Raw genomic sequence first — 72089 nt, 5'->3', positions numbered from 1 at the left:
TGTGGTGAGAACATTTGGTTGATCTTTCAATTAGGTATTTCTAGAAACTCTTTACTGAAAGAACAGGCTATCTAGTGCTTGGTCTTTGAATTGGCCAAGACCAATACTTGTGGTATGGAAGGGTATTTATCATCTCCCTCCTCTGTTCTCACATCCTTTACACTTGCAATGTCTCATTACTCTGAAAGGAACCTGTGTGGGAGACAAAGCTAAAGAGAAAAAGACCTTAAATTTCTCATAGACAAAATTTAAAAAACAGCAGAATTACATAAGAAATGGCAAACATTTCAAAAAACAAATCATAGTTGAATATAGAAAACATTAAAAAATAAAGGGGTCCTTGGAAAACACTTGTCATTACCACCCATTTAAATCTGCCATTTAACTGTACCCAGTAATTTGCATGGCCTGGTGTTTAGGGTCCACCATTTCCAAAATTGTGACGTTGAAGAGATGAATCTTTAAATGCTTCCCTTTGCACCCTATTCCATGTCTTCTTTTTCTCCTTCACAAGGTCTTCTCTCAGGGAACTTCCCCTCTGATGAGAGGGAACAAAGGCCCTAGCTCTAGCCCAGACCCTGTACCTGGCTCGGACATATGCCTAGCTCTACACAAGGCCAAGTGAGGAAAGTACCACTACGGGGACAGAAGGAGAAAGTAAGGATAAGGAAAGCTTTACCTAGAGGGTAACAGAGGGAATTTGGAAGGAGATGGCATCTGACAAGTGTAATTTCACGTTTAGAACAATTAGTGCTGAGACATCAGTGAATCATCTAATTGGAAAGGACCTTCAGGTTTTTGGGAAGACAGGAGAGTGAGGGGAGACTTCTCAAGGTCACAGGTAGAGAGAGGGACTGGATGTCATCTTCATGAAGAGGAAAGTGTGTAATAGACTGTCAGATTCACTGCAGGCCCAAGTGCACAACCAGCAGAGCGGAGTCCTTACACCCTGCCGATCAGGCAGTTGTTTGCAGCTTGATGCCCTGCACTGCCCACAGTCAGTTCAGTTGTGGTTAACAAGACAATCTTAAAGGTCCAGTTTGCTCTAAAAATCTGTTAGATTCTACAAGATAACCTGCCTCACTCCTCCAGATGGCAGCTGTTTTATGATCCTGGCTGGCACCAAGGCCAGAGGGAATTGAGCATGGGAGGAATGGGAGGGCCGTGAAGTTCTTTTCCTTGGAAATTGACTTTTTCAGTTACCTTTTTGGAAGCAGGATAATTTCTCAATTTGTTCTCTTCTTTAGCTGATAACAAGATAATGTAGATCTGTATCCACTTAACAGTAGCTCAGTTATTGATTGGAAAGTTGAAATTTTCAGTTTGCTGGTTCTCTGCCTTTCCTTTAAATGTAATTCCTTCATTTTATTTATTTATTTAAGCCACGCTGCATGTGGGATCTTAGTTACCCGACCAGGGATCAAACCCACGCCCCTGACAATGGAAGCATGGAGTCTTAACCATTGGGCCACCAGTTCAGTTCAGTTCAGTTCAGTTGCTCAGTCATGTCCGACTCTTTGCGACCCCATGAATTGTAGCACGCCAGGCCTCCCTGTCTATCACCATCTCCCGGAATTCACTCAAACTCACGTCCATTGAGTCGGTGATACCATCCAGCCATCTCATCCTCTGTCGTCCCCTTCTCCTCCTGCCCCAAATCCCTCCCAGCATCAGAGTCTTTTCCAATGAGTCAACTCTTCGCATGAGGTGGCCAAAGTACTGGAGTTTCAGCTTTAGCATCATTCCTTCCAAAGAACACCCAGGCCTGATCTCCTTTAGAATGGACTGGTTGGATCTCCTTGCAGGCCAAGGGACTCTCAAGAGTCTTCTCCAACACCACAGCTCAAAAGCATCAATTCTTCGGCGCTCAGCTTTCTTCACAGTCCAGCTCTCACATCCATACATGACCACAGGAAAAACCATAGCCTTGACTAGACGGACCTTTGTTGGCAAAGTAATGTCTCTGCTTTTCAATATGCTATCTAGGTTGGTCATAACTTTCCTTCCAAGGAGTAAGTGCCTTTTAATCTCATGGCTGCAGTCACCATCTGCAGTGATTTTGGAGCCCCCCAAATAAAGTCTGACACTGTTTCCACTGTTTCTCCATCTATTTGCCATGAAGTGATGGGACCGGATGCCATGATCTTTGTTTTCTGAATGTTGAGCTTTAAGCCAACTTTTTCACTCTCCACTTTCACTTTCATCAAGAGACTTTTTAGTTCCTCTTCACTTTCTGCCATAAGGGTGGTGTCATCTGCATATCTGAGGTTATTGATATTTCTACCAACAATCTTGATTCCAGCTTGTGCTTCTTCCAGCCCAGCGTTTCTCAAGATGTACTCTGCATATAAGTTAAATAAGCAGGGTGACAATAGGGAGGTCCCAATTCCTTCACTTTAAACAGTTTTCCTCCGAAGACTGCTAAATGATGGTAGTGTGGTATGAACACTGGTAGACCTATCCTTAGAGTTCAAGAAGGGATCACTCATGTGGGAAGATTTCATGGGTGCCAGAAAGGTCCTGATGATCAAAGCTATGCTAACTAACTCCTTTTCTTAGGGCATGATTTCTTCAGTATTTGTTATCCAACAAGTGTTTATCAAGTACGTGTTGTGTTACAACCCTAGGAGAAGCACTGTGCATTCGATCTGTGAATGATGCAAATGTTTTGACTGTTTGTTTGTGTGTTTGTGTTAATTGTGTTACCAGGCTGCTGGAGAGCCTTCCTGTCTGTCTGACAGATGGTTGAGGGCATCTTAGAGGAGATTGGAATTTGTTTGGAGGTGAGACGGGAGCAGGAATGGTTTCATGAGTGTGTGACCTAGGCAGTCACACAAGGCCCACTCTCAGAGGGGTCCCATGCTTGCTTTGCTCTGCTGTCAACATCTGGTAATTCTTTTTTTGATCAAGGAGGGGCATGTTTTAGTTTCACACTGGGCCCCACAAATTATGGAGGTGGTCTTAAATAAGAGAGATTCTTCCGGAGAGAATTCTGTATCTGGGGGCAGAAGACTATAGGAATAATAATACAAGTTGCATAGGAGTGGACGAAAAGGCACCATACACTACTCCGAGCTGTGAATTTGTCCATAATTATTTGTTGAATTGAAGTTAGGGAAAAAGCTGTCCCTATCAAGCATTGAGATAAATAAACACTTCATATAAATCAACTTGATTTAGGATTCTGTTGAATGGACACTATAATTACCCACATTCATTCTTAAACTAATGCTGCTTTGTTACAGCCAACTACCATTCTGTTTACAAAATGGTAGTCAAAAAATAAAAAAAAAATACAAAAGAACAGTAATGGAAAAAATCACACAAAGGAAGAGAGCAAAAACAAACAAGCAAAAAAAATGATAGGCAAAGTTTTTATATAGATGTCTGCTTCACCTCTTTGCCTATCCTCTGCCCTCCAGTGTAATCTGCTATTTTTTGAAGCTGTAGATCTGAAAGTCCTGAAAGGCAGAATGAAGACTTCTTAATTGTATCTATTCCTGCTGTAGAATCCAATACTGATCTTCACAGGCCTTTATTAAAAAGCTTTTTCCCGGAACTTCCCTGGTGGCACGGTGGATAAGAGTCCACCTGTGAATGCAAGGGACACAGGTTCGATCCCTGGTCCGGGAAGTTTCCACATGCTATGGATCTAAGCCTACGAGCCACAACTGCTGAGCCCACGTGCTGCAACTACTTAAGCTCATGCACCTAGAACCTGTGCTCCACAACGAGAAGCTACCACAATGAGAAGGCCTCTCCCTACAATAAAGAGTAACCCCTGATCTCCACAACTAAAGAAAGCCAGTAGAAAGCAAATAAGACCCACTACAGGCAAAAGAAATGAAATTAAAAAGATGCTATGCAGGCTTCCCTGGAGGTCCTTTTTTTTTTTTCTTTTTTTAAAAAAGCTTTTTTCCAGGACAGGACCCTTGTCTGTGTGGGTCACGACTGTGTCCTCAGCATCCAGCACAATAGTAGGCACTCATAATTACTCACGGATTTCCACTTCTGGCCAAGATGGAGTGACAAGGTCCAGACTTATCTCGTTGTAAACAACTGAAAACATTTTCAGATATTGGACAACAGGCAGCACAGGATGGTGATCCTTGAAAGGGCAGTAAGATGAACCCTGTGACTGTCTTAGCTTACTGCCTGGAAAGGGTTTCGAGGCCCATTGATCTCATGGGATTCAGAGTTCAGTTCAAGATGGCTGGTATTCACAGGACAGAGTACGGAGGAGGAGAGAGTAACAGAGAGAAGGCTGATAAGGACATGCATGTGAGGAAACCACTGAGGCCTAAGAAAGAAGAACTGAAAAAGAGCAATCAGAAAAACCCTTAGAGCTTGCACAGGACTGGAAAACTACTGACCCAAGTGGAAAGACCTAACTCTTGGGGCATTGAGTCAAATTCTCAGGAAAGGATTATTTCAGTAGTAGAGCCAAATTAGTCCTAGTTTAAAGGCTGTTTTGTTTTTCTTTGGCCTCAAGACAGGTGGGAACTTAGTTCCATGTAGGAAACCCACACCCCCTGCAGTGGAAGTTCAGAGTCTTAACAACTGAACTGCCCAGGAAGTCCCTTTAAAGGCTGTTTTGGATCTCTGTAACAAAGCAAAAAAAAAAAGACTTGCTAGATTCAAACTGTTTCCAAGTAATAACTTAGCTGTATTCTAGAATGAAGTCCAAAAGTATTTCAGATCAGATCAGTCGCTCAGTCATGTCCGACTCTTTGCAACCCCATGAATCGCAGCACGCCAGGCCTCCCTGTCCATCACCAACTCCCGGAGTTCACTCAGACTCATGTCCATCGAGTCAGTGATGCCATCCAACCATCTCATCCTCTGTCGTCCCCTTCTTCTCTTGCCCCCAATCCCTCCCAGCATCAGAGTCTTTTCCAATGAGTCAACTCTTCGTATGAGGTGGCCAAAGTATTGGAGTTTCAGCTTTAGCATCATACTTTCCAAAGAAATCCCAGGGCTGATCTCCTTCAGAATGGACTGGTTGGATCTTCTTGCAGTCCAAGGGACTCTCAAGAGTCTTCTCCAACACCACAGCTCAAAAGCATCAATTCTTCTGTGCTCAGCCTTCTTCACAGTTCAACTCTCACATCCATACATGACCACAGGAAAAACCATAGCCTTGACTAGACGAACCTTTGTTGGCAAAGTAATGTCTCTGCCTTTGAATATGCTATCTAGGTTGGTCATAACTTTCCTTCCAAGGAGTAAGCGCCTTTTAATTTCATGGCTGCAGTCACCATCTGTAGTGATTTTGGAGCCCAGAAAAAAAAGTCTGACACTGTTTCCACTGTTTCCCCATCTATTTCCCATGAAGTGATGGGACCAGATGCCATGATCTTCATTTTCTGAATGTTGAGCTTTAAGCCAACTTTTTCACTCTCCTCTTTCACTTTCATCAAGAGGCTTTTCAGTTCCTCTTCACTTTCTGCCATAAGGGTGGTATCATTTGCGTATCTGAGGTTATTGATATTTCTACCGACAATCTTGATTCCAGCTTGTGTTTCTTCCAGCCCAGCGTTTCTCAAGATGTACTTTGCATATAAGTTAAATAAACAGGGTGACAATATACAGCCTTGACGAACTCCTTTTCCTATTTGGAACCAGTCTCTTGTTCCATGTCCAGTTCTAACTGTTGCTTCCTGACCTGCATACAAATTTCTCAAGAGGCAGATCAGGTGGTCTGGTATCCCCATCTCTTTCAGAATTTTCCTCAGTTTATTGTGATCCACACAGTGAAAGGCTTTGGCATAGTCAATAAAGCAGAAATAGATGCTTTTCTGGAACTCTCTTGCTTTTTCCATGATCTAGCGGATGTTGGGAATTTGATCTCTGGTTCCTCTGCCTTTTCTAAAACCAGCTTGAACATCTGGAAGTTCACGGTTCACATATTGCTGAAGCCTGGCTTGGAGAATTTTGAGCATTACTTTACTAGCATGTGAAATGAATGCAATTGTGTGGTAGTTTGAGCATTTTTGGCATTGCCTTTCTTTGGGGTTGGAATGAAAACTGACCTTTTCCAGTCCTGTGGCCACTGCTGAGTTTGCCAAATTTGCTGGCATATTGAGTGCAGCACTTTCACAGCATCATCTTTCAGGATTTGGAATAGCTCAACTGGAATTCCATCACCTCTACTAGCTTTGTTCATAGTGATGCTTTCTAAGGCCCACTTGACTTCACATTCCAGGATGTCTGGCTCTAGGTCAGTGATCACACCATCGTGATGATCTGGGTCGTGAAGATCTTTTTTGTACAGTTCTTCTGTGTATTCTTGCCATCTCTTCTTAATATCTTCTGCTTCTGTTAGGTCCATACCATTTTTGTCCTTTATTGAGCCCATCTTTGCATGAAATGTTCCTTTGGTATCTCTGATTTTCTTGAAGAGATCCCTAGTCTTTCCCATTTGTTTTCCTCTATTTCTTTGCATTGATCGCTGAAGAAGGCTTTCTTATCTCTTCTTGCTATTCTTTGGAACTCTGCATTCAGATGTTTATATCTTTCCTTTTCTCCTTTGCTTTTCACTTCTCTTCTTTTCACAGCTATTTGTAAGGCCTCCCCAGACAGCCATTTTGCTTTTTTGCATTTCTTTTCCATGGGGATGGTCTTGATCCCTGTCTCCTGTACAATGTCATCAACCTCAGTCCATAGTTCATCAGGCAGTCTATCTATCAGATCTAGGCCCTTAAATCTATTTCTCACTTCCACTGTATAATCATAAGGGATTTGATTTAGGTCATACCTGAATGGTCTAGTGGTTTTCCTACTTTCTTCAATTGAAGTCTGAATGTGGGAATAAGGAGTTCATGATCTGAGCCACAGTCAGCTCCTGGTCTTGTTTTTGCTGACTGTATAGAGCTTCTCCATCTTTGTCTGCAAAGAATATAATCAGTCTGATTTCAGTGTTGACCATCTGGTGATGTCCATGTATAGAGTCTTCTCTTGTGTTGTTGGAAGAGGGTGTTTGTTATGACCAGTGCATTTTCTTGGCAAAACTCTATTAGTCTTTGCCCTGCTTCATTCCATATTCCAAGGCCAAATTTGCCTGTTACTCCAGGTGTTTCTTGACTTCCTACTTTTGCGTTCCAGTCCCCTATAATGAAACGGACATCTTTTTTGGGTGTTAGTTCTAAAAGGTCTTGTAGGTCTTCATAGAACCGTTCAAATTCAGCTTCTTCAGCGTTACTGGTTGGGGCATAGACTTGGATTACTGTGATATTGAATGGTTTGCCTTGGAAATGAACAGAGATCATTCTGTCATTTTTGAGATTGCATCCAAGTACTGCATTTCAGACTCTTTTGTTGACCATGATGGCCACTCCATTTCTTCCGAGGGATTCCTGCCCGCAGTAGTAGATATAATGGTCGTCTGAGTTAAATTCACCCATTCCAGACCATTTCAGTTCACTGATTCCTAGAATGTCGACATTCACTCTTGTCATCTCTTGTTTGACCACTTCCAATTTACCTTGATTCATGGACCTGACAGTCCAGGTTCCTATGCAATATTGCTCTTTACAGCATCGGACCTTGCTTCTATCACCAGTCACATCCACAGCTGGGTATTGTTTTTGTGTTGGCTCCATCCCTTCATTCTTTCTGGAATTATTTCTCCACTGATCTCCAGTAGCATATTGGGCCCCTACTGACCTGTGGAGTTCCTCTTTCAGTATCCTATCATTTTGCCTTTTCATACTGTTCATGGGGTTCTCAAGGCAAGAATACTGAAGTGGTTTGCCATTCCCTTCTCCAGTGGACCACATTCTGTCAGATCTCTCCACCATGACCCGCCCATCTTGAGTTGCCCCACGGGCATGGCTTAGTTTCATTGAGTTAGACAAGGCTGTGGTCCTAGTGTGATTAGATTGACTAGTTTTCTGTGAGTATGGTTTCAGTGTGTCTGCCCTCTGATTCCCTCTTGCAACGCCTACTGTCTTACTTGGGTTTCTCTTACCTTGGGTGTGGGGTATCTCTTCACGGCTGCTCCAGCAAAGCGCAGCCATTACTCCTTACCTTGGACTAGGGGTATCTCCTCACTGCCACCCTTCCTGACCTTCAACGTGGGATGGCTCCTCTAGGCCCTCCTGCGCCCATGCAGCCACGGCTCCTTGGGGTTGCTCCTCCCGGCCACCCTTGGCCTCGGGCGTGGGGGCGTGGGGTAGCTCCTCCCGCCCGCAGCCCCTGGCCTCGGACTCAGGGTAAAGGAATGCAAAAAAAATGCAGCACCCAACTGTGTAAAACTCATTTTAACTGCCCTCTGACTTGAAATTACCATTTAAAAAAAATTTTAATTTACTTTATGTAATAATGCATAAAAATAGAGCTTGTAACAAGAGGGGAAATCAGTCAGAAAAAACACAGAAGGACACATGATAGATATACAGGACAAAATCTTTGAAGCAAGTATTTTAATATTTATTGTATATCCCATCCCATATGTATTAAAATATTGTTCAAGAAGGTAGAAGAAGTAGGTAGGAGAGAAAGTAGGAGAGCTTAAGTAGGAGAGAAATAGGAGGTACAAAAAAAGAAGATATAAAAAAGATATGCTTGAAATTAAACTTCTAGAGATAAAAAAATACATCATCTGAAATGAAAAGTACACTGGATGGGGTTAGTAGCAGCTTACACATTGCAGATGAAAAGATTAGTGAACTTGAAGACATAGCAATAGAAACTATTTGAAATAAGCATAGACAAGAGAGACATAACACTATGTTAAAAATCTGTGGAATATCATCAAGGGCCTGCTACAAATCTGATTGGAGTCCCAGAAAGAACAGATGGGTGAGACAAAGAAGTATTTGAAGATATTCTATTTAAAAAATTGTATTGTAAGGTATCTTTTGTTAAAATTCATTTTTTTAGTACATAGAAATATAGTTGATTTTTATAATTTGTTTTTGTATACGCTTGTAGAGATCATTCCCTCCATCAGTATGTGAGAATTCCAGTTGCTCTGCAAACTCATCTGTACTTAGAATTGTAATTTTTTTTCTTTTCTTTCTTTCTTTTCCTTTCCTTTTCTCCACCCCCACGCCCCGCCCCCCAACCCGCCCACCCCCCACCGTTTTAGTTTTAGCCATTCTAATGGATATACAGTGGTATCTCATTGTAGTCTTAATTTGCCTTTTCCTGTTGACTAATGAGGTGGCATCTTTCCATAGGCTTTTCTGCCACCTGATATTTTCTTTGGTAAAATATCTAAATCTTTTGCCCGTTTATCAAGTTGTTTGCTTGTTTTTTTCTCAATATTCAGTTTTGTGAGTTTAAAAAATATTCTGGTTGTAAGTATATTATCAGATTTGAAATCTGCAAATATTTCATACCTATTTGTGGTATATCTTTTCATTCTCTTTGTGGTGTCTTTTGGAGAGCAGAAGTTCTTAATTTTGAGGAAATTCATTTTATTGTTTTTTCTTTTATGGATTGTGCTTTTGACATTATATCCAAGAAATTTTTGTATAGTCCAAGATAACAAAAATTTGCTGGTTTTTTTTTTTTCTCTAGAAGCTTTATGCTTTCTGAGTTGGGATTTCAGTCCTTGACCCATTTTGAGTTGCTTTTAAAATAGGGCACAAATTATGAATTGAAATTAATTTGTCTTTTTTGCATATGGATACCCAGTTGCTGTGGTGCCATTTGTTGGAAACATTATCCTTTTTACATTGAGTTGCTTTTACAACATGTGGAAAACCAGTTGACCATATATTTGTGGGTCTATTTCTGGACCCTATTCCATTGACTATGTGTCAGTGCTTTTTCTGACACCACACTGCCTTAATTACTTTCTCTTCATAATAAGCCTCAGTTTTAATCTGCTCAGGCTGCCATAACAAAACGCCATAGACTAGGTGGGTGACTTGTAACCCAGGTTACTGATTGGCTAAACAAAAATTGTATAATTTTAGATTATCTGGATTTTCAAAATTGTTGTTTTAATGAAGGGAGCAAGACTCTCCAGCGTTCTGCATCCTTAATAGAAGATGGAAGTCTTATTCTCTTTTTTTTCCCCTCAATTTTTTCTCTCTGTGCTGTTCTGATGTTTTCTGTTGACCACTTTTTGAGTTCATTCACCCTGCCTTTTGCTTTATGTAGTTCATGAAACCATTTCAGTTAGCCTTTAATTTCTAGAATATGCATTTATTTTTTACAGATTTTAATTGTCTTTTCTAAATCTCCCATCTTTTCATCTGTTTCTCCACCTTTCCCCTTATTTTCTTGAAAGTTTAATCATAGTTATTTTAAAGGCCCTATTTGATATTTCTAATATCTGGATCATTTATGGATTTGTTTCTATGATGTGTTTTTTTTTGAGGGGGTTGGTCGTTTGATCCTTCTTTTTTTTTTTTTTTCGTTTTAGAATCTCTTATATTTTAAAATTAGGTGCTGGACATTGTAATTGAACATTTGTAGAGGCTCTGGATGATGTTATATGTACTTGAAGAGGGTTAACATTTCTTTCCTCAGTCAGATAAGGTAGAAGTGGATTGACTTGATCCTGTTGAGGCTTTGTCTTAAGCTTGCTATTTCAGCCTTGTCTTTCCCCTGGTAAACTGGTGAAGTCGCTCAGTTGTGTCCAACTCTTTGCGACCCCATGGACTGTAGCCTGCCAGGCTTCTCCATCCATGGGATTCTCCAGGCAAGAATACTGGAGTGGGTTGCCATTTCCTTCTCCAGGAGATCTTCCCGACCCAGGGATTGAACCCAGGTCTCCCACATTGTAGGCAGATGTTTTACCATCTGAGCCACCAGGGAAGTCAGTACAAAAGAAATGTCCTAGGGCATAGTATTTATTCTTTAGACATGTTTCTTATTACTAGGCTATGGTGCCTTTAGGGTCTCAATAGAAAACTTGATGTGTTTATCAAGATCCAAAACAAACATTTGTCTATCTGGCAGCACATAGTTGCTGAAATCTCTGGTCTTTAACCACTCCAAATACTGTTTTTCACTGAATTTTTTGGTTTCTTGTTTTGAACATCTAAAATTTTTGAGTTGGCCAATGACTTTGAAATTTGGTTGCAGGTTTTTAGGCTCCTTCTTCATGGTTCTTTTTTTTTTCTTTTCTTTTCTTTTTCTTTTTCCCTTTCAAAAAGACTGCTTGTGATTTGGAAAATAAAATGTCCTCAGAAAAAGAACTAAGATGAATGTGGAACTCAACTGTTATGCTTCTCTTCTCTCAAGGATCATAGACCTTCAAGTTCTGCCTCCATTGGTTGCTCTGCAATATTTTCTCCTGTTGATTTAAATATTTGTCTAACCTATTTTGGGGTCTTCCCTAGTGACTCAGTTGGTAAAGAATCTTGCAATGTAGGAGACCTGAGTTTGATCCCTGAGTCAGGAAGATCCTCTGGAGAAGGAAATGGCAACCCACTCCAGTATTCTTGCTTGGAGAATTCCGCAGACAGAGGAGCCTGGTGGGCTTCAGCCCAAGGGGAGGCAAAGAGCTGGACACAACTGTGCGACTAACTTTCACTTTCTAGCCTTTTTAGTTGTTCTCAGGAGGAGGACAGAAATGGTATGAACCTAACAGAAGCAGAAGATATTAAGAAGAGGGGGCAAGAATACATAGAAGAACTATACAGAAAGATCTTCATGACCCAGATAATCACGATGGTGTGATCACCCACCCAGAGCCAGACAACCTGGAATGCAAAGTCAAGTGGGCCTTAGGAAGTATCACTACTCAACAAAGCTCGTGGAGGTGATGGGATTCCAGTTGAGCTATTTCAAATCTTAAAGATGATGCTGTGAAAGTGATGCACTCAATATGCCAGCAAATTTGGCAAACTCAGCAGTGGCCACAGGACTGGAAAAGGTCAGTTTTCATTCCAATCCCAAAGAAAGACAATGCCAAAGAATGCTCAAACTATCGCACAATTGCATTCATCTCACATGCTAGTAAAGTAATGCTCAAAATTCTCCAAGCCAGACTTCAACAGTACGTGAACCGAGAACTTCCAAATGTTCAAGCTGGATTTAGAAAATTCAGAGGAACCAGAGACCAAATTCCCAACATCTGTTGGATCATCGAAAAAGCAAGAGAGCTCCAGAAAAACATATATTTCTACTTTATTGACTATGCCAAAGCCTTTGACTGTGTGGATCACAACAAACTATGGAATATTCTTAAAGAGATGGGAATACCAGACCACCTGACCTGCCTCCTGAGAAATCTGTATGCAGGTTAGGAAGCAACAGTTAGAACCAGACGTGGAACAACAGACTGGTTCCAAATTAGGAAAGGAGTACATCAAGGCTGTATATTGTCATCCTGCTTTTTTAACTTATATGCAGAGTACATTATACGAAATGCCAGCCTAGAAGAAGCACAAGCTGGAATCAAGACTGTCAGAAGAAATCTCAATAACCTCAGATATGCAGATGACACCACCCTTATGGCAGAAAGTGAGGAGGAACTGAGGAGCCTCTTGCTGAAAGTGAGAGTGAAAAAGCTGGCTAAAAACTGAACATTCAGAAAACTAAGATCATGGCAATTGGTCCCATCACTTCATGGCAAATAGACGGGGAAACAATGAACAGTGACAGACTTTATTTTGGGGGGCTCCAAAATCACTGCAGATGGTGACTGCAGCCATGAAATTAAAAGACACTTGCTCCTTGAAAAAAAAAGCTATGACCAACATAGATAGCATATTAAAAAGCAGAGACATTACTTTGCCGACAAAGGTCCATCTAGTCAAAGCTGTGGTTTTTCCAGTAGTTATGTATGGATGTGAGAGCTGGACCATAAAGAAAGCTAAACACCGAAGAATTGATACTTTTGATGTGTGATGTTAGAGAAGACTCTTGAGAGTCCCTTGTACTTCAAGGAGATGAAATCAGTCAATCCTAAAGGAAATCAACCCTGAATATTCATTGGAAGGACTGATGCTGAAGCTGAAGCTCCAATACTTTGGCCACCAGATGCGAAGAACGGACTTACTGGAAAAGACCCTGATGCTGGGAAAGATTAAAGGCGGGAGGAGAAGGGGACGACAGAGGATGAGATGGTTGGATGGTATCACCAACTCGATGGATATGAGTTTGAGCAAGCTCCGACTGTTGGTGATGGATGGGGAGGCGTGACATGCTGCAGTCCATGGGGTTGCAAAGAGTTAGACATGACTGAATGACTGAACTGACTGAGAATGAGTTTGAGAGATTTCATAATCATATTGTTTTCAGATGAGACCTTTACAATGTCTTTAATTTTCCTGAGTTTCTATAGGGACTTACAATAATAGCCTACAATTCTGTTTTCCTACTGTTTTTCAAATTATCTTTCCATTAGTATATCAAATTTTCTTAATAATCTTGTGAAATAGTGAAAGGTTATGAAAGGTTGTTGTTGAATCACGCGAATACACTGGGATTCTTGGCCCCCGGAGGAGGAGAATTCAACCCGGGGCCAGAGACGAGGCTTGATGGCTCAGAGCTTTTGTGTAATAAAGTTTTATTAAAGTATAAAGGAGATAGAGAAAGCTTCTGACATAGGCATCAGAAGGGGGCAGAAAGAGTACCCGCTTGCTAGTGTTAACAATGAACTTATATAATCCAAAGACTATCTGGAGGTTGTAAAGACCTCATCAGACCTACTCCCATAATTTACATTTTAAGATAACACTGTCCTCAGGCAAGATACATCCTTGTAAAGACCAGGTCTACTCCCATAATTAACATTTTAAGATAACAGAAGGTTGAATCCAAAGACTGTCCTTAGGCAGGATACATTATTGTTATATAATCCTAAGGAATGTGGAGAAAGAAAAAAAGTTTGTCCTTTCTTCCTCCTTGAGAATTCCAGATCCCTCTCTCCTTGGGGATCCCTAGACTCCCTATCAACCTGCCTAGGAACCGACTCTCTCATTCCCCCCTTTTCTTTTTAGGAGAATTATGTTGCCTAGGGAAAAGGGGGATCGTTCTCATTCCATAACTACTTCCAAGCTGACTGGGGCGTTGTCCCTAAATTGGTGAGGCAACATATTTTCCTAATCCTCATATTGAGGATATCTGATCCAGGGGGCCCAAATAGTAGCTGGAGGAAGCTACAGCAGTAGCAGGAGTTTGAGCAACCATTTGTAACTTAAAAGCTTTCATGCGGCTAGAAACAAATCCAGTTATACAATTACAGATACAAACAGCAAAAACACAACATTCAGAATCAAAATTAAAAGTCACATCATGTCCATAGTTAAAGTGCAAAGTGTTGCACCAGTCCATTTTAGGGTTGGTAGATGTCATCAGATGAAGAAGAGGCATCGCATGTGATTGTTGTCGAAGGTATTCACAGACTTGGAGAAAGTCTTTTTCTTGAAGTGGGGATGTCCACCACGGGAAGCCTTCCACTGACGAAGAGGGGAGCACTCCGCAGACCCAGCAGTTAGACCGATTGTGGAATGCAGCATAGGAGTGAGCCCAGGACAGGAAGGCAGTGTCTTGAGGATCCAACGGCAGACTCAGGATATTTGGAGTCAGCAGAAGTAGACTCACATAGATTATCAGGCCCATCCACTGCCCTTTGCTTAACTCTAGAGCTCGGGTCAGGGCCACAAGCTCCGCTAACAGAGCACTGGTTCCCTGGGGGAGAGATTTTGCTTCCAAAACCTGTTCAGCAGTCACCACGGCGTAACCTGCTTTACGCTTTCCATCCCGAACAAAAGAACTGCCATCTGTAAATATTTCCATGTCAGGATTGACTAATGGGGTATCCTTTAGATCCTACCAAGCTGCATAGTTTAAAGTTAGGAATTGAGAACAATCGTGGTCAGGTGTTTCATTTTCCTTCTCAGGAAGGAAAGTGGCAGGATTTAAATTTTCACAAACTTTAAGCTTAGTTACTAGTCCTTCTAACAACAATGACTGATACTTAAGAAGCCTACTGTCTGTCATCCAAATATTAACCTTAGAATTTAAGATTCCACTCACATCATGAGAAGTCAGTACAGTAAGGTTTCGTCCATTAATTATTTTTAAAGCTTCAGGTGCTAATAAAGCCGCTGCCCCAATTACTCTTAGGCAGTGGGGCCACCCACATGAAACTACATCTAATTCTCTGCTTAGATAAGCAATAGGTTGCTGGTTTGACACACAACCCTCGAGGTTGTGTCAAAACTCCCAATGCCACACCTTTTCTTTCAGTGACAAATTAAATTCTGACCCTGTGGGCAAGCTCAGAGCTGGAGCTTGCAGGAGAGCAGTCTGAAGAACCTTAAAAGCCTTTTGAGTTTCTGGAGACCAAACCAGTTTGTCGGTTTGGGCCTGCTGCGTTTCAGCTATAAGTTTATATAAAGGCCGGGCAAGTTCCCCGTAACCCGGAATCCAAATGCGACAGTAACCTGTGATTCCCCAAAATCCTCTCAATTGTCTTAAAGTCATAGGTAGGGAATGATTTAGTATAGGTTTAATTCTCTCAGGGCCTATGGCCCTGGTCCCTTCTGATATGATTAGGCCCAGATATCTAACCGATTGTTGACAAAGCTGAGCCTTTTCTCTTGATGCCTTGTAACCACAGTCTGCCAGAAAGTTTAAGAAATCTTCTGAGGCTCGCGAACAAGCTTCCTCTGTCTCAGCACAGAGCAAAATATTGTAACACTACTGCTTCAGAGCTATTAAAGTTTTGTAGATCCCGTGACAAACTTTGTCCAAATAGGTGAGGACTATCACGAAATCCCTGGGGCAAAACTGTCCAGGTTAACTGAGCAGCTGATTGTGTAGGGTCTTCAAAGGCAAATAGAAATTGACTTTCTTCCGCCAAAGGAACTGAATAGAAGGCATCCTTTAAATCAATTACTGAGAAATATTTGGCCCATTCAGGAATTTCAGACAATAGAGTATAAGGATTAGGCACGACGGGGTGTAAAGGAACTACAGCCTCATTTATTATTCGTAAATCTTGAACTAGTCTCCAATTACCATTCAATTTCTTTATATCCAAAATAGGAGTGTTGCTAGGACTGTTACAGGGAATTAATAGTCCCTGCTCCTTTAAATTTTCAATGATGGGTTTTAACCCTTCCTTAACTTCAGGTTTCAGTGGATACTACTTCTTATGTGGAAATACGTGTGGGTCTTTGAGCTTAACAACTACAGGAATAGCATTTTGTGCTCGACCCACAGATTTTCCATCAGTCCATACTCTAGGATTTACATTTTGTTCAACTAAAGGGAGAGAAAGGGAGGGCTCCATATTCATGAAAACAGAGGCATGGACCTTGCTCAGTATATCCCTCCCCAAAAGAGGTGAGGGAGATTCTGGCACGATCAGAAAACTCGTGTGAAAACAGCACAGAATCCCAGTTGCAAGATAAAGAATAACTGAAATAATACCTTTTGGCTCGTCCAGACAGTCCCATTACAGAAGCGGATCGGAAAGAAAGTGGGCCAGGGGCTTCAGTAAGCACAGAATAAGTTGCCCCAGTATCTAAAAGGAAATCGACGGATTGGCCCCCCACAATTATTAATACCCGGGGTTCCTCAGGTGTAATTAGGACGGGAGCTTGTGTGGGGACCCCTGGGCACCTTCAGTCCTGATTGTCTTGAGTCCGACCCTGGAGACCTACGACTCTGGGGGCAGTCTCTCTTCCAGTGTGGTCCTTTGCAGACCGGACATGGAGCCGGGGGCGGCTTAGATGCCTGAGGGCAATCCTGCTTGAGGTGCCCCTCCTTTCCACAGTAATAGCAAGCCCATCCCTTTTCACCTGGGTCCCTCTGGGCATTTTTCTCAGGCTGTTTAAGAACGTTTTTCATAGCCATGGCGAAGGCTTCTGCCTTTTCCTTTGTCTTTTTTTTTTTTTTGCCTTTCTTTATTTTCCTCATATTCCCTACCATAATAGACTGTCTGAGCCAGTTGTAACAGAGTATCTAAAGACTGATTTTGTCCATACGCCCTTTTTAGTAGCTTATGGCGGATATCTGGAGCCGACTGAGTGAGAAATCTATCCTTTAAGATCACTTTTCCCACTTCACTTTTGGGATCAATCTCAGTGAATCTTCGAAGGGCTTCTTTCAGTCTATCTAGGAATTTACCAGCAGCTTCCTTCTCCTCCTGTTCTATGTCTGCCAATTTGCCATAGTTTAAAGGCTTAGAACGCACCTGCCTAAGTCCTTCAAGAATACATCTAACAAAATGACTCTGATCCCATTTTCCTTTAGCTGTGTTGTAGTCCCAGTCTGGTTCTATAGTTGGGACCGCTTGATTCCCAGTGGGGAGTTCTCCCTCTTCCCTACTGATTCATTACCAAGCCATTCATCTCCATAAGCAACCACTTTTCCCAAAACTCGAGTCTTTGACTCGGGAGTCAGTGTTTGTCCCGAGATATACATCACATGCTTCCAAGTGAGGTCATAAAACAGAGTAACACCTTTAAAAGCTCTAATATATTTTTCTGGGTCCTCTAAATAGTCTCCCAGATCCTCCTTGATTCTTTGTATTTCTTGATAAGAGAAAGGCTTATTAACTCTCACAGACTGATTATTTCTCCCGGTGGATGTTTCATAAAGAGGCAACAGCTTGTGTGGCTGTTCCTCAGTCTCCCTGGCTGCTCTGCGCATATGATCCCAGGGATAGATTGGAGAAACCTGTTTTTCCTCTCTCTTTGTCTCCTGTCCTCCATCTCATCTCTTACTTCAATGGTCTGAGTTTCTACTGAAACCAGAGTAGTCTGAGGTTGTACTGAGACAGGAGTTGTTTGGACCTCCATGTGGGCAGTTTGAATCCCAGTTTGGAGTCCCAGGTATGGGGGCAAAGTAAGAGGACAGTAGGGAGCTGAAGGTTTCACACCCAAATCTATACCCTTAGGACATAAGTCTGGCATATTTCGCAGAGAGAAAAAGGGCAACACATATGCTACTTCTACCCATTAGGTCTAATTGTAGAACAGTATTATACTTAAGAGACCCTTCAACTGGCCACCGTTCGCCATCCTCCAATGGATACCGTGGCCATGCGGTATCACATAGGAAGACCAGGTGTGTTTTCTTTAAGCCCTGGGGATCAAGTCTATCCCAGTTTTTCAGGATACAGTTCAAAGGAGTGAGGCTGGAATTGTTAGCTCCCATCTGTAAGAGAGAAAAAAAGTGACCAGCACCATTTTTCTACCGGAGGCATCCCTCCCTGCTCTAGATGGGGGTGTAGACAGACGTTACACCAAAAGCTTTTCCTTCCTGGTCAGACTTAGTCTGTCCCTTACTGATGCAGGTGCCAAACTCGTCCCTCCCGGTTCTACCACCGAGATGGGGTGGGGAGGTACCAGGAGTAGACTTGATAGCATCCCTACTTGACGTCCAGCTCTTCACCTTTAACCTTGCTTGCCTCTGATGTCACCCGGAGTGAATCAGAGTAACCTTCCGGAATGCCTCCCAAGCTAAGACCACTGTGGGAAACATTTGTCACCTGAGTGCCCATGCACGACCCTGAGTATTTCCTGACCACAATAAGACCGGCACGAACATGAAACTGAGATGTTCTTTCCAAGCATCACCACACCAGTATAACAGCCTCCTCTGATCTACTAAGAGCCAGTGTTACCAAAGGAAAAAAACTCATGGCAGTCCCAATGTGAGTAACCTTTAACCTCAGAGATGTTCTGGGAACTAGAGCTCCATCTAGCTTCTGACCTTTCGATTCCTAGCGAGGCTAGGCGCTTTATCGGCTACCAATCCAAGTTTGGGACCTAAGCCACAGTACACAATAACAGTATAGATCACAAATCCCTTGAAAGTCTATGATCCGATAGATTAAGTTAGTACTTCTAATTCCCAAGGAGTTATGAAATGGTCAAAGAGACCGAAAAGTTTGACCGAGAAAGGAGAGTTCAGTCCACACGCTTTGCCCATTTCTGGTCGGTTCCCGAAGGAGACATTGGGTGCCTCTTGGCATTGGCAAGTCGGTATAATGCCCCGACAGGTTTCTGCCATAAGCCATATAAGATCACCATGGAACAGCAGAGCAGGGCTCCTTACTTGCTTCACGCAGGGCATGCCATTCATTCACACAAGCACACGGTAGAGTTAGTAAAGCACAGCAGAAAACGTGTTCTCTAAGTGAACAAAGAACTAAAGCTCCAAGCATCCTTACCTTGTCCTGAAGGATCCCGGACGAGCCCCCAAGATGAAAGACTGTGAAAGGTTGTTGTTGAATCACACGAATACACCGGGATTCTTGGCCCCTGGAGGAGGAGAATTCAACCCGGGGCCAGAGACGAGGCTTGATGGCTCAGAGCTTTTGTGTAATAAAGTTTTATTAAAGTATAAAGGAGATAGAGAAAGCTTCTGACATAGGCATCAGAAGGGGGCAGAAAGAGTACCCGCTTGCTAGTGTTAACAATGAACTTATATAATCCAAAGACTATCTGGAGGTTGTAAAGACCTCATCAGACCTACTCCCATAATTTACATTTTAAGATAACACTGTCCTCAGGCAAGATACATCCTTGTAAAGACCAGGTCTACTCCCATAATTAACATTTTAAGATAACAGAAGGTTGAATCCAAAGACTGTCCTTAGGCAGGATACATTATTGTTATATAATCCTAAGGAATGTGGAGAAAGAAAAAAAGTTTGTCCTTTCTTCCTCCTTGAGAATTCCAGATCCCTCTCTCCTTGGGGATCCCTAGACTCCCTATCAACCTGCCTAAGAACTGACTCTCTCAATAGCATTGGACAATTAGGCAGGGCAGAAATAACAGAAGAGGTCCAGAGAGGCAAAATGAGTTGCTCTAGGTTACAGAATATAACATACATTTACTCTGCTAGGCTTTGTGTGTGTGTGTGTGTGTGTGTGTGTGTGTGTACACAAATGCATGGAACTAGGGAAATAGAGATATATCTTCCTGTTTTGGTGTTTGTTATCATCATCTTCACACCCAATGTCAGAAATCTGTTTGTTTCACTTATTTTACAAATATTTATTAAATATTCATGTATTTATTTTATTTTTTGGCTGTGGTGGGTCTTCATTGCTACATGTGGGCTTTTCTCTAGTTGCAGCAAGACAGGGGCTACTCACTAGTTGCAGTGCATGGACTCACTGTGCTGGCTTCTCTTGTTGTAGAGCACAGGCTCAAGGTGAGTGGGCTTAGTGGTTGTGGCACAAGGGGGCTTAGTTGCTTCTCAGCATGTGGGATCTTCCTGGACCAGGGATTGAACTTGTGTCCCCTGCATTGCAAAGTGAATTCTTAACCACTGGACCACCAGGGAAGCCCCACAAATATTTATTGATTGCCTAATATTGTGGCAGGCTTCTTTCATGGCTCAGCAGTAAAGAATCCGCCTGCCAGTGCAGGAGATGTGTATTCAATCTCTGAATTGGGAAGATCTCCTGGAGAAGGAAGTGATAATCCACTATACGGGGAGCCTGTCAGGGTGTAATCCATGGGGTTGAAAAAGAGTTGGACACAACTTGGTGACTAAACAACAACAACAACAATATTGTGGCAGATCTTGAGTCTGGGGATCAGTTCAGTTCAGTTGCTCAGCCGATTCTTTGTGACCCCATGGACTGCAGCACACCAGGCTTCCCTGTCCGTCACCAACTCCCAGAGCTTGCTCAAACTCATGTCCATTGAGTTGGTGATGCCATCCAACCATCTCATCCTCTGTCGTCCCCTGCTCCTCCCGCCTTCAATCTTTCTCAGCATCAGGGTCTTTTCCAATGAGTCTGTTAATGAGTCCATTCTTAGCATCTGGTGGCCCAGGGAAGGCTCAGTTACCAGGGTTACAGTGGCAAATAAGATAAAGAGCCTGTGCTTGATGAAATCATAGTCTAGTGGGAAACAAGTAGACATGTAGAGTACTAAATGCTCTATAGACCTCTGCAAAAGCATGTTGCAGCAGGAGTGTGGGGAAAGGGGTCTGAAGTCTGAACTGGAGAGAATTTGGAAAACTTCACTGAAAACAGTGGTCTTGCAACAGAGACTTGGTGGTACAGGAATTTGCTAGGTAAATAAAAATCGGCTCAAAACTTAACGTTGAAAAAAACTAAGATCATGGCATCTGGTCCCATCACTTCATGGCAAATAGCAGGGGAAAAGGTGCAGGCAGTTAGATTTTATTTTTTGGGCTCCAAAATCACTGTGGACAGTGACTGCAGCCATGAAATGAAAAGAAGCTTGCTCCTTGGAAGAAAAGCTATGACAAACCTGCTGCTGCTGCTGCTGCTGCTAAGTCTCTTCAGTCGTGTCCAACTCTGTGCGACCCCATAGATGGAAGCCCACCAGGCTCCCCGTCCCTGGGATTCTCCAGGCAAGAACACTGGAGTGGGTTGCCATTTCCTTCTCCAATGCATGAAAGTGAAAAGTGAAAGTGAAAAGTGAAAGTGAAGTCGCCCGGTCGTATCCGACTCTTAGCGACCCCATGGACTGCAACCTTCCAGGCTCCTCCATCCATGGGATTTTCCAGGCAAGAGTACTGGAGTGGGGTGCCATTGCCTTCTCCGATGACAAACCTAGACAGTATTAAAAAGCAGAGACATTACTTTGGCAACAAAGGTCCACATAATCAAAGGTTTAGTTTTTCCACTAGTCATGTATGAATGTGAGAGTTGGATCATAAAGAAGGCAGAGCACCAAAGAGTTGATGCTTTTGAACTATGGTGCTGGAGAAGACTCTTGAGAGTCACTTGGACTGTAAGGAGATCCAACCAGTCAATCCTAAAGGAAATCAACTATGAATATTGATTGGAAGGACTGATGCTGAAGCTGAAGCTCCAATACTTTGGCCACATAATGCAAAGAGCTGACTCATTGGAAAAGACCCTGATGCTGGGAAAGATTAAAAGCAAAAGGAGAGGAAGGCTTCAGGATGAGATGGTTAGATAACATCACCAACTCAATGGATATAAATGTGAGCAAACTGCAGGAGATAGTGGAGGACAGAAAAGGCTGACATGCTGCAGTCCATGGAGTCACAGAGTGAGACAGGACTTAGCAACTGAAGAACAACAACAGCAATAGACAGCGGTAGCGTGTCAGAGGCAGAAGGAACAGCATCTGCAAACGTATGACTATACAGGCAGAAGGAAACATCAAATGTTTAGGGAACAACATATTGCTCAGTATTACTGGTGGGTAGGAGCAAGAAGAAATTAGATTATTTTGAACAATTTTGGAGAATTACTTCCTCCCTTTCATTTACTCCCTCCATGCCCCACCAGTCATCACTCCTTATAGATTTGTTTCTTCCTCTGCATCCACTGCTTTGGTTAGAGCCTCTCCATGTCCGACCTGGACCAGCTTTTGTCTCCTGACTGGTCTTCCTGTCCCCAACAGGCATCCTTCCAGTCCCTCCTCTTGCCTCACCACTTGGCTCCAGATAAGACCAAACGTTCAGCCTGGCACTTGATTGCATCTCCAGACATCTCTTGATAAACCATCATGATCTCTTTCATATTTTCTCCTTTCATTCCTTAACTAATTTCTTACTTTTATTTTGTCCCTCCTTCATTAATTTCCCCAAAAATATCCCCTTATTCTTTAGCTGTATTTTTACAGCCTTGTTAGTATGACAGGAAGGCTTCATTGTCTGTGCCTTTTCTGTGTGTTTCTCCCTCTTGTAGTATATCTTTCCTGTTCTCTGTCAGTGATTCTCTGCTTACCTTTCAAGAATTTCCTGGCTCAGGACCAATGGAACCAGCTGTGTAAAGCCTTTTTTGACACGTCTTTCCTCACTGATTTGTAATTCCTTCACAGTAGAGACAGTATCCCATTCATCTTTGTGTCCTCAGCACCCAGAGCCATGCCAGGGTGATCGTGCGTACTTAATAAATATTTGTTAAGTGGATTAGCAAAAGACTTCCTAGCAGTCATTTGGAATCAAATCTTGTGCAGTCCTGTGTTCCGTTGTTTTCTAAGAACTATCTTCCCAGTACCAAATGATGATCCATTTTCTGAGGGCAGAGATCTTTCTCTTACTTTTCTACTTATTTTTCTCCCCTGTGCCTAGTTCAGTACTGGACAGTGCTTTTACTGAAGTGCCTGTTAGAAATTCCTGCAGAATTCTTAGACCTGACCCTGCAAAACAGTCTTTAAAGCATATAAATATTTAACTTGAGACATTGCACTCCTTCTCTACAGGCAAGGGCAAGCACAGCAAGGGAGGGCCCAGGGGCAAAAATGAGCCAATCGGAATCACCCTCCCTCATTCCCAGCCCTGACTTCAGAGTCAGGGTAGCATGGAACTGAGTTCTTTCTGTCCTCTCTGAGGCACCAGAAGAAGTCTACAAACTGGAGTAAGTAATTATCTTGGGGGAGGGCAGGAACCTGATTTGCCAGATTTTTTAATTGAGCCTACTGAGACCAAGTTCAAGTAGGTCTATATCTATGCAGGAAGGCCCTGATTTATAAAACAAAAGTTATCCATTTATGATGCTTAATGAAATTATATTTAAATGGTTGAAAGGATCACCGTAAAACAAAAACAAAACACAATTCCATAGGGAAGGAAAATTTCTATAAAGTAAAAAAAAAGTCTTAAATGAACGTGTATTATGACTTTGAATGTTTAGATAAAGGTTGCTTATAGTGAGCTCAAGTGCTTGTTTTGTTTCTTTTTCTTAAATGGATGATTCCAGTAAATGAGCTTGTACCTTTTGCTGGATCTTCACTGCTCTAAATAGGCTTTCTCTAGTTGGCACCCCACTCCAGTACTCTTGCCTGGAAAATCCCATGGATGGAGGAGCCTGGAAGGCTGCAGTCCATGGGGTAGCTAAGCGTCGGACACGACTGAGCGACTTCACTTTCACTTTTCACTTTCATGCATTGGAGAAGGAAACGGCAGCCCACTCCAGTGTTCTTGCCTGGAGAATCCCAGGGACGGGGGAGCCTGGTGGGCTTCCGTCTCTGGGGTCGCACAGAGTAGGACACGACTGAAGTGACTTAGCAGCAGTTGTGGCCAGCAGGGGCTACTTTTCACTGCAGTGCATGGGCTTGCTGCAGTGGCTTCTCTTGTGGTGGAGCACAGGCTCTAGACGCAAGGGCTTCATATTTGTGGCTCTCAGGCTCTAGAGCAAGGGCTCAGTTCTTGTGCCACATGAGCTTAGCTGCTCTGCAACAAGTAGAATCTTCCCGAATCAGGGATCGAACCTGCATCCCCTGCATTAGCTGACAGTTTCTCAACCAGGGGACCACCAGGGAAGTCCTGCTTTATTTCTTTATTCTCTCATTTTGTTTTGAAACTTTCTTTATTGGGGATAATTAACACTCATCCTGATTATTCCATGTGTAGGTTTCTTTTCTCTCATGAGGAACTCTCTTAGATACTCCAGAAATGATTGTCATGCTGCATTATGGTCAGGAACTTGAAAGTCTGTTCATCTTGGTTTTCTCAGTAATGTGTTGTGGGCATGGTCTTCCCAGCCCTCTGCCGCCTTGTTTTCTTCTTAGTACAGCTCAGTGGGGCCTCCTGGAGGCTAACAGGAGTAGTTGCCCTCTCGGTCTTCCTCAAGGAAACTGAAGACAGTCCTTTTTAGTCCAAGTCCTGGAGCCTTTTGTGAGCCACTGATTCATGTCAATTCCCCTGCCCTTCATTTCTCTTCTATGTTATTTCCCCTTCCTTAACCATTGACAATAGAAAGTAGAAGTCTATACTTCATTGTTCATTATTTTAGAATTATGCTTCCAATCTTCTCTGTTCTCAGTCCTTAAAGAAGTCAGCTAAATCTCTACATATTTTTAGTTTTGTTTTTCCTGTGGATAACTGGCCCTAAAAGTTCTATCCAGTCTCACATTACAGAACAACTAATCTTCCACTCTTGGCTCTGAATTTGTCTTTCAGGAGAACAGGAGATGGAGAAAACAAATGGAAAAGAGGCCTTTGCTCTGACCACTGTGGAGACTGGCATACAGAACCCAGGGCTGGAACTCACGGTAACTCACCAGTTTAGTTTCTGCACGTCTCTGTTGACTGACGCATGGCCTCACATAGGGTATTTGGCTGCTTGCAATCCCTGTCACCCCTGACAGGGCCTTAGGACTGACCTCAATCCTACCTCTGCTTACAGGAAGAAGGGATAAATCCTGAGGGAAGCAAGAGGGCTGAAGAACAAGGACACAGCCTTAAGGGTGGATTGGAACCTCCCACACGACTGAGGTACAGGTGTTCTAGCGTTGATTCAGTTGGGGCCTAGGGTTGGCTAGTGTGGTCAGTGGATTTAGAAGAGGTCAGGCTTGCCCTGTTCTCAAGAGCTGGTGATCTTATTGTGGAAATAAGATTCATAGCCATGTGCCATTACCATGTGCATGTATCTATTTTTATGTAATTAATTGTTAAATATACCTGGGCCATAAGTAATGAGTTCAGTAGTATCAGCATTGGTTGGACTGGCAACAAAAATAACAACAATGAGAATAACAACAACCAACAATTATTGAGTATTTACTATTGTACAGAATGCTTTATGTAATTAATTCATTTAATTTTCACAACAGGTGGATACTAATTTTCATCCCCTTTTTCAATTAGAAAATTGAGGCTTATAATTTTTTTTAGTATTTATTTATTTTTGGCTGCACCACAGAGCTTGGAGGATCTTAGTTCCATGACCAGGGATTGAACCCAGGACCTCAGCAAGGGAAAGTGCTGAGTCCTAACCACTGGACCTCCAGGGAATTCCCCCATAGAATCTTAAAAAAAATAGCTCTTCTGAAATACTCAGATTTGGGGATGAGGAAAAAGAGAAATCAGAAATTTAAAAAAACCAGAGAAGGAACCACCAAGAGAGATAATAAAATTAAAAAAAATACAATCTCTGAAGTCAAAAGAGAAAAAAGTGTCAACGATGAAAGTACAATTAATCTTCAATGTTCTGTGTAATAGTCAAGGAAGGAGTGAGAACTGTCTTTGAATTTGGTCATGGTCGTAGTCACAGAAGTAAAGTCTGTAGAAGTTGTTGGAGTAAAATAGGTTAGATGGAAGCTGTATTCCCTGGTGTGGAAAAGAGTCTGTATTTATTAAAACAACAACAACAGCAACAACACAGAAGTCATACATTGAGAAGCTTAGAAGAGGATCCTGGATAGTTTCTAAAGGGAATACACGGATATATGTTTCTTTCTTCTCTCTATTTTTGAGAGTTAACTTAGTGACTTCATAGAGAAAGCAAGCTTAATTTTTAAAATTTCTTTTCTCCAGAATTTCACTTCTATATTCAAATGGATATATATCAGTTGATATGCATCAGTGTGGACATTACTACTTTGTATTTTTGTTTTTCCACTTACTTCATATATCACATTTTAATGAGTTAACAGTAAGCTTTCTATAATTGACCAGGAATTGAACCTGGGCACTCACCAGTGAAAGCATGGAGTCCTAAACCCTAGATCACCAGGGAACTCCCTGAATATTTTTCAATGATTCCATTTTATCTATTTTGTTGGTTTATTAGGTATAATTCTTTGTTTTGCTATATTAGTAGTTGGTTTGGAGTTTGTGATATGTTTTCAACTTATCAAGTCTGCCTTCAAGTGATATTATACCTCATCATATATAGTATAAGAACTTTATAGTAGTTTACTTCTGTTTGTCCCTTTCCAGCCTTTATATTACCATTGTTTATGTTTATACATTTTACTTCCATACATTATAAATTACATTTTGTTTGGTCACTCAGTTGTGTCCAACTCTTTGCAGCCCCATGGACTGCAGCACGCCAGGCTTCTCTGTCCTTTCCCTGTCCTTCACCATCTCCCGGAGCTTGCTCAAGCTCATGTCCATTGAATCAGTGATGCTATCCAACCATCTTATCTTCTGTCATCCCCTTCTGGTCCTACCTTCTATCTTTCCCAGCATCAGTCTTTTCTAATGAATTGGCTCTTCGCATCCAGTGGCCAAAGTTTTGGAGCTTCAGCTTCAGCATCAGTCCTGCATACTATAATATTATTATTTTTGTTTAAACATTGTTATCTTCCTATATGTTCTAACTTAAATATACCTGCACCTGCATGAATCCCTATCTTTTTCCCTCCTTTATCAGAAAGCTTACTCTCCCTGAGTCTGAAGCTAACCTCTTTACCTTTCTTCTTTTTTAATTTTGACTGCTTAGGCCCTTCGTTGCAGCATGTGGGCAGGGGCTTCTCACTGTGGTGCACGGGCTTTTCTTGTTGCAGAGAATGGACTCTAGAGTGTGTGGGCTCAGTAGCTTTTTAGTTCTCTCAGCAGGGATGGAACCCGAGTGCCCTGCATTGAAAGGGGGATTCTTAACCACTGGACCACCAGGGAAGCCCCTTACCCATCTTCTTAATCTCCTTATCCATCCTTCTCTGTCCCCTTCTAAGGGCCCTCTGTTTTCTACTTCTTCAATTACTCCTTCCCATTAGACCCTCCCCCAATCTATCAGTTCAGTTCAGTTCAGTTGCTCAGTCGTGTCCGACTCTTTGCTACCCCATGAATTGCAGCACGCCAGGCCTCCCTGTCCATCACCAACTCCCAGAGCTTACTCAAACTCATGTCCATTGAGTCAGTGATGCCATCCAACCATCTCATCCTCTGTTGTCCCCTTCTCCTCCTGCCCCCAATCCCTCCCAGCATCAGAGTCTTTTCCAATGAGTCAACTCTTCTCATGAGGTGGCCAAAGTATTGGAGTTTCAGCTTTAGCATCAGTCCTTCCAAAGAACACCCAGGACTGATCTCCTTTAGAATGGACTGGTTGGATCTCCTTGCAGTCCAAGGGACTCTCAAGAGTCTTCTCCAACACCACAGTTCAAAAGCATCAATTCTTCGGTGCTCAGCTTTCTTCACAGTCCAACTTTCACATCCATACATGACCACAGGAAAAACCATAGCCTTGACTAGATGGACCTTTGTTGGCAAAGTAATGTCTCTGCTTTTCAATATGCTATCTAGGTTGGTCATAACTTTCCTTCCAAGGAGTAAGTGTTTTGTAATTTCATGGCTGCAATCACCATCTGCAGTGATTTTGGAGCCCAGAAAAATAAAGTCTGACACTGTTTCCCCATCTATTTCCCATGAAGTGATGGGACCAGATGCCATGATCTTCATTTTCTGAATGTTGAGCTTTAAGCCAACTTTTTCACTCTCCTCTTTCACTTTCATCAAGAGACTTTTTAGTGCCTCTTCACTTTCTGCCATAAGGGTGGTGTCATCTGCATATCTGAGGTTATTGAGATTTCTCCCGGCAATCTTGATTCCAGCTTGTGCTTCTTCCAGCCCAGCGTTTCTCATGATGTACTCTGCATAGAAGTTAAATAAGCAGGGTGACAATATACAGCTTTGACGTACTCCTTTTCCTATTTGGAACCTGTCTGTTGTTCCATGTCCAGTTCTAACTGTTGCTTCCTGACCTGCATATAAGTTTCTCAAGAGGCAGGTCAGGTGGTCTGGTATTCCCATCTCTTTCTGAATTTTCCACAGTTTATTGTGATCCACACAGTCAAAGGCTTTGGCATAGTCAATAAAGCAGAAATAGATGTTTTTCTGGAACTCTCTTCCTTTTCCCATGATCCAGCAGATGTTGGCATCTGGTTCCTCTGCCTGTTCTAAAACCAGCCTAAACATCTGGAAGTACTGGGGTCCAGCCCCAGCAGGATCCAGGGGTACCCTCAGGATGATGGCTTAGGCAATAAGGATAGCAAAGCGGAGAGCAGGGCTTGATCTTCCTTGATTTACACGGAAAGCCAACAAAGCTCCTGTGTTCCAAGGAGTCATCCTGAAAGAAGAACAGAGAAAGAAAAGGAGGGAAAAGGAAAAAAAGAATGACACGGGGAGACCAAGCTTCGGTGAGCGAGGCCCATAACTTTATTTTCAAAAGGAACTTTTATTACTTGACTTGTACATAGAGGGAAATGAAAGATGCAAAGTCATACAGAGTCAGCCCAAACATTACATCTGTTTTGTCTTTATCAAAACCAGGATTTTTTCTGCATACCTTTCCCATAAACAATGTTGTGTACATTATCTTCTGGCCTTGGAGGCCTGTGGACATTTTATGACCCTTTTTTGATAAAGGCTGCTCAGCCAGAAAACTTGTTTTCCCTTAAAGTGTTTCTTCTTTATTTCTCCCAGCCTCAGAAAGTACTAAACAGAGTTACATTCTCACAGAGCAAAGGTGCAGTGGTCACAACAAAGAAAGAACCAGTTAGCTCAAAGGTCTGATGTGGTTAATTCCAAGGCTGCTACTTGTTTTTCTTACATTCCAGCTATGTTAACCAATGCACTCCCAGGTGCACAACGGATAAGGGATATGGGAACTTGGCAGCAAGTATTGGCCCAATAATGAAGCCCTTTACCAGTACTATCTATTCTAATAATTTTTCATCCCTTAAAGGACTCTATGCTCATTAGGACTTTTAGAATGTTTTGGCTTCCCGTGCCTTTCAAGGTTGGGGAGTTGTGAACAATCTTGTGTGTTAATTGCAAGAGTATGGATAAACCTGTCAGGCAAGCTAGAATGCCAACAGAGGGGTTAAAATAGAAATATTCCTTTCATGCCCAGAAGACTTATAAACTAAAGCCCTAAGTTGACTTTTTCCAGAGAAAGGTGGTTGGGGATAGCCCCCTGTTAATGTCAGAAGAGTTGGTGAAAGGTACAAAGTAGTAAGACAGACAGATTTTGGTTTTGGGGTAGATGCTTGAGCAGATTCACGGGGTCCCTTGAGTTCTGATCAGCCTTGCTCATCAGATCTCTTCCACATGACCTTGTCATGGGTGGGATCTCCCGTGGTGGCTCCTGGCATAAAGTTCAGGTTCATGTATTGCTGAAGCCTGGCTTGAAGAATCTATAAGTGTACTCAAATTTATTTCTTATAATAAAACAAACAAAACCAAAAATCAACCTTATCTCAAACTTGTGATATCATTTTCCTTCATGGCCAAGTTTCTTGGAAATGTGGGATTTTCTTGCTGTTTCCATTTTCTCACCTCCGTATTCAGTGCAGTGCAATCTAGTTTTCACTATCACTGCTCAGCCGAAATTCTGTTATTTAAGTGAACAGTGAAAACCTACTTACCAAGTCCAATGTATACACACTTTCACTGGTCATCTCTGCAGCATGACCCTTCTGATCCTTTCTTTCTGGAAACTCATTTATTGATTTTTTAAAAATATATTTGTTTATTTAGCTGTGTTGGGTCTTAGTTATGACAGACAGGATCTTTCATTGCAGTGTTCGTGGGCTCAGTAGTTGCGGCGTGCAGGCTTGCTTGCTTCATGGCATGGGGAATCTTAGTTCCCTGACCAGGGATGGAACTCTCATCCCCAGCATTGCAGGGCAAATTCTTAACCATTGGTCCACCAAGGAAGTCCCCACTTACTGATTTTAATGGCGCTATACCCTCCTCATTCTCCTGCCTCTCTGGATGTTTCTTCTTGTCTGTTGTTTTCCAGAGCCTGTTTTTGTCTTTTCTTCTCATTCTTACACTTAATGTCTGGATTCATAAAGCCACATCTGATGTCTGCATCTTTGTTCTAAGCTTCCGACCTATATATCTAACCACTTACCAAACATCTTCATCTAGGTGTGGTGTATATACTTTATATTTAACATTAAAATGAAATTCCTCTTAGCATAGGTGTGATACTTTTCTACTAAGTCAGGCCCTGGGCTGGGCTTTAGACATACAAAGATAGATAAACTCACATTTCCTCCTCAGGTCTGTTCCTCCTCCTGTCTCCTCTCTTTGGGTGCGTGTTAGCATCCTGACTGAGTCACTCACCATAGGAACCTCATTTGTCATCCTAGTTTTCCTCCACTTGATGTTAATCCTCTATCTCAAACAACTGTGCATTCACCTCCTGTGCATGCACCTCCCCTGCACCCTCAGTTACTTCCTTACCGGCCCCAGCCTGTCACCCATCCCACTGCCTCCAGAGTGATCTGTCTCAGTTCAGTTCAGTAATTCAGTTGTGTCCAACTCTCTGTGACCCCATGGACGGCAGCACGCTGGGCTTCCCTATCCATCACCAACTCCTGGAGCTTATTCAAACTCATGTCCATCGGGTTGGTGATGCCATCCAACCATCTCATCCTCTGTCTTCCCCTTCTCCTCCTGCCTGTAATCTTTCCCAGCATCAGGGTCTTTTCCAATGAGTCTGTATTTCACATCAGATGGCCAAAGTATTGGAGTTTCAGCTTCAGCATCAGTCCTTCCAGTGAATATTCAGGACTGATTTCCTTTAGGATGGACTGTTTGGATCTCCTTGCAGTCCAGGAGACTTTCAAGAGTCTTCTCCAACACCACAGTTCAAAAGCATCAATTCTTCAGTGCTCAACTTTCTTTATAGTCCATACATGACTACTGGAAAAACCATAGCCTTGACTAGACGGACCTTTGTTGGTAGAGTAACATCTCTGCTTTTTAATATGCTATCTAGGTTGGTCATTGGAGAAGACAATGGCAACCCACTCCAGTACTCTTGCCTGGCAAATCCCATGGACGGAGGAGCCTGGTAGGCTGCAGGCCATGGGGTCGCTAGGAGTCGGACACGACTGAGCGACTTCACTTTCACTTTTCACTTTCATGCATGGAGAAGGAAATGGCAACCCACTCCAGTGTTCTTGCCTGGAGAATCCCAGGGACAGGGTAGCCTGGTGGGCAGCCATCTGTGAGGTCTCAGAGTCGGACACGACTGAAGCAACTTAGCAGCAGCAGCAGCAGGTTTGTCATAGCTTTTCTTCCAAGGAGCAAGTGTCTTTTAATTTCATGGCTGCAGTCACCATCTGCAGTGATTTTGGAGCCCCCCAAAATAAAGTCTGTCACTGTGTTCATTGTTTCCCCATCTATTCGCCATGAAGTGATGGGACCAGATGCCATGATCTTAGTTGTCTGAATGTTCAGTTTTAAGCCAGCTTTTTCACTCTCCTCTTTCACTTTCATCAAGAGGCTTCTCAGTTCCTCCTTGCTTTCTGCCATATGGTTGGTGTCATCTGCATATCTGAGGTTATTGATATTTGGTTGTTTTTTTTTTTTTTTGGTTATTGATATTTGTTCTGGCAATCTTGATTCCAGCTTGTGCTTCATCCAGGCTGGCATTTCATATGATGTACTCTGCACATAAGTTAAAAAAATAGGGTGACAATATATAGCCTTGACATACTCCTTTTCCTATTTGGAACCAGTCTGTTGTTCAATGTCTTCTTGACCTGCATACAGATTTCTCAGGAGGCAGGTCAGGTGGTCTGGTATTCCCATCTCTTGAAGAATATTCCACAGTTCATTGTGATCCACACAGTCAAAGGCTTTGGCATAGTCAGTAAAGCAGAAGTAGATGTTTTTCTGAAACTCTCTTGCTTTTTTGATGATCCAAAGGATGTTGGCAATTTGATCTCTGGTTCTTCTGCCTTTTCTAAATCCAGCTTGAACATCTGGAAGTTCTTGGTTCACGTACTGTTGAAGCCTTGCTTGGAGAATTTTGAGCATTACTTTGCTAGCATGTGAGATGAGTGCAATTGTTTGGTAGTTTGAACATTCTTTGGCATTGCCTTTCTTTGAGATTGGAATGAAAACTGACCTTTTCCAGTCCTGTGGCCACTGCTGAGTTTGCCAAATTTGCTGGCATATTGAGTGCAGCACTTTCACAGCATCATCTTTAAGATTTGAAATATCTCAGCTGGAATTCCATCACCTCCACAAGTTTTGTTGGGTAGTGATGCTTCCTAAGGCCCACTTGACTTCGCATTCCAGGATGTCTGGCTCTAGGTGAATGATCACACCATCGTGATTATCTGGGTCATGAAAATCTTTTCTGTATAGTTCTATGTATTCTTGCCCCCTCTTCTTAATATCTTCTGCTTCTATTAGGTCCATACCATTTCTGTCCTTTATTGTGCCCATCTTTGCATGAAAGATATCCCTTGATATCTCTTAATTTTCTTGAAGAGATCACTAGTCTTTCCCATTCTATTGTTTTCCTCTATTTCTTTGCATTGATCACTAAAGAAGGCTTTCTTATTTCTTCTTGTTCTTCTTTGGAACTCTGCATTCAAATGGGTTTGTCTTCCTTTTTTTCCCTTTGCCTTTCACTTCTCTTCTTTTCTCAGCCATCTGTAAGGCCTTCTCAGACAACCAATTTGCCTTTTTGCTTCTGTTTAGAAAATGCATATCTGCTGTTATTCTGCTGTGTATGCTCAGTCAGTCATGTTTGACACTTTATGACCCCGTGGACTGGAACCCGCCAGGCTCTTGTGTCCATGGGATTTCCCAGGCAAGAATACTGAGGTGGGTTGCCATCTCCTACTCCAAGGGATCTTCCCGACCCAGGGGATCGAACCTGCACCTCCTGCCTCTCCTGCATTCCCGGTGGTTTCTTTACCACTGTGCCAAAGGGGAAGCCTGCCTATGTTATTACCTTGCTTAAGTTCTTCAGTGGGTCTCTCCTTTCTACAAGACAAAGTCTAAATGACCTGGCTTCTGTTTTCTTTACAAGCTTTCTTCCCACCATCCATCCACATGTTCCCTGCTTCTCAGCAACAGTAAATCATACTGTTCTTTCAAAATGCTAGGCTCACTCAAGGATATTTTTCCTCCTCTTGAGGTACACCAGCCTTTTCTTCTGACTCCCTGCAACATCTCTTCTTGGCAAGCGCCTTCCCCTTTACCTTTGGATCAGTTCGTCTGTCCTTTTCTTGTGAAAGCTTGTTCAACATTCACCGGCATGGTTACCTGCTCCTTCTCCTCTACTCTCCTAGCAACTATAATTTTGGAATTCTGGAATGGTCCCTCCCTCTGGTATTCCAGTCTTTTGTGTCTAATTAGAAGTCACATGGGGTAATGGAAAGAGGTGGGTTTTAAATTCTAACTCTGCCAGCAGGCTGTTTCCTTGCTCATGAGCATAACATTAGCCTTGTGGTTTTGGGGGGTGGGTGATTGAGAGATTCTTGCAGTACCTGGTAAAAAGTGCTTAGTAAATAGTATCTGGTTTTTCTTTCCTTCGGAGGCAGTTATTATTTTTTTTAAAGTAGTCCATGTATGCTCACATTCACTCAGTCCCCTGCAATTCTGTTTTCATCTAGTCATTCTCCTGTAAATGGCTTTTTCAAACAGAACCAGTCACCTGTTTACTGCCATCTTATTTGCCACACAAACCTGATTTTACACATCACTGAATGTCGTCAGCCTTGCCTCCTTCTTAATCATTTCTCCTTTTCGCTTTTCTTCCTAGCTGCCCAACTGCTCCTACTAAGTCTGTTGTTTCTTCTGGCTGCCCTATCAGAGTGACTGTTCTGACTTCCTGGGAGGATGGTGGTAAGCCTGACAGGGATGGGTGGGAATGGCAAGATAAATGGGTGGGTGTGAACTGCACAAATTACTGGGAAGGAGGTATGGAAGGACATCTTGGGTGGACTAAGTTGCATGTCAATGTAAGTCCTGTGTGAAGAACTTTAGGCCGCCTGTCCTTGCTGGGAACTCCTCCCCCCGCCCCTCCAGTTTTCTTTTGTTTTTTCTCATTAGAACCTGAGCATGTATTCAACTGCTGAATGAACCAGAGCTCCTTTGTCCTCAAATTCCTACTGAAATCATTAAAAGAAGGTGTAAATAGGGACAGCTTATATAGCATAGGGACTCCATGATGGGCATTAATCATATGATAGAAACCTGGAGAAAATTTTTCTAACAATGGAACTAAAGGGCTGGCCCACAAAGGCCAATGGGGAGAGGGTCATGACTCTCTCTAATGAGGGAGAGCCTTACTGGGAAGACTCTCCTGCTTTTCAGAACCCCTGCTACCTCTAACTTGGAGGGAGAAGACCTCTGGAAGGAAGAAATTGAGGCTAGGTAGAATAGCTGGTTGAAAATGCCACTAACTAGGTCCCTTTTGATTTTCTGGACTGTTGGCATTGAATTTCTATTCTTAGTGTGAAGAAATCTGACTTTTTATTGCGCATCAAGGAAAGATTTGAGTCCTGTGTGGAGAGAGAGTTCTTTTCCAAGGCAACACATCCATCACAACTGAGCAGTTAAGCCCATCTGTGTTCTAAATTTAAGTTTCCTTCTCACTCTACCTAGGCTGATGGTTCTCAGCACTGGTCATAACCAGGCGCACAGAGTCTCTGCCTCCATTGTAGCTTTGCTGACCTCCATCTGAGAGACCTTTCTCTTGCCTTTGCTGGTTTTCCAACACCTATATGGCTTTCCACTTTATTTTGTTAACAGCCTTTTTGCTTCTCAGTCACCATTCTCCCTTGGGCACTTTTGGTAACTGTTCTTGAACTCCTCTGCAACACTATCCAGCAGTCCTGCACATCCAGTTTTAAACCAGTTGTATGCACAACTTTGAATCTGGCAAAGTGGTACCCAGTACAGTTCTTTTTATTCTGTCATCAAATGTGGTATCTGTTTTTTTGGTGAGTTCCAGTGTTCTCCTGTCAGTGGTTGTTCAACACAATTTTGGTGTTCTCAAAGAAGATGAGTGCATATCCTTCTACTCCGCCTTCTTGAACTCTTTGCTATTATCAAATGGAAACTTTGGACTCCTTGAAGAGATTCCGGTCACTTCTACCTGGAACTCTTGCCCTTTACTCAGACCATCATTTCATACTGGGTTGACTCATTTCCTTCCTTCTGGTTCTTACTTCAAGCTCAGGCAAGCAAGGATTTGCCCAGGGCCCCTCTGTCAACAGTCAGATGAATTTTTTAAAGGGGAGTTTCCACATCTTGTAGAAAGGGTCACTGAGAAAAATGCATGAACACTTTTGCTGCTAGCCCTGATCTATGGCGCCCACTAATGCAGTGTTGAGCTAGCACTACCTAACATCCTTACCCTACTCTTTCTCACACTGTCACCTGAGGCTGCAGGCAGTAAGCATGTGAATGAGAAGGTTATTATTAGTTCATGTCTGGAAAGCCTTCCATACACACACCTGAAGAATTTATCAGTGGGTACAGACATCACAGCAAATTATGGAAAAGGTGTCGAGTATCACCATCTACCAGATAGATTATTTTTCTCAATTCAGCTTCTGGATATAACACAGTTACTAACTCTCAAGCTGAACCATTATATAAGGAACTTGGCCATGTTAGCAAGATCGTGGGCCAAGCAAGACGCCAGGACCATGAATACCTGTGCACATACTTCTATGCACTGCTTCTCAGTTGGTTTAAAAAAGACTGAGATCTTATTTTGCCTTTTTCTTTGAAATGTCCCTTATGATTTTTTTTCAATCCTAATTTTTAAAAACAGAAGTTCAGCTCTAAATTATGTTCTCGAATCAGATTGTTCATGAGTTTTGCAGAAATGAGTATTCTTCACTGATTTCTGGTAGTTCTTAGGAAATGATCGAATGTGGTCATAAGGTGATGGCAAGGTGTCCTCTTGGATTGATTAAGTCAGGAGGTGATAAGGAATATTTTCTCCTTTACCTATATCTGATAATATACACTCTACTCAACTAACATAGCATTGGACTCCTTGATGAAAGAAGAAAAAAGAAGAAGAAAGAGAGAGGAGTGTGTTAGATAGGAGAGGCAGCCATAGAACATAGAAGTTTGTGTGCCAAGTCCTCAGGGCATTTGGAGCTAGTGGTTGGTTCCAGCTCTGGCTAAGCTGTTCTGTCTCAGCATGATGGCCAATTGAAACCTTCTTGCTGGGCTCATCTTCTTTGGATCTTCTGAGAATTTGGAAGTTAGCGCTTTATGCTCATATGATTCCAATGTGCTGAGGACATTTAAGAATGGTAGAGACAGGTGAGCTTGGGGCCTAGGTAAGATGCAGCATAGAAAGATGGTTAAGAGCTCAGATTCTGAAGCCACATTGCCTGAGTTTATGTTCTGTCTATGCTCCTTACAACCTCCACAACCTTGGGAAAGGTACTTCTCTGCTTTCCAGTTTCCACATTTGTAAAATGGGAATGATAATAGTAACCACTTCAAGAGTTCTTATTAGGAGTCAATGAGTTCCTACTTTTAAACTTCTTAGAAAGAGTCCAGCATATAGAAAACACTATATAAAGGTTTGTTAAATTAAACTTGAGAAGACCTACTTGCTGGATGTCTCCTCTTAGGTCCTCTCAGCCAGGGATTCTTGGGGGTGGGATTCTTGGGGATGGTAGTGTTTTCCTTCTGGTCCATCAGTGCATGTCTGATTGACTGTTTAGGGCTATGGATTTGTGTGATTTTTATTTTCTTTCAGAATGATAGGCCCATTTCTGAATCTGGAAACTGAATAGTCCCTTGTCTCCAGAGAACAGAAAGGTCCAAGTGTCTTCCTGTTCCTCCCCCTCCACTAACGATATCAGGGATATTGTTAGTCCAGGTTGGGTAGGAATGTCCTGAGCTGCTGCCCATTGGCAAGGTTGATCCAGCCTTTCTGGCATTGCTGGGACACTGCCTAACTTCCCCTGGATGAATTTCTTAAGAGAAAATTCTTCCTCAGGCTGGACCATCTAAGTTCTGGGAATTGATGCAAACAGGATGTAGTAAATTTTGTTATCTTAACTTTTGGTTTCTCATCAGGAGGACCTTACAGCCTTTCACCAGGGCAAGAAGTTTCTGTAAAACACATGCTGGCTTGTCCAAGAAGATCCTACTGAGCCTGCTGTGTTTGGGTAAGGTATTGAGAACCTGTGGAAGTGAGAGACACAGTCATTTCAGAAATATGACCTTCTGTCAAGACTACTCCTAGATGGAAAGAAGCTATACGATGTATAGCTCTTAACTACTTGTAGTGAATTGTAATTTATAGAATTGTACTTCTAGGAATAAGTAAAATCTGAGAATAAGCTATTTTTCAAACTGTACTATTCAATAGACTTAAATATTTCTAAGAATCTGGGCTTGTCTCTATTTGTGTCTTGAGTAGATGAAGGGCGTGGTTCTTGTAGTCTATGAAAAAAGCCTGTAGTATATGTTACTTATTTGCTGGTTTGCCAATAAGACCAATGATATAAAATGTTTCTAAAGCATAGCAAACCTTTTGGGAATTCACTGGCAGTCCAGTGGTTAGGACCCAGCACTTTTACTGTTGGGGCCCCAGGTTTGATCTCTGGTGTGGGAACTAAGATCCTGCAAGCCATGAGACACAGCAAAAAAAAACCAGCCAACCAAATAAACAAACAAAACACATAGGAAACCTCTGTTTAAAATATGCTGTCAATGATGTATGGGGCTTTGACGTCAATATTAGAGGCAGCTGGGATGGTGAAAATAAAAATTATATTTTGGGGTGAGTCAGGGAGCCATAAAATGAGGACCGTATGGCTGTTCTTCCTAGTAGTAGCCTGCTTCCATGCCTCTGCTCAAGAGGAAAGGTTAAAATGACTGGGGTTATAAAGTTTTGAGAAAAGATGATTTTTTTTAAGTGTATAAAAGTAGGTGCTGATCAAGTCCATACCAAGGAATAGAAAGAGGATACCAGATAAAATAGAAAGGAATGAGATTTCCTCAGGGACAAATTAAAATATGCAGCAGTCAAACTAAGCTGGTTGCTCTGAATCCCCCAAGAAAACAGCTAGCCATCTACCCTGGCGTTGGGAAGTGCCGCTCAGTCTGACAGGGCTGGTGGTAAGGTTGCTGGAGGGTTTTTCCTGCCTCACCCAGACATTCATGGCTCAGTCTTCATTGGTTCCTAGGGTCTCTGCCTTGCTGATCCTTACTTTGTACTTTCTGTTTTTAGCTTATGCTGCCTACTTCCTGGCAGCTTGCATCTTGGATTTCCACAGGGCACTGGCCTTGTTCGTCCTCACTTGTTTGGTGCTTTTGGTCCTGGTTCACCGCTTTCTGAAAAGGCTCTTTGGTGAAAAATTGACGAGATGTCTCAAGCCCCTTGAAAACTCCCGCCTGAAGTTTTGGATGAAATGGTAAGATAATCTCAATATCCCGGGTCCCACAACTTGTCTTAAACCCCAAACCATTACCCTTTTCCTCCTTTCCTGGTTTCTGAGCTGTCTGAGAAAAGTTCTCCTATACTTTACAAAACCAAGGCTCAGGGAGCAAATAGCAGTGGGCTTCTGAGCACTGAACTTAGTCCAGTTTCTTACAATCTCCTATCTTAATATTGCTTGCAGGTCAGGAGGGGTTACATTTCAGGCAAGGGTTTTAGCCTGTTTATTGTCAGGGTTGGTGTCGGAAATGAGAAAAACCATATTCCTCTTCACAGAAGTAATCAAGGCAAAGCTGCATTAAACTGTCAAATTGATTTGGTGCTCATGTGTTTCTCCTTTAATTTCTGGATACTTTTAATCCTCTTTTCCCCCTCTAGTCCTCCAGACTTCCTGTACCCACAGGTGTCTTATAATTCCCTAGAGTTTAGCACTGTTTAGTGTATACTGGACCAAATGCTACAGCAGCCACAGCTCATTTAACTAACTATGGCATGCACGTGTCCTTTGATCACAGACCTAGGGTGAGCGAATGACTTTCAGACTCCCTGTATGTTCCTCTTTTCTGCCTTTTGTCCAATGGATGCACAGAAAATAGCTGTTAAGAATGTTTGCAACAGTGATCATTTTGAGAAACACCCCAGACTACAGCCTAAATTTCGGATCACTGATTTATTTGACACTGAAGAGATAGAGCTGAAGTACTTTCTTCTTTAGCAGGATGGATTCTGGAAGCCAGATTTAATTCACTTTGAGTTCACAGAGAGAACAGCCCCAGTATTCAACCCTGACCTGTCCTCTATCCTGTTGTCATTGTTGTTCCTGCAGCATCTCAATGGACAGTGTGTGTGTGTTTTGGTTTTCTTTTCTTTTCACATGTGATTTACCCTCTAATTCTTACTCCTTGAACTGAAATGACTCCAACACTCAGACTTGAGGAGACTAGTTTGTGTACTGACTGTGCATGTTTGGTACATCAAGGGACCATAAGGCCATAAGTTGTTGATTTGTGGCTTAGCCTTAGCCTTTATTCTGCCCCTTCAAGTGGTTGGAAACTGGGTGGAGATCCATAGGGGACTTTTCCTTCTTCTTTTGAAAATATTTTGGTTTTGCATTAGAGCAATCTCGAAGAATAAGTCTTTTTGTTACTGATATGATAGATTGAGGAAGTCATGAGATTTATGTCCTCAGATTGGACTCTTTGACCTTCCATCTGTGAGTAAAAGAGTTGAGGGGAGGGGAGAGGTGGTAACTGGGAAACCACCAGATAAATGATTCTAAAGACATGTCTCTGTGTCTAACCTATTGTGTTTATCCTTTTGATGAATTTATCCATTTGATGAGTTTCTGGTTTTTAGAGGTTAAGTTGATTATTTCTTATTCATTCAGTGAGTTGATGGCATTATCCTGAAATTCCCTCTCCAGGGTGTTGGCAGGAGTCTCCTTGATTGGCCTTATCCTGTGGCTGGCTCTGGACACAGCCCAAAGGCCAGAGCAGCTGATCTCCTTTGCGGGAATCTGCATGTTCATCATCATCCTCTTTGCCTGCTCCAAACACCATAGCGCAGTGAGTTTGGGTTATGCAGGGGTGGGCATAGTAATACCGAGCCAAGGACCATTTGTTATTAATTACAAAGTACATGTGCCAAGTATTGATTACAAAGGCACAGAACTGAGTTCTTAACAATCCCTGGAATTTTCTCCTTTGATAATTTTGCTCTTAAGTGAAGTTTAAGGTTCTAAGAGGCCCTGGACCACTTATTTACAAACTGAGTCTTGATATCAATTTTGTGGATGCAGGCTGGTGTTAAAGACAAAACAAAACAAAAAATAAAGAAGGAAAAAAAGAAAATAGAATACAGTAGAGAATCAACTAGTACTGCACATAGTAATATTAAAGCATTGGTTTATGATGCTTTTATGTATGTGTGTGTGTGTGTCTGACTGTGTGTCAGATCTAACCTGTAGGTGTAAGTTTAAAAAACATATATATGTATGTGGCTCTTTGTATATCACTACCCTGTACCACATTCTCTCTACTCCCATCTTACCCCAGATTTACTGTTAACACCCTAGATTGGTTCCAGAGTACATATACCCATGTTTAAAACGCCAGCCAGGTAATTAACAAGTCTGATTTAGAACTCACATTGGAATAATGTTCTTTTTGGTCCCAGGTGTCCTGGAGGGCAGTGCTTTGGGGCCTAGGTCTTCAGTTTGTCTTTGGGATCTTGGTCATCAGAACTGATCCTGGATTTAATGCATTTCAGTGGCTGGGAGAACAGGTTCAGGTATGAGAAATCGAATGTGAGGGAACTGCTCTTTGCAAACCCTAGAGAAAGGAGATTGGGGGAAAACATGAGATCACACTGTGTCTTGTTAATGAGATCTGGTAGGAAAGGAGAGAGTACATGGGGGTACAGCTAAGCATAGGAATGAAGAGAACTGAACTGCTGAGTCCTCTGTCCTTCACTGAGTAACTCACAGGGACATAGACTGCTTCCCATGCTGTCAAAGGGAGGCCAACTTCAGTGGCAGCAGTAGGTCCAAGTCATACATAAGGCTGATCTTATCTTCCTTGTGTCTTTCGTGACTTCACTTTTGTTATCTCTCTCTCCTTTTTCTTTCAGATTTTCCTCAGCTATACAGTGGCTGGCTCCAGTTTTGTTTTTGGGGATGTTCTGGTCAAAGACGTCTTCGCCTTTCAGGTCATGTCTGTTTCATGAGCAAGAAAGAGGGTCAGTGGTGGTGGGTGGGGGGTGGGAAGAGGGATAAAACAGAAGATGAAGATGTATGTCCAAGAAATCAGACAGTTTGTATACCAATGACCCTAAGAAGAGGATTTGATCCCATTCGTATAGGAAGCAGTGTCAATCTCTTGCCCTTTGTTCAGTGCCATACTGAAATTGGAATGAAATAGGGGTGGGAGAGGAAGGTTCAGAAAACATCTTCTTGTGGCTTAGTATTGATGGCATAATAGATTTGCAGTACACTTAAAATTTATTCCTAAACTAGCTTGTGTTTAAATATCCACTGAGTATCTATACTGTATCAGCTGCACTTGGGATGATGGGAAGTTATCTTACATGCCTGAAACACAGTTTGCTTATGGCATGTTCATTGTAGGATCTCACTGCCTGCCCCATCATTCTCATTACAGGCCTTACCCATCATTCTTTTCTTTGGATGTGTGATGTCCATCCTTTACTACCTGGGCCTTGTGCAGTGGGTTGTTCAGAAGGTGAGTCATTCTGCTATTCATCCAGGAGGTGGGCTTTTATTGTGTGATCTGTCAAGAGGCATGAAGATGATACTTACTTTGAAAAAGAAGGCTCATATTTCATATCTTGAGCATTAGAACTAATGTGAAAAGCACACTCTTTCAAGCGTGCCTGGTATCAGATGGTCAGGACCAGGCCCTGGGCAGGCTGAGGGGCACAGCAAGGAGAAAAAAATGGGCTGAGCTACCACTTCATACTGAGTTTTAATTTATTTTTTCTGGAAGCAAAGAGCCCTGAGTTCTGGTCCAGGATCTGTTTGTAATTTGCTTTGTGGTCTCGGCCTTGTTACTCTTCTCTAGGCCTTAATTTCATTACCAATGTTAATGGAGGAGGGGTTTTGCTGGATACACTCTGAGATTTCTGCTAATGTTAATGTTTTGGGTGTTTACATCCCTTTAGATTGCTTGGTTTTTGCAAATCACCATGGGCACCACTGCCACAGAGACCCTGGCTGTGGCAGGAAACATCTTTGTGGGTATGGTAAGCATCCTGAGGATTTTGATCTTTTCTCTGGGGAATAGAAAGTATGGCAGACAATAGGCTGAGAAATGTATGCTTTCCTTTTGAAAAGTCAGATAAATGAAGACTCTATGGGGAGCCACTCATTCTCTGATGAAACAAAATTCAGAAGCTCAAAGGAAATGCAACTCATTGCTTTCACCCTTCATCTCTAATGATACTTACGTGATGCATGTAATGGGGACATACTTAACCACAGATCTAACTTCTTACACAGGGATTTAGGGAAATGTCCTGGTCTAAATCGTCCCCCTTCAGGGACTATGAAAGGTGTCTCCTCCATATTCTGGTCTCTTCCAGTGACCTTTGTTTTCCAGGATCTCTCAGGAGCCTTGCTCAGGGCCAACACCAAAGCTCTTCCCCATAATACTTTTTTGATACATTTGTCTATATGGAGTAGGTGCTCAGTATATGCTACTGACTGATCAACTTAACACTAGGGAAATGGCTTGTCAAACTGACAAGGAATTAGTATTGAAGTCTTTCTCTCCTAAGGTCCTAGGCTGATTAACTGTATTTGAAATGGTCTCAGAGTACTTCTATATATTTCTAGCATAGCATGCAACATTTTGTTGAAATTCTCCATAATCAATTTGATTTCCTCTGCTAGACTATGAAGTCCTAAGAGTAGGAACTTTGCCCTGTTCATATAATGTCCCTGTCATCTCCTATACCACTAAGCACATAGTTATCATTCTTTAAATAGTAAATATTACCTATTTTACAATACTAGATATAGTTTGCATAGTTGGGCCTTCATAATTTCATACCGTTTTCACAAACGTTGTTTCTTTTGATTGTTTCATCAACATTGGGCTTCATTCATGTAGCAGTTCATTTAATGAATACTTTTTAAGCAGTTAATAGTTATTAGTAAGTACACTGTACTCCTTAAATTCATCCATTAAGTATACAGTTTTAGACTGAGAACCTACAAAAGAAATATACCATTTCTCATCTATAGAATTCTAATTTTTAAATAGATGAGACAAACACATATGAAAACACATAGAACAATGCCAGCCAGGATATAATTAGGTATTAGAGGGAGTGAGCTAGACACTAGGAGAGCCTATGAGCAGAGCTCAGAGTTTGAAGGGCACCCACACTGGAGGGCTATGCACCCAGGGCTGGGATGGGCACTCTGGGGTGGGAAACTGTACCCCTCTTGAATCTGACTCTCTCTGTCTTATTTTTAGACGGAGGCACCTCTGCTCATCCGGCCATACCTTGCAGACATGACGCTCTCTGAAATCCACGCAGTGATGACTGGAGGGTTTGCCACCATTTCAGGCACTGTATTGGGAGCCTTCATATCCTTTGGGGTAAGCATAGTCTGTTTGATCACTCCTGGGTGAGCCCAAGTCTGGGTTCTGTAGATTCTGACTCCTAAGTCTGGCCTTACAGATTGACGCATCATCCTTGATTTCTGCCTCTGTGATGGCTGCCCCTTCTGCTCTTGCTTTGTCAAAGCTGGTATATCCGGAAGTAGAGGAGTCGAAGTTCAAGAATAAGGAGGGGGTAAAATTGCCCCGTGGGTGAGTCCAATGAAGCATATAATTTGGGAGATGGTGAGGTCATGTGCAGAATCAAGAGTGGTGCTGTGGTTCAAGGCTCCAAGTCTCCCGGAGAGGGAATAATATGATTCCATATCTCCTTGTGTCTACCTCTGCCTCTAGCTATTCATGTTGATTTGTTTCTTTTGTTTAACCCTGCCATTTCCTCTGCCTTCTGCATGCCATTATCCTCTGTTCTTTGTGTCAGTAGAATTTCATGGTGATTGAATTTGATACTGTGAAAATTAGTAATTTCCACAGAAAGGGTCACTAGGAACCCCCATCACCTCTTAAGCTGTTCTTGCACTCTCCTTTTGCACTCCTGCACTCCTGGGGCACTGAGACATCTCTTTTCTGAGGGGCTGAGATTACTTTAGACACCGTGTTCTTCCCTTCTGCCCAATAACCACAGGAAGGAGAAGAATGTCCTGGAAGCTGCCAGCAATGGAGCCACAGATGCTGTAGGCCTTGCTAGTAACGTAGCAGCCAACCTGATTGCCTTTTTGGCTGTGTTGGCCTTCATCAATGCTGCCCTCTCCTGGCTAGGGGAAATGGTAGACATACAGGGACTCACTTTTCAGGTAATGGATTCCATTTACCTGGGCGGTCCTTCTAGGGTGTGTTTATGAAGTCCTTGAATTGCACATGTCTTCTGACCCGGAGTGAGCTAAGGGAGCATGGCAGGGAGAAGGGGTTGGGGGACTGAATCAAGGTTCCAGAGAAGTCCTGGGCTCCTGATGTGAGATATCTCTTTCTCTCACCCAGGTCATCTGCTCCTATGTCTTAAGGCCCATGGTTTTCATGATGGGTGTCGAGTGGGCAGACTATCCAATGGTGGCTGAGATGGTGGGGATGAAATTCTTCACGAACGAGTTTGTGGCCTATCAGCAACTGTCTCAGTACAAAAACAAGCGTCTCTCTGGAGTGGAGGAGTGGATCGAAGGCAAGAAGCAGTGGATTTCTGTAAGTGCCAGTCTGGAAAAGCATAAACAGTCTGTGGACAGATACAAAGTATTACACAAAAGTTTGTCTCACACACACAGATCCCTCTCCAGGGTCCCAGGCCTGACCCTAGGAAGAGTCAGGATCAAAGCAAGAGTCTGACCCAAAGCAAGAGAGTAACAGTGTGCTTAGCTTCTGTGCCTGAGCTGCCCTGAGGTCATTTCCCCCCTTCCCCCACCCCGCTCCACACTGACCCAGCTTCCCTCATAGATTTCATAGGCTCTGAAGGCTTAGACAAGAACACTGGGCAAGAAACCAGGGTGGTTTTCATGTCATTATCCCTGGAATAACTCAGGGATTGGTTATTTTCTGAGCATCCTTTCCACATTCCTTAGAGTGGTATGGACAAGATTAGGGGTTCTAAGTACTCTGGAACTTCTATAATGATTATACAACTGCACACATGGGACTGAGTTTATTTTTGTTTTCCCTAGGTGAGAGCTGAAATCATTACAACGTTTTCACTCTGTGGATTTGCCAATCTTAGTTCCATAGGAATCACACTGGGAGGCTTGAGTGAGTTAATTCTTTTTCCCAGCTACCCAATATGCCAGCCAGGTCCCAGCATCTATAGTAGGCAGCCCTGGTGCTTCAGTACAAGTTGAGCCCAGATAGAGAAGCTGATGTGAAATGGTCCTCTCCATTGGCAGTTAATTTGGAGTTCAAGTAATCATGCTACCTGGCTATGTGTGGAGCCAAGGCTGGGTTTAGAATCTCAACTTCTGTTATTTTTTTTTTTCCTCCCTGTAGGAGGCCCAAGAAACCAATTTTATTTTTCTTTTTCCTATGAGGAACACTATAATGGTATTATTTTTATTTTACCACTAAATGGACATAGGACATAAATAAGTAAAAGTATTTTGTTTTTTGTTCAGTAGTGAAGGTACTTTCTGAAATTATGCTGCTCACCAGTTGACTTCATAGAAATAGGCCTTGTGCAAGGAATCAGAACAAATAAAAACAGAGACATATAAGGTAGATAGATAGAGCAAGTGCTGTGAAGTGTTGGAATTAAAGCTACAAGTCACCAGCTGTAGGAGGAATGAGTATTTTAAGCATACACAGATTACATTTAGATTGCTAAGAATATTGCTAAATGGTGATGGTTGGAGGAAATAATATGAAGAAAGTGGAGCTGTCTTTGAAGGCTGGGCAAAGAGAACTAGTGGATTCCAAGAGTTTGGAAGATCGCTGGGCTCCAAAATCACTGCAGATGGTGACTGTAGCCATGAGATTAAAAGACGCTTGTTCCTTGGAAGAAAAGCTATGAGAAACCTAGACAGTATATTAAAAAGCAGACACTTTCCTTTGCTGACAAAGGTTCGTCTAGTCAAAGCTATGGTTTTTCCAGTAGTCAAGTATGGATGTAAGAGTTGGACCATAAAGAAAGCTGAGCACCGAAGAATTGATGCTTTTGAACTGTGGTGCTGGAGAAGACTCTTGAGAGTCCCTTGGACTGCAAGGAGATCCAGTCAGTCAATCCTAAAGGAAATCAGTCCTGAACATTCATTTGAAAGGACTAATGTTGAAGCTGAAGCTCCAATACTTTGGCCCCCTGATGTGAGGAGCCGACTCATTGAAAAAGACCCTGATGCTAAGAAAGGTTGAGGGCAGGAGGAGAAGGGGATGACAGAGGACAGGATGGTTGGATCAGTATGAGCAAGCTCTGGGAGTTGGTGAAGGACAGGGAAGCCTGGCGTGCTGCAGTCCATGGGGTTGCAAAAAGTCGGACATGACTGAGCGACTAAAGAACAACAAATAAGAAAAATACAGCTTAGTGTGTTCATTTTTTATTTCACTCATGTTCTGGGCTAGAATCATTAAGTTGATTTACTTGGTAGCTGATCAAACAATTTAAAGGTGAAACAGTTTCCTTTCAGTTTCTTTTCCCCTTCTGTCACACAGTTGTCTGTCTTCTAATTCTGATGCCCGATTACCACCTGACTGTGAGATTAACATCTAGTGGTGGAATATGCACCACATGACTAAGGCTTAGATGAATGTTGCTAGTCTCATCTCTCCGGCTCAAAATTGTCTAATTCTGTCCACCTTAAGCATGCCAATGGCAACCCACTCCAGTACTCTTGCCTGGAAAATCCCATGGACGGAGGAGCCTGGTGGGCTGCCGTCTATGGGGTCGCACAGAGTAGGACACGACTGAAGCAATTTAGCAGTAGCAGCAGCAAGCATGCCAATTTCAACTAGTGAACACCCAAGGCATTTGTACTGTCTGGAGCAATGCAGAGCTTTTCTTGGTTCAGATACATCTTAGGAATGTTCACAGAACCACGGAAGTTAGAGTCAGACGCACCATCCTTGACCTGGGGAGTGTCTAAGTTAGTGACCTATGAATACATATACTTCTAAGCACACCACTGGCAAGCATCTGGTGGTTGGCAGTAAGAATGCGATTCATCTGCTGTGTTTTGATACTCAGCATTCTTCTAATCAGGTTTCATGGGTATACCCAGTTGCCTGGCAGGGAAGAGATTGAATTGTTTTGTTTTGTTGTCTGCAGCATCAATGGTACCCCACCGGAAGAGTGACTTGTCCAAGGTTGTGGTCAGTGCCCTCTTCACAGGGGCCTGTGTATCCCTTATCAGTGCCTGTGTGGCAGGTAAGTGTCCTAGCTTAGTCTCAGAATAACTGATTTAACCATCCGTCTCACATATGCATGGAAAAGGCTTCAAATCTACAGTATTCTCAATTTATACCCAGAGCATTAAAAGCCTTAAGGAACATGTGTAAAATCTTCCCCTTAGCATCTCTGTCTCCTTTATCCAGGAATCCTCTATGTCCCCAGGGGAGCAGAAACTGACTGTGTCTCCTTCCTAAACACGAGTTTCACCAACCGAACCTATGAGACCTATGTGTGCTGCAGAGAGCTCTTTCAGAGGTGAGTGAGCACTGGATCCCTGCTCGAGTCTCCTCTCTTATGCTCTCTTTCACTCAGGAATTTCTGGGATTGGAGAAAAGTAAGGTCTTGAGGGTAATCACATGGATACTGAAGAGAACATATAAGAAGGGGGATAGGTATTTGTGGTGGTCTAGATCTCTCTTCTTTTCTGTTATTAGATGCATACTCACTATTGGCTCTAGCATGGACAAATCATCAGTTTTACAAATGACAATATCTTGTATTGATGGGGTACTGAGAAGTGGAGGGGCAGCAGAAGAAGTAAGGGAGGGTGATTTCCCTGATCAGAAGTGAAGTATTTATTGTGATTTGAATATAGATAGGTTGTAGGTGAAGGTTGACAGTGGTTCTGAGTGGCCCAAAACTTAAGAGCTTCTTCAGACAGAAATGAAGACTGAGACAGATAAAGTTGAATTGATAAAATCACAATGCGTTCAGGTAGTGTAAAAATGAACTTGTTTACCAATTCGTGGGATATTATTAGAATAGTTTTCTGGTTCTGTGTGTAAGGAACTCAGAGGTCACCACTCCATCTTAAGACGACAGTGAAAAAAAGCTGAACAGTCTGAAAAATCAATAACTCTTCTTGAATCTGTGAGAAACACAAGGCAAACTGCAGACCCCAAGATTGGAGCAACAGGCAAACACAGGGAGTCATGGTTTACTGGAGCCACAGAAACCCGTGCAGGGGCAGGAAAACCAGAAACTGCAGTTGCTGAAGCCTCGGGGAGGACAAAGCTGTGTTAAAAACTCTGAGGGGACCCATTTCTCAGGGGAAACCCCACACTTTTGGAAGTTTTACCTCTTGGAACTACACTAGGTTCTCATAGTAAATATCAGACAAAACCCCCCTCATGCTTCTGGCAGGTGGAGGGGAAAAGGAACTATTTTGAAATACACCAAAGCACTCTGTTTTTTTAAACAAGACCTGCCTTTAGGAAAAACTAATTAACCAAAGCCTAACCACCTGGGGTATTATCAGAGTCCACCTGACCTAGAAAAAGAGAAATACCCAACTGCAGCCCACTCTAGCCATCTCGTCCCATTCAAGGAGGGAGGAAAGACTGAGAAACACTTGTGAAGTTCAGAGTTCAGAGGCACAGGCTAACTAAAAGGCTGAGACCTAACCACAGGACAATAGAATGCCTCCCCTCCCCAACATCTCACCACTACATTGCTAAGGTCTATTTACAGCTGTTCCTTTTATGGGTATGTCATGTCTAGTTATCAAGAAGAAATTACAAAACACACTAAAAGGCAAAAACCACAATTTGAGGGGACAGAGCAAGCATCAAAATCAGACATGGCAGAGATTTTCAGATTATCAGAGTGGGAATTTTGAACAGCTATGATTAATATGGATCTTCCCTAGTGGCTCAGTGGTAAAGAATCCACCTGCCAGTGTAGGAGACACGGGTTCCAACCCTGGATTGGGAAGATCCCTGGAGAAGGAAATGTCAACCTACTCCAGTATTCTTGCCCGGAAAATTCCATGGAGAGAGGAGCCTGGAGGGCCACAGTCCATGGGGCCACAAACGAGTTGGACATGACTTAGTGACTAAACAACAATGATTACTACACTAAGGGCGCTAATGGATAAAGTAGGCAGTGTGCAAGAACAGATGAGCAATGGAAGTACAGAGATACAGGAATCTTAAGAAAGAACCAAAAGGAAATACTGCAGATCAAAAACACTGTAACATAAGTGATGAATGCCTTTGAATAGCTTATTAGTAGACTAAGCACATCTGAGAAAAGCACTTCCAGCTTGAAGATTTATCAGCAGAAATCATCAAAACTGAAAAGCAAAGAGAACAAAGACTGGGAAAAAAAATTAAAATAGAACATTCAAGGATTATGGGACAACTTCAAAAGGTGTAACATACACGTAATATGAATACCAAAAGGAGAAGAAGAAATATTCGAAACAATTATGACTGAGAATTTCCCCAAGTTAATGTCAGGCACCAAATCACAGATCTGGGAAGCTCAGAGAACATCAAGCAGGATAAATGCCAAGAGAACTATACTTAAACATATCATTTTCAAGTGAGAGAAAATCAAAGACAAAGAAAAAATACCAAAAGAAGTCAGTTGAAAACTAAAGGGAGTATATCATAAGCTAAAAGAATTAGTTACAGGACCCAGAAAGGAAAGATCTGAGGAACTGCAAAAGATCTTTGGTTCTGCAAAAGCAAAAGGTGTGTGTACTTGTACTGATATGTAGGTGAATAAAGAGTTCTGGAAAATGAGGCTAAAAGATCTTATAAGGCCTTCTATAAAGTGCTATGGAGAAGGCAGTGGCACCCCACTCCAGTACTCTTGCCTGGAAAATCCCATGGATTTTCCTGGTAGGCTGCAGTCCAGGGGGTCGTGAAGAGTCGGACACGACTGAGTGACTTCACTTTCACTTTTCACTTTCATGCATTGAAGAAGGCAATGGCAACCCACTCCAGTGTTCTTGCCTGGAGAATCCCAGGGACGGGGGAGCCTGGTGGGCTGCCGTCTCTGGGGTCGCACAGAGTCGGACACGACTGAAGTGACTTAACAGCAGCAGCAGCATGAAGTGCTAAGGAATTTAGATTTGGACTTACAGAATTCTGAACACATGCTGAGATGTTTTTTCAAAAGATCATGTTGGGTAGCCATTTGGATGTTGGGGAGACCAATAAACACATTGCTGTAATACTCTCAAGTAGTAGATGATGAGAGCTGATACTAAGTAGTTGTGAGGATGAAGATACATTAGACTAAGGAGAATCAATAGGATTGTTTATTGAACGGAAGAAAAGGGTAAGGAAGAGAAAGGAGTCTCAAATGTCTGTACCCTTTCTGGCTCGGGCAAGTAGATCTAAGGGCTGCCATTTATTAACTGACAAGAAGGGGATTGATTCTGGGAATGGGAGTAAAGGGGAGAGATTATGGCTTAATTCAGGTAAATATGTTGATTTAGCGGAGAAGGCAACGGCACCCCACTCCAGTACTCTTGCCTGGAAAATCCCATGGACGGAGGAGCCTGGTAGGCTGCAGGCCATGGGGTTGCTAAGAGTTGGATACGACTGAGCGACTTCACTTTCACTTTTCACTTTCATGCATGGAGAAGGAAATGGCAATCCACTCCAGTGTTCTTGCCTGGAGAATCCCAGGGACGGGGGAGCCTGGTGGGCTGCCATCTATGGGGTCACACAGAGTTGGACACGACTGAAGCGACTTAGCAGCAGCAGCAGCAGCAGCATGTTGATTCCACATTTTTACCTGTGGAAACATCATGTGAAGCGACTTATGTCTGGAGTTTAGGAGAGAAATAAGAACTGGAGATAGATTTGGAAGTCATTATTAAGTATGTGATCTTACATATGTTCACTATACAGGTAGAGGCTTGGGTACTATCTCCTTAACAGGTAACTATGCCAGGTGAACAGATATTACCCACCTGGGTTTGGAGGTTTTCACCAGAGAAGGCAACCAATATCTTCTGAAAAAGTAATCTTTGTGCTGCACTGATAAAGATGAATCATAATCTAGATAGATCATTGGTCTGGCATAGTTATGATTCCTCTGTTCTTGTGGCACTTCAGTAGATATCATTGTAGGCATAATCTAAAGTAAATGAATAAGGTGAAAATTGCTAATTTTTGTTTAATGATGAGTACGTCACTGAACCTCACTAAAGGATTAATAGAATACTCTTTCCTGCTCATTTCTGCCCTCAGAAATGCAACTGACTTTTTGCCTCAAGTCACTTACTGAGTATCATTAGTATCTAGAATCTGAAAGAGAATGTTTTTGTCCAGTTCATTCATAGTAAATACTTCGAGTGACTCCAGACCAAGATGACAACAAAGGAGGCTTGAATTTCCCTTTTCCTATGTATGCACCAAGTGTACAGCTACACATGGAATAATTCCCTCTAAGAAAAATCAAGAAACTAGCTGAATGACTCCTATGACTGAGAAAATAGCTACACTGAACTGGGTAGGAAAGGTCAAGACATCTCTCATTATAAACCCCAGCCCTGGCAGAGCACCATGTAATGGAAAGAAACTCCCAGCTCTAAGCTTCCCCCTAAGCAGTGAAGGGTTTAGGCTGCACATCTATGCCCCCAATGTTTAAAGCTCCACTCTGCCTACTTCCCTAACCCCTTCATGTTCACCCATGTAGGAGAATGAAACTGAACTCCTGTCTTATACCATACACAAAAGTCGACTCAAAATTGATTAAAGACTTGAACATAAGACCTGAAACCTTGAAAATCCTTGCAGAAAACATAGACAGCCCTGGACATTGGTCTTAGTAATGAGTTTTTTTTTAAATAAAAAATTTAAAAATTGTAGTATATACTTGCTTTACAATGTTGTGTTAGTTTCTGCTGTACAGCAAAGTGAATCAGCTGCTGCTGCTGCTAAAGTCGCTTCAGTCGTGTCCGACTCTGTGCTACCCCATAGACAGCAGCCCACCAGGTTCCCCCATCCCTGGGATTCTCCAGGCAAGAACACTGGAGTGGGTTGCCATTTCCTTCTCCAATGCATGAAAGTGAAAAGTGAAAGTGAAGTCACGCAGTCGTATCCGACTCTTAGCAACCCCTTGGACTGCAGCCCACCAGGCTCCTCCATCCTACGTATACATATATTTCCTCCATCTTAAACCTCCCTCCCACCCCACCCCAATCCCACCCATCTAGGTCATTGCAGAGCACTGACCTGAGTTCCCTGTGCTACACAGCAGCTTCCCACTAGCTATTTTACACATGTGTGTATGTAGTGTGTATATGTCTCTCAGTTAGTCCCACCTTCCCCTGCTGTGTCCACAAGTCCGTTCTCTATGTCTCTGTCTCTATTCCTGCCCTGCAGATATGTTCATCAGTATCATTTGCTAGATTAATATACAATATTTGTTTTTCTGACTGATTTCACTCAGTATGACAGACTCTAGGTTCATTCATGTAACTACAAATGACCCAATTTTGTTCCTTTTAATGCCTGAGTAATATTCCACTGGGAGCTTCCTTGGTGGCTCTGTGTGGTAAAGAATCTGCCTGCCAATGCAGGAGCCACAGGCGATGCTGGTTCAATCTGTCCATGGGCTCACAAAAGAGTCAGACATGACTTAGCGACCAAAACAATAGCAGCAGTATTCCATTGTATATATGTATCCCATCTTCTGTTGATGGACATCTAGGTTGCTTCCATGCCCTGGCTTTTGTAAATAGTGCTGCAATGAGCAGTGGGGTACACGTATCTTTTTGAATTAATAGTTTTCTCAGGGTATATGCCTAGTAGTGGGATTGTTGGGTCATATAGTTGTTCTATTTTTAATTTTTTTAAGGAACCTCTACATGTTCTCTTTAGTGGCCGTATCAATTTATATTCCCACCAACACTGCATGAGGGTTCCCTTTTCTCCACACACTCTTCAGCATTTGTTGTTTGTAGATTTTTTGATGATGGCCATTTTGACTAGTTTGAGGTGTTAACTCGCTGTGGTTTTGATTTGTATTTCTCTAATAATTAGTGATGTTGAGCATCTATTTATGTGTTTGTTGGCCATTTGTATATCTTCTTTGGAGAAATGTCTATTTAGATCTTTCATCCATTTTTTGATTGGGTTCTTTGTTATTTTGATATTGAGTTGTATGAGCTGCGTGTGTATTTTGGAGATTAATCCTTTGTCAGTTGTTTCATTTGCAAACATTTTCTCCCATTCTGAGGGTTGTCTTTTCATCTTGTTTATAGTTTTCCTTTGCTGTGCAAAGCTTTTATAAACAGTTTAATTATTTCCCATTTATTTCTGTTTTTATTTTCATCATTCTAGGAGGTGGATCAAAAAGTATCTTGCAGTGATTTATATCAAAGAGTGTTCTACCTATGTTTTCTGTAAGATTTTTATAGTATCTGGCCTTACATTTAGGTCTTTAATCCATTTTGAGTTTATTTTTGAGAATGGCATTCAGTTCAGTTCAGTTCAGTCACTCAGTCGTGTCTGACTCTTTGCAACTCCATGAATCGCAGCACGCCAGGGCTCCCTGTCCATCACCATCTCCCAGAGTTCACTCAAACTCATGTCCATCGAGTCGGTGATGCCATCCAGTCATCTCAGCCTCTGTCGTCCCCTTTTCCTCCTGCCTCAAATCCCTCCCAGCGTCAAAGTCTTTTCCAATGAGTCAACTCTTCGCATGAGGTGGTCAAAGTATTGGAGTTTCAGCTTTAGCATCATTCCTTCCAAACAACACCCAGGGCTGATCTCCTCCAGAATGGACTGGTTGGATCTCCTTGCAGTCCAAGGGACTCTCAAGAGTCTTCTCCAACACCACAGTTCAAAACCATCAATTCTTCAATGCTCAGCCTTCTTCACAGTCCAACTCTCACATCCATACATGACCACTGGAAAAACCATAGCCTTGACTAGACGGACCTTTGTTGGCAAAGTAATGTCTCTGCTTTTCAGTATGCTATCTAGGTTGGTCATAACTTTCCTTCCAAGGAGTAAGCGTCTTTTAATTTCATGGCTGCAGTCACCATCTGCAGTGATTTTGAACCCCCCAAAATAAAGTCTGACACTGTTTCCACTGTTTCCCCATCTATCTGAGTGTTGTAATTTCATTCTTTTACATGTAGCTGTCCAGTTTTGCCAGCACCACTTATTGAAGAGGCTGTCTTTTCGCCATTGTCTTTTCTTCCCTCCTTTGTCAAAGATAAGGTGACCACAGGTGTGTGGATTTATCTCTGGAGCTTTCTATCCTGTTCCATTGATCTTACTTCTGTTTTTGTTAGTAATGATTTTTTTTTTTTTTGGATTTGAAACCCAAAGCAACAAAAACAAAAAAGAGCCAACTGGCACTTCATCAAACTAAAAAGCTTCTGCACAGCAAAAGAAAAAAAAAAAGATGAAAAGTCAACTAACAAAATGGGAGAAAATATTTGCAAAACACATATCCAGTAAGGAATTAATATACAAAATATACAAGGAACTTATATAGATCAATAGCAACCACCCCCAAATAATCCAATTTAAAAATGAGCAGAGGAATTGAACAGACATTTTTCCAAAGAAGTCACCCAAATGGTCAATGGCCAGCAGGTACACGAAAAGGTGCTTAATATCATCAACTAACAAGGAAATGCAAATAATAACCAAAATGAAGTATCACCTTACACCTATTAGGGTGGCTGTCATAAAGAAGACAGGTGACAACAAATGCTGGCAAGGACATGGAGAAAAGGAAACCCTTTTACACAGTTTGTGGAAATGTAAAATGGTACAGTCACTTGGAGGTTCCTGAAGAAACTAAAAATAGAACTACCATATTATCCAGAAACCTCCTTTCTGGATATGTATCCAAAGGAAACAAAGTCATTGTCTGTACTCCCATGTTCATTGCAGCATTATTATGGCTACTGTTGTAGCCGTGGTATGGAAACAACCTATGTGTCCACTAACAGATAGATGGATAAATCAAATGTTGTAGAAGTATACTGCTAAGTCGCTTCAGTCGTGTCCGACTCTGTGCGACCCCAGAGATGGCAGCCCACCAGGCTCCCCCGTCCCTGGGACTCTCCAGGCAAGAACACTGGAGTGGGTTGCCATTTCCTTCTCCAATGCATGAAAGGGAAAAGTGAAAGTGAAGTCGCTCAGTCGTGTCCAAATCTTCGCGATACAGTGCCATGTTATTCATCCTTAAAAAAGAAAGAAATCCTGGTATTTGCAACAATGTGGATGAACAATTACACTAAGCAAAATAAGCCAGAAAAAGACAAATACTGCATGGTCTCACTTATATGTGAAATATAAAAAAAATGAAATAAAAATTGCATGTACAGAAATGGTGGTTGCCTGTGCCTAGCGCTTAGAGGGATAGGGAGAAGCTGGTATAATAGTACAAACTTTCAGATATAAGATAATAGATATGAAATTTTAATGTATCTCATAGTGGCTATAGTTAATAATAATACTGTAGCATATAATTGAAATTTGCTAAGAGAGTAGAACTTGTGTTCTCATCATACACACACAAAAGTAAATATGTGAGGTGATGGATGTGTTAATTAACACAATGTTGGGAATCCTTTCACAATATATGCATATGTCAACTGATCACACTGTACACTTTCTATATATTACAACTTTGTTAATTATACCTCTATAAAGCTGAAACACACATACATATACAACCAAGCCTGAGCTGTTTTCTCTTTTTCCAAACTTTAAACTTTTTATTTTGTATTGGAGTATAGCCTATTAACAATGTTGTGGTAGTCTCAGGTGAACAGAGAAAGGACTCAGCCATACATGTACATGTATCCATTCTCCCCCAAACCCTCCTCCCATCCAGACTGGTACATAACTTTGAGCAGAATTCCATGTGCTATACAATAGGTCTTTGTTGGTTATGCTTTTTAAACATAGCAGTGTATACATGACCTTCCCAGTGTTTTCCTTTCTTAAGAGGGAAGTGGCTTTGGAATATCATCTCACTTTTTTGAATAAATTCAATTCTAAATCACATTACAAAGAATAAATTTTGCTTCAGTGATGTTTGGAAAGGACTATGGTTAGGAATTGGAATTGGGCACAGAAGCAGACACATTGTATAGGGTTTCTTGCTAGTACTATCTTGGGCATGAATGAAAAAATACACTTAATTCTATCCTACTTTCTTGGTCATTGTGATTGGATTCATTAATAGGTTTCTGTTTTTGTTTTCACCAGCTTGGTAGAACGTACTGATACATCTTGTTGCATTGTTTTTATCTGACCCACTGTGTATCTCTCTGGTTTTTCATTTCAGTACTTCTCTGAATGGGACCTACAACCCTCCTTCTTTTTCTGGTCCCTGGGAAGATAAAGAATTCAGTGCTATCGCACTTTATAACTGCTGTGATCTCTACACAAGTGCTGTCTGTGTCTAAAGCTGGTTCATTTCCATAAAAGTCTTAATCTGGATGGCTTTTTGATGGCAAAGGTATTTATGTACTCAGAGTTCTCATCCTATAACTAATGCGCTTTGATCTTTAACAGTAAACATAAAATTTTCATTATTTGGCTGAACCAAATAAGAAATTTCTTATGGGCTCTGTTTGAGCTTAGAGTCAAAATAATAAATATTATCATACCAAAAAATATCTTATAAACCTTGCTTCTAGTTGCCATCTTAAGAATTATATGATGTAGTATGCTATACATGTGGTTTGGTATGTAATGTGTACTGAGGTAAAAAGCTGTATTTCTTGGAGTTCTGTGGATGAGCTGGGTTTATGGTACTAAAGGTATATATGAAAATTATATGAATATTGAACGATAAGATTTTTCTGGTTGTCACACATTTGTAAACCTTAAAACTCCTTAAAATCATTACATAGTAATATTTCCTGTACGCAGACTTATAAGGAATGTCTGTTTTTTAGAGGCCTTTGTTTTGTTTTAGTATTCTGCTTTAGTGCCATTTTGCTTCAAGTTTACTGACTCTTTTAAAATGATGGTTTGCGGGGGAGATGACACTTTTTCCTCCCAGAGGACATTTGTCAATGTCTTGAGGTATAATTAATTGTCACAACTTGGGGGATGCTACTGATGTCTTCTATTGAGTAGAGGCCAGAAATGCTGTTAAACATTCTAGTGTGCATGGTCAGCCTCCACAGCAAAGAATTCTCTGGCCCCAAATGTCAACAGTGCTCAAGTTGAGACACTCTGACTTAGAATATTTCTTATATCTAATATTATTTATAATATTATAGCCTTAAGGAAGAGTTTCAAAAGAATGTAGGAGCTCCTCAAAAAGTTATAAAATAACCATATGGCCCCACAATTCTATTCCTTGGTATACACAAAAGAACTGAACACGGGTGTTGAAACAAGTACATGCACATGCACGCCCACGGCAGCACTATTCACAACAGTCAGAAGGTGGAAACAGTCCAAATGTCTATCAGTAGCTGAATGGATAAATGAATAGTGTTACGTACATACAATGGAATTTTATTCAGTCATTAAAGTCATGAAGTACTGATGTATCCTACATGGACAAACCTAGAAAACATTATGCTAAGACAAAAAAGCCAGACACAAAGGCTTATTATTATCTGATTCTATTTTGTATGATTCCCTTTATATGAAATATTCAGCATAGATATATCCATGGAGACAGAACACAGATTGGTGGTTGCCAAGGGGAGGTGTGGGGGAGGAGGAGTAGGGAGTTACTGCTTAATGAGTACGCGGTTTTACTGTGGAATGACGGAAATGTTTTGGAACTAGATAGAAATGGTGGTTACACAACATTGTGAATGTACTAAATGTCACTGGTTTGTTCACTTTCAAATGTATAATTTTATGTTATGTGAATTTCCCCTCAATAAATTATATATATACACTATTTGTATGTCCCTTTAGCGAATCTGCCTTCTTCCACTTCACAATTATCTGAGCTCAGAACCTCTTGGCCTTCCTTCTTGTCTCCTTTCCTATCTTCTCTTCCTTATTTTTGGTAAGTACCAGACCACCTTACCTGTCTCCTGAGAAACCTGTATGAGAGTTAAGAAGCATCAGTTAGAACTGGACATAGAACAATGGACTGGTTCAAAATTGGGAGAGGAGTATGACAAAGCTGTATATTGTCACTCTGCTTATTTAGCTTCTATGCAGAGTACATCATGCAAAATGCTGGGCTGGATGAAGTGCAAGCTGGGATCAAGATTGCTGGCAGAAATATCAACAAACTTAGATATACAGATGATACCACTAATGGCAGAAAGTGAAGAGGAACTAAAGAGCCTCTTGATGAGGGTGAAAGAGGAGAGTGAAAAATCTGGCTTAAAACTCAACATTCAAAAAACGAAGATCGTGGCTACTATCATTACCATTTAAGGAACTCAATTTACAACCAGGGATTTACTGCATTCTGTGCCAAATTTAGTTCACACAAGGAAGGGTATGGGATGGAGGGCTCTCCTTATCTTCTTTCAGGGGTAAGGGCCGGCATTCTCATTCTGTCTCCTGTTTGAAGTGAATTTGATCTACACTGACACATAAGAGGGCCGCGCTGTAACAGCAGTTAGTGTGACAACACCATCAGCAGGAGAGTCTCACAAGCAGGAAGAACGAAAAGTGAGGACTGAATGGGATTGGGACAAATGCAACGCCGCCTCCTTGGGCCGAGAGGCACTTGCACACTAGCACAGCAGTGACCAGGGGTCACAAAGAGTCGGACATGACTGAGTGACTGAACTGAACTGATGAGGGTGGAAGCAGGTTGGGCGGGCCCAGGATGTGTGTGAAGTGCTGGTCAACCCCGAGGCGCAAGGCAGGGACCAGTTGCTCTCGGGCTCTGTCTTGGAAAAGGAGAGGGGAGGGGTGCAAACATACCTACTTGGTGTTCTGGGAGACGCCAGGGAGCATGTGCTTTACAACTTTCACAACTGTCTCCCAGTTTCCATCCCCAGTTAAGGAGCCCCAGGCAGAGAGGAGAGAGGAGGCTGAGGAAGGGTGGGCAAGAGAAAAGATCGGGAGGACCAGGAGAAATGGAGGTTATGGAAGGGGCTGGTTAGGATGTGGAAATGTGCCGGGAGCCACCACAGGAGATCCCACCCATGACAAAGGTCATGTGGAGGAGGCCTGACAGGCAAAGGCAGATCAGGCCTCGAGGGACCCCCTGAATCTGCTCGAGCATCTACCCCAAAACCAGAATCTGTCTGTCTTACTATTTTGTGCCTTTCACCAACTCTTCTGACATTAACAGGGGGCTATCCCCGACCACCTTTCTCTGGAAAAAGTCAACTTAAGGCTTTAGTTAATAAGTCTCCTGGGCATGAAAGGAATATTTCTATTTTCACCCCTCTGTTGGCATTCTAGCTTGCCTGACAGGTTTATCCATACTCTTGCAATTAACACACAAGATTGTTCACAACTCCCCAACCTTGAAAGGCATGGGAAGCCAAAGCATTCTAAAAGTCCTAATGAGCATAGAGTCCTTTAAGGGATGAAAAATTATTAGAATAGATAGTGCTGGTAAAGGGCTTCATTATTGGGCCAATGCTTGCTGCCAAGTGCCCGTATCCCTTATCCGTTGTGCGCCTGGGAGTGCATTGGTTAACATAGTTGGAATGTAAGAAAAACAAGTAGCAGCCTTGGAATTAACCACATCAGACCTTTGAGCTAATTGGTTCTTTCTTTGTTGTGACCACTGCACCTTTGCTCTGTGAGAATGTAACTCTGTTTAGTACTTTCTGAGGCTGGGAGGAATAAAGAAGAAACACTTTAAGGGAAAACAAGTTTTCTGGCTGAGCAGCCTTTATCAAAAAAAGGTCATAAAATGTCCACAGGCCTCCAAGGCCAGAAGATAATGTACACAACATTGTTTATGGGAAAGGTATGCAGAAAAAATCCTGGTTTTGATAAAGACAAAACAGATGTGATGTTTGGGCTGACTCTGTATGACTTTGCATCTTTCATTTCCCTCTATGTACAAGTCAAGGAATAAAAGTTCCTTTTGAAAATAAAGTTATGGTCCTCGCTCACCGAAGCTTGGTCTCCCCGTGTCATTCTTTTTTCCTTTTCCCTCCTTTCCTCTCTCTGTTCTTCTTTCAGGATGACTCCTTGGGACACAGGAGCTTTATTGGCTTTCTGTGTTATTCAAGGAAGATCAAACCCTGCTCTCCGCTTTGCTATCCTTATCACCTAAGCCGTCATCCTGAGGGTACCCCTGGATCCTGCTGGGGCTGGACCCCGGCAGAAATGAGGAAAGGAGAGTGGCAGACTGGGTCACCCAATGAGTAGAATCTATTCTCTCAAACACTGCACCGTAAAGCCTCTTTTGTGTATATCATTCTACCGCCTGCCATTTTTGTTTTGGTGTGTGTACAGCTTTCTAGATCAGTACACATAGATCTACCTCATTCATTTTCTTGGCTACCTGGTATACCATGTAAGGAGGTACTCCATTTGTGGACATTTAGGTTGACTTGGTGGCTCAGCTGGTAAAGAATCCGCCTGCAATGTGGGAGACCTGGGTTCAATCCCTGGGTTGGGAAGATCCCCTGAAGAAGGGAAAGGCTACCCACTCCAGTATTCTGGCCTGGAGAATCCCATGGACTGTAGAGTCCATGGGGTCACAAAGAGTTGGACACAACTGAGTGACTTTCACCTTCACTAGGTTGACTTATATTTGACTGATTATTTCTAAACGCCTAACTGAGTAGGACCATGACTTAGTGACCGAACAGCAACAACAGCTGAGGTAGACAGTTTGTGTTTGACTCCCACTTCTGACTCTCCTTTGCATGCCTGACCTACTCTTGGTGAGAGTCTTTGCCTAAGGTATTGCTTGTCAAACATTTAAACACTTAAATATTCCCATATTCTGTGGAAATAACTGACTTTTAAGACAGGAATGAAAAGATTAGGAGCTGGAAGATCTAGATTCAGAGGCCTGGGCTGAGTCCTTTTCAAGCCCTATTCAAGTTCTTAATATCTGAAAAGCCCAACTTCCAATTCTGCTTAATGAAGATGATGATAATCATATCCACTTTATAAATTGCTAGAAATTTTGAAATAATAATGTATATGAAAAAAACTACATAAGTGAAAGTGTAAGGATCTTAAATGCAGAGCATTTGCTCCTTTATACATGAACATTTGCTTGGCATTTATCAGGCTTCTGGCATTGCTTAATGAGATTGGTGTGCACCCTCGCCCAAACGCTCCCCCTGCTCCCCACCCCCATTTAATTCCTAAAACAATCTTTTAAGAAAGTTTTTATCACAGTTTTCCAAAGGAGGAAATATACACTTAGAGAGATTGAGTTGCTCCCTAGAGTCACATAGTAAGTGAAAGAATCATGATTTGATCCCAGGGTCTCAAACACTATGTCTATTTTCATCCTATCCCAGCCCTCCCTACCTTCCTTACCTCTCTAATCTAGTGCATCAGGGTCCACCAGTTTAATCCAGATGATCTCAGGAGCTTCTAAAGTATTAATATTTATTATTTCTGAAAGACTTATGTGCCAATCATGTCCTGCTGTGTGCCATCCTTTGTATTTTTGTCTTATTTTGCTATTTGTCTTTTTTGTTGTCATCTATTGCAGCAAGTATAAAAATGATTATTATAAAAACCTCAAGGTTTTTGACAAATCTTTCAAAACAGAATTGTCTTTACTTTTATTATCTCTTTGAATATGGAGTCCCATGATGTCAGAGACTAAGTCTGTTTTATTTGTTACCAAAGCTCTAGGAGCTAGCACTGTTCTAGCAAAATGAAACAAACAAGCAAGCAAAAAATGCATTTCATAAGCTGGTTTTAGAAAAGGCAGAGGAACCAGAGATCAAATTACCAACATCTGCTGGATCATGGAAAAAGCAAGAGAGTTCCAGAAAAACATCTATTTCTGCTTTATTGACTATGGCAAAGCCTTTGTGTGGATCACAATAAACTGTGGAAAATTCTGAAAGAGATGGGAATACCAGACCACCTCACCTGCCTCTTGAGAAACCTGTATGCAGGTCAGGAAGCAACAGTTAGAACTGGACATGGAACAACAGACTGGTTCCAAATAGGAAAAGGAGTACATCAAGGCTGTATATTGTCACCCTGCTTATTTAACTTCTATGCAGAGTACATCATGAGAAACGCTGGGCTGGAAGAAGCACAAGCTGGAATCAAGATTGCTGGGAGAAATCTCAATAACCTCAGATATGCAGATGACACCACCCTTATGGCAGAAAGTGAAGAGGCACTAAAAAGCCTCTTGATGAAAGTGAAAGAGGAGAGTGAAAAAGTTGGCTTAAAGCTCAACATTCAGAAAACAAAGATCATGGCATCTGGTCCCATCACTTCGTGGGAAATAGATAGGGAAACAGTGGAAACAGTGTCAGATTTTATTTTTTGGGCTCCAAAATCACTGCAGATGGTGACTGCAGCCATGAAATTAAAAGATGCTTACTCATTGGAAGGAAAGTAATGACCAACCTAGATAGCATATTCAAAAGCAGAGACATTACTTTGCCAACAAAGGTTCGTCTAGTCAAGGCTATGGTTTTTCCAGTAGTCATATATGGATGTGAGAGTTGGACTGTGAAGAAAGCTGAGTGCCGAAGAATTGATGGTTTTGAACTGTGGTGTTGGAGAAGACTCTTGAGAGTCCCTTGGCCTGCAAGGAGATCCAACCAGTCCATTCTGGAGGAGATCAGCCTTGGGTGTTCTTTGGAAGGACTGATGCTAAAGCTGAAACTCCAATACTTTGGCCACCTCATGCAAAGAGTTGACTCATTGGAAAAGACTCTGATGCTGGGAGGGATTGCGGGCAGGAGGAAAAGGGGACGACAGAGGATGAGATGGCTGGATGGCATCACTGACTTGATGGACATGAGTCTGAGTGAACTCTGGGAGTTGGTGATAGACAGGGAGGCCTGGCGTGCTGCGATTCGTGGGGCCTCAAAGAGTTGGACACGACTGAGCGACTGAACTGAACTGAACTCAGACAAAAAAGATGAAGCTCCAAGGATTTTGGCCTGGATACCTAGGGGCCAAACACAGGGAAAGAAAGTGTCTGTTATATGAAAGAACATACATAAAGCACTTATGCTGCCTGGTACAGTGTTGTTATTATTGCTACATATGTATAATAGGTTTGGCAAGATTATGGGTAGCAGGTAGAAAATGAAATCAAAATAAAGTAAAAATGGAGCAGAATGATGCTGGTTAGTTTGTGAATAGATGTCCAGTGAGGAATTTACAGGAAGAAAAGTTCAAAGGTCATTTAGGAACAGGGATACTTAATATTTAACCCCACAAACTTTGCCCCCAAATCTGTAGTAAAGGTCTGCTCTATATATGATCTGGTGCCAGTGGTATTTTGATCACTTCAAAAATCCAGATGGTATCTAGTACAGATGGTGTGGTATAAGTATTTGAGTCAGCAGAGAGAGAGCAATCATCAGGAGTAAAACAGAGCTAAAAATTATAAGGAGAGAAATAGTCCAAGGAAGCTCAGAAACATTGAAAACAATGCTGGGTTTTCTCATTTTATATAGGTTGGGAGTTCAAGACCATTTCCATTAAACTGTGGCAATTGGGGTATTCTCCAGTAGGCTGGAGGACTTTTGAGACACCAAGACAGTTAAATCTTGAGTTGCTGTGGTTATTCTCTGTAAGTTGTGTTTATGTTATATCTTCCTGGACTGTGAAGTTTCACAGCTGGACTGTGAAATTTTGCATCTAGAGAGGAGAACTGAGTTGAGTTTGTATGGCATTTTTCTGCTTATGAATTTTTTTTTTTTAACATGAGTTCATTGGAACTAACAAAACCTTTTGTGGTATGTATGATGGCATCACTGTTCTCCCTTCTATTTTAAAACAAGGAAACTCAGGCACAGAGAGGTTAAGTACACTTGCCCTTGGTTACAGAGCTAGCAAGTACCTAAGCCAGCATCGTTTAGTGAAAAGACATAGTGTAATAAGGCTCTTCACTATATGGGTGAAATTTAACTTTCCAATCTCTTTTTTTCCTGTCTTTAAAAAAATTGAGATACAGTTGATTTACAATACTATATTTTAGGTGTTTTAGGTGTATAACATAGTGATTCAAAATTTTTATACTTTATACTCCATTTATGGTTAATAGAAAATATTGGCTGGGACTTCCCTTGTGGTCCAATGGTTAAGAATCTGCCTGCCAATGCAGGGGACGTGGGTTTGATCTGTGGTCTGGGAATTACGATCCCACATACCGCAGGACAACTGAGTCCACGTCTCGCGACTACTGGGCCTGCACTCCCTAAAGCCGGTGCTCCACAGCAAGATAAGTGAGCCGCCGTAAGAAGAAGCCTAGGTACTGCAACTAGAGAGTAATCCCTTGCTTGGCACAGCTAGAGAAAGACCGTGAGTAGCAATAAAGACCCAGCACAGCCAAAAATAAAAAATCGATAAATAACAAGTAAATATTGGCTACATTCCTGTATACAGTATATCCTTGTAGCTTATTCACTGTATGCATAGTAGTTTGTACCTCTTAATGGCAGATCCCCATCCTATCCCTCCCCCTACTAGTTTATTCTCTGTATCTTTGAGTCCTTTTTGTTATACTCACTAGTTTGTTTTATTTTTTAGAGTCCACATGTAAATGATAACGTTCAGTATTTGTCTTTCTCTGTCAGACTTATTTCACTAAGCATGATACCCTCCAGGTCCATCCATGTTGTTGCAAATGGCAAAATGTCATTTTTTTTTTTTGAATAGCTGAGTAGGAATTCATCCAGTCTCCTTCTTACCACTTTCTCATGCCACTCATCCATGTACACAGTGACCACAGAGATCGACAGGCTTTCCCTAAGAAATCTGCAGCTCAGTGACTTTGAAAGGGGTACCTAACCTCTCAGAGCCGCTGATCTCACAGTCATACTAATGAAGACTAATGACTTCATTAAAGGATTGTTGTGGGGATTAAATTTCCTAACTTTAAGGCATCAACACAGAGATGTTTAAGGAATGTTCTCTCCTGATTCCCTGACTTTATTTCTCTTTCCTGTCTTTCAACTTTAAGTTCAGTACTTTCTGCATAACTCTACCACATATTTCTTATATCTCTCTGCAACTTCAGTGGCACCTGGCTTCATGTCCTGTGCATGCCCCAACTCCTCTCCGGAGGCCAAAAGTAGTCTCAGAAGGATGGGGCAAAGGACTGGGTTAGTTCTGGCTGGTAGTTGCTGAGGGTCGCCTGAGGGTACCACAGTTAAGGTATAAGACCAAAGATCAGAAATGATGGAGCCAAAGCTGTTTTCAGGTAATGGAGTTGATGTAGATCCAGGAACAGGGGCAACTAGACCATCAAAAGGTTTAAAACAAGTACCAGACACTCATGATAAACACTTGTTATCATCACTAACAAAAGCATGATTTAGGAAATTCACTAGAAACCACCCATGTTACAACTTATATTTTTTATTAGATCATAACTTCTATCAGTTTTTATCTTTAAAAGTTCAAGTCTTATATCCCGAACAGTAAAGGCATATTTTATGAAAGCCCCAAATTCACTTTTGACTGTTTCAAGGCTCATGTCTATCACATTCATCACATAGATTTACGTTGACTATAAAAATCCTTTCCATATATTTTAAGCAGGAATCAAAACAGAATATTGAAGCCATTTTTAACACATAGAACAGCAATTTCTTTGCTGAAGTCATATTTCCATTTGTCAAGAGCTGTTGTTCCATTGAGGGAAACAAGCATTATGTCCATGGCACTGACTCATAAAGAAAACATAGAGAAGGGAACCCTCTTTTCCACAGCGACAAGACTAAGATTTGAATTAATCATTAAGTGAAGGATATTTATTTATGATTAACCAAACTTAGAGGATCATGTAGCAAATTTCCCAAAGAAAGTATTATCCTTCAGATATTCATTTGACATTTGATTTCTCCTGTATTCATGGTTTCAGAAGCAAATTTATGACTCCATGAATGGGCAAATTATCCTTCAGCTACACGGCTATGATTTATAAACAACAACAAAAAAATACCAATTTATTTCCTTAGTGGATTTCAGAGACAAGTTAAATGTTTAAAATAATTTTTTATACCTGTGGCGGATTCATTTTGATATTTGGCAAAACTAATACAATTATGTAAAGTTTAAAAATAAAATAAAATTAAAAAAATAATAATTTTTTAAGGTGGTGAAACAATGAAAGGCATTATTGCTAGTTATATATTTTTAAAGGTAAGATACTCAGCTCCACTCAGCATAACTGCATGTTGCGTGGCCAGTGGCCACCACTGTTGTCAATTTGTTGCAAATCCACTTGGCTGCTTGACTGTCCCCTGCTGCTGTGGACCACTGCCCATGGCATTGTTGAACCACTCAGATGTGTCTGTATCAGAGTGATGACTGAGTCCCGTGGTGCCTAACAAAGGCTTAGAGCAGGGGGAAGGACTGGAGGAAGATGTTCATAACAGTGTATGGATCACAAGACAATCATACACAAAAGTTTCACTTAATTAGTATTAATAAGAGTAGCTATTATTTGCTGAGTGCATACTGAATGCCAGGCACTGGGTATTACTTGACTGAGTTCTCACAGAAACCCTATCAGTTATCCTACAGCCATAAAGCAACAGCCCCTGCTCCCGTCTAGCCCTCACAAACTGAGGGTTCCCCACAGGTAGTACTGACTGGGAGGAAGAACTAAAGAACTAAAGAGTTTGGCTAGAATGGACTGCAGAGGCTCTGGCTTCCCAAGGAGCTACCTGGGAGGGGTTGGGGTGGGAGTTGAGTAATACAATCCAGAAGTGTAGGGGAGTTCTGTCTGGGGATGGATAAAACATAGCCCGTGAGAGACAGCAGATGAATGGAGTCAGCACTGCTCACTCCTTCTCCTGTGTGATGGGCTGTTCTGAGAAATAATGGCTTCATAAGTGCTCGCTCCCTGGAGACATGATGCCATGGTCAAGCAGCCAGCTTTGCAGTGAAGCTATGGCCATCTTGGTAACACATCCTTTATATTGTTTTCACTTTTTCCCCAGCTCACTTCTTTTTTCTCTTACACTTTCTTCCTTAGAATTCCACCCATCAACAAAACTTCAGTACATAATCTTCTGCTTCAAGCTTTGTTTTCTTAGGACTCTATGTTAAAAAGCACTGATACTAGAACTGTTTTGTTTATTTAAAAAAATCATTTGGTCACACCACATGGCACATGGGATCTTAGTTCCTGACCAGGGATCAAACCTGTGCCCCCTGCGTTGGGAGGAGGGAGTCTTAACCACCGCCCTGCCAGAGACGTCCAGTGGCACTTCAGAGAATCAGTGGGAACAGGATGACTTTGGTAAGCCTCACACGTGAAATGACATGCGTGAGGACTTCCACTATTTGGGGAGGAGTTTGGGGCCAAGGTGTCAGGGATGGGGAGCAAGAGAAAAATGAGGTAACAACAAGCTTATACATCAGCTAGAACTGATGATCAAGTTTTGAGCTTCTTTAGAAAGGTGTGGTTTTAGAAAAGAAAGTTCCATATTCGTGAAAAACTTTAAGAGACTATATTCCAGAACTGAGGGGGAAATGTAGCTGTAGAGCTGAAGAACAGGTTACTCTTTCTGTCCCTTTCTTCTCTGCCTCTGTGTAGTCTTTGGAGCCTAAAGACCACCATTGGAAGTCTAAGTGATCACCATCAATAATGACTGCATCATTGGAAGGACATTTTCACAGAGGACACTGGGAGGGGAAGTGATAGCCAAGGGTCTAAAGAAGGCGTTGTTGATGGAGCAAGAGAACTTGACTACTCTGGAGTTCTGCTTCTATATCTCTAAATCCCAGGCAGTGTGGAGTAGAGGAAATAAACCCAGACTTTAGTTAGGTGACCTGGGACTTTAAATCCTAACTCTGCCACCTGCCGGTGACATTGGTTTTGTCCATAAGAAAATTGTGGTGTTAATACCTCCCCCGCAAGGTGGCTATGAGGATAAGGAGTAACATCCCATCTTTGCAGTGCCTGGGAGAAGGTGCTGAAGAAGAGGTAACTTATTTTTTCCTGTTTTAACATTCACTTAGATATACAAGCATCATTTCAAAGCTGAGTTTTGTTTCTTCCCAAAGCAGTTCCTCCTCCAGACCTGTCTCGTTCCATCAGTAGCTCTGTCATTCTTCCAGACATCCAGACTAAACATCTGTCGTACTGGATTTCTCCTCATTCTTCATCTGCCTATTTGTAACCAGTCACAAGATCTTACCCTTTTTCTTTCCTTCTACCATCCTTGTCTTAGATCTCAGGATTTCCTACCAGGACAATTGCTGTTGTCTTCTTAGTTCAGTTCAGTTCAGTTGCTCAGTCATGTCCAACTCTTTGCGACCCCATGGACTGCAGCATGCCAGGCCTCCCTGTCCATCACCAACTCCCAGAGCTTGCTCAAACTCATGTCCATCTTCAACTCCTGGAGCTTGCTCAAACTCATGTCCATCTTCAACTCCCGGAGCTTGCTAAAACTTCATGTCCATCACGTTGTCTTCTGGCTGGTCTCAAATACCATTTTCCTATGGCCACTTTTTTGTGCTACAGTCTTCAGGGATCCTTGTTATCTATGGAATGAAGTCTGAATTCTTATATTTATTAAAACCTTTCACAATATGGTCATACGGTTGCCTGATTGAGCAAATAAAAATACAAGGTGCCCAGTTTTTAGGTGAACAATCAATATGAGGGGTTAAAGTACATGCCATATTGGGGATGTATTTATACTAATAAGACTTTTTTGCTGTTTATCTGAAATTTAAAAGAAATCAGTTCAGTTCAGTCACTCAATGGTGTCTGACTCTGCGACCCCATGGACTGCAGCATGCCAGGCTTCCCTGTTCATCACCAACTCCGGGAGCTTGCTCAAACTCATGTCCATTGAGTCCGTGATGCCATCCAACCATCTCATCCTCTGTCATCCCCTTCTCCTCCTGCCTTCAATCTTTCTCAGCATCAGGGCCTTTTCCAATGAGTCAGTTCTTCACATCAAGTGGCCAAAGTATTGGAGTTTCAGCTTCAGCATCAGTCCTTCCAATGAATATTCAGGACTGATTTCCTTTAGGAATGACTGGTTTGATCTTCTTGCGGTCCAAGGGACTCTCAAGTTCAAAAGCATTCTTCGGCTGTCAGCCTTCTTAATGGTCCAACTCTCACATCCATACATGACTACTAGAAAAACCATAGTTTTGACTATACAGACCTTTGTCAGGAAAGTAATGTCTCTGCTTTTCAGTATGCTGTCTAGTTTGTCATAGCTTTTCTTCAAAAGAAATACATCGGTGGCTGCACCAGGTTTTAGTTGGGGCATGTGGGACCTAGTTCCTTGACTAGGAATTGAACCTGGGCCCCCTGCATTGGGAACTTGGAGTCTTAGCCACTGGGCCACCAAGGAGGTCCTGAGCTAGATATATATATATATATATATATTTTTTTTTTTTTTAATGAGAGAACATCTGTCATTCTCTTTCAAACCCCAACCCTCAATCTTCTCTTTCATTTCACTTGCTTTCCTCCCCAGCATGGAGGCAGTGAGGTGGAGGCATGGTGGGGGTGAGTGGCATGGAGGCGACGTGGCGGCTGTCCTGCACCCTGGGACACACACACCAAAGGGGAGAGGAAGGCACTGTGCAGAGCACTTTGGTGTTGTGCCTACTGGTGTCCAAGAGCAAGGTGAGGAGGCAAATAACAGGCTGGGAGGCTGTTTACATCGAGCAAATAAGAAAGCTGATTGAGCAAATAATATATTTGGGATTATGAGAGCCAGATTTCTCACCATTGGAGAAGGAAACATGGAAAGAGGCAAGGTTCAAAAGAACCCTGAGGTGTTGTATTGGTGTTGGAAGTGTTGGTATGAATTCATAGAAACACACCTACTTACATTCATAGACTTTCCAGCTCTGTCCTCTGAAAAAAATCTGGAAGCAGTGATGCCCTAGTAGCAGCAATAAGCACATCCAGTAGCCAGATCTTGCTTTCCAAATACCATCCTTCTCTAACATACCAGGAGTCCTTGAGAAAATGGCTGATTCCAGGGATGGGGCAGGGAATATACAAGATGGTACTGAATCATGAGAGAATATGAAGTGTTTTTATTTGATATTGCTAGAGTAGAGGTCAATGTGAAATTTGTACATGTGTATATGTGTATGAGATAGTCATGAAGCGTAGTTTTAGCTCTTTTATTTAGGCTGTTGATCTATTTTGAATTAATTTTTGTGATATTTTATGAAGTAGGAGTGTGGGTATTATCCAGTGGTCCCAGCATTATTTATGAAAGAAATTATTCTTTCCTTGTTGAATCATCTTGGCATCTTGTTGAAAATCTTTTGACCATAGATGTATGGGTTTATTTCTGGACTCTCAGTTATATTGTTGGTCTATTTATCTATCCTTATGCCAGGACCACACTGTTTTAGGTTAGGTGGCGCTAGTGGTAAAGACCCCACCTGCCAGTGCAGGAGATAGAGACGCAGGTTGGATCCCTAGGTCAGGAAGATCCCCTGGAGAAGGAAATGGCAACCCACTCCAGGATTCTTGCCTGGAGAATCCCATGGACAGAGGAGCCTGGCAGGCTACAGTCCATGGGGTCGCACAGAATCAGACATGACTGAAGAGACTTAGGACATAGCCATATAGTAAGTTTGGAAATTGGGAGTGAGACCTCCAACTTTGTTCTTCTTTCTCAATATTGTTTTGGCTGATCAAGGCTCCTTGCATTTCCCTATGAATTTTAGAAGATTGGCTTTTCCATTTCTTTAAACAATTTCTGTTGTTGGTTTTTTTTTTTTCTTTTCTTCCCTCATTTTGTTGCACTCTGGATAAAAAATAAGATTGCTGTAGGCTCACCCAACTTATTTTTTATTTCACTTCTGCTGTTCTTAAAATGTGTAATTAAGTAAGTTTTCAGGTTTAGTTATTAAAAGTTTTTTCATCTATTCCATGTCAAAATGTGTATTTCTTATCATATAAATAATTCCATAAATTTTGCCTCTTCCATGAAGCCTTCCCAAATTGATTATTGGGAGGAAAAAAAAAATTCCCTCTCTTCTTTTATTTTTTCCCTCTCTTCTCCTAATACATTTGGACATGAGAATCCTAAGTTGTTCTTCCTTCAGAATTATTCCCAAATATGTTCGCTCTTGCTTTAATGAAAATGTACTAAAAATCATAGAATTTAGAGTTGGAGGGGACCTTAGGAATATAATGCAGATTCCTAGTTAAATGGAGTTGAATGAACACTATTCATTTATCTCTGGTGCCTATCCCAAGTCTTCTAAAAGCACAGTAAGTTAAAAATGTATAAACCCACAAGACAAAGAACCTGGGTAAGCAGATGACAGCAACCACATTTTGTGGAAACTGACTTAGCAGAGTAATGATCCCCTAAGCTATTAGTGGAGGAAGCCATAGTAAACCAATTTTCTAATTAATTATTTTCATTATTTAGATTTAAGATGTAAAAGCTTTGGTTGTGCTGGGTCTTCATTCTTGCACTCGGGTTTTCTCTAGGTGTGGCGAGTGGGG

General features: G+C 42.0%; 1 protein-coding gene across 1 annotated transcript; it reads left to right on the top strand.

Annotated features, from left to right (window-relative positions):
• Positions 1 to 23096: 23096 nt before the first annotated feature.
• Positions 23097 to 60578, top strand: SLC28A2 (solute carrier family 28 member 2). The gene is made up of 18 exons (XM_061428887.1): positions 23097 to 23246; positions 24791 to 24882; positions 25017 to 25105; positions 37427 to 37518; positions 38586 to 38769; positions 40216 to 40357; positions 40968 to 41081; positions 41421 to 41498; positions 41951 to 42031; positions 42471 to 42551; positions 43790 to 43915; positions 43998 to 44128; positions 44559 to 44727; positions 44912 to 45109; positions 45583 to 45664; positions 47667 to 47765; positions 47933 to 48044; positions 56850 to 60578. The coding sequence occupies exons 2-18, from the start codon at positions 24802 to 24804 to the stop codon at positions 56968 to 56970; spliced, it is 1980 nt and encodes a 659-aa protein (XP_061284871.1). The 5' UTR covers positions 23097 to 23246; positions 24791 to 24801; the 3' UTR covers positions 56971 to 60578.
• The last annotated feature ends 11511 nt before the right edge of the window (positions 60579 to 72089 follow it).

The sequence above is a fragment of the Bos javanicus genome, chromosome 10 (assembly GCF_032452875.1).
Source record: "Bos javanicus breed banteng chromosome 10, ARS-OSU_banteng_1.0, whole genome shotgun sequence".
Lineage (NCBI taxonomy): Eukaryota > Metazoa > Chordata > Mammalia > Artiodactyla > Bovidae > Bos > Bos javanicus.
Note: the sequence above shows the minus strand (reverse complement) of the source record. Positions and strands in the feature narration are given on the sequence as shown.

Coding starts and splice junctions, on each gene's coding strand:
- SLC28A2 (XM_061428887.1), top strand. CDS start 24,802: ATGGAGAAAACAAATGGAAAAGAGGCCTTTGCTCTGACCACTGTGGAG. Junction 42,552..43,789: donor GAAACATCTTTGTGGGTATG/GTAAGCATCCTG, acceptor TCTTATTTTTAG/ACGGAGGCACCTCTGCTCAT. Junction 45,665..47,666: donor AATCACACTGGGAGGCTTGA/GTGAGTTAATTC, acceptor TGTTGTCTGCAG/CATCAATGGTACCCCACCGG.